Source organism: Tribolium madens, unplaced genomic scaffold (assembly GCF_015345945.1).
Source record: "Tribolium madens isolate multiple individuals breed KSU strain unplaced genomic scaffold, Tmad_KSU_1.1 Scaffold_1;HRSCAF=32;Tcas5.2_LG8, whole genome shotgun sequence".
Taxonomy (NCBI): domain Eukaryota; kingdom Metazoa; phylum Arthropoda; class Insecta; order Coleoptera; family Tenebrionidae; genus Tribolium; species Tribolium madens.
The window spans coordinates 6,339,144-6,411,232 of NW_025400984.1; the positions used below are offsets into that span (position 1 = coordinate 6,339,144).

Consider the following 72,089-nt stretch of genomic DNA (forward strand, 5'->3'; position numbering starts at 1 on the left):
TTTGAAATGATTTTTGTCGGGCGTCGATCGTCGTCCTGCCAGTGACAAAGAGTAATGATGACCAGAGCAAGAGAAGTTCACTGGAGGCCCGCTCAAACTGCGCTCCAATTTCCTGCTAATTCAATGTCTTTCAATCCGAAGATACCGAGTGATTGATTACTGGTAGTAACGCCTCCTTCACTCTTCGCCGCCTCCTTCTCCTCCTGCTTCGCGCAACACCGTTCAAACATGACATCATTGACGAATTATCCCTGAGATATAATCGTAAAACTGAGAGATTATTAATAAATCGCAGGATTTGATTAGATTTGGGCCATTTGGCCGGCCTGTCACGTAGGGTGGCTGTGTAAAATGGAATAGGGGGTTTGGTCGTTTGCTTTATTATCTGATGTCCATTAAACTGTCCCATGCGGCTGAAAATGCTTTGTCTTTGATGGAAACTGGACTCGAGTAAAATTTTAGACGAGACGAATCTTAAAAAAAAGAGTTGGAAAGCGTTTTTCGTCCCATAAATAGTGCAACCTCTTCAAAATAAGATCACGAATCTCCCTCCGAATCCCCAGAATTTAAATAATCGCCCTGTTTTTCAGGTCGTTTCTTTCTGATGGATAGCAATGAAGGCGCAACGTGCCGCAACTGATAAATAACAACACACTCTTCTGATGTAAATGTGCGAACGAAAAGCAGACCACGTTATATTTTCTTTTCCATCGAATAGTCTGCGTCGTCAGCTGAAATAAATCGAATGAAAAAGACGTGAATATCGAAAGGAAATGCATCGAAATCATTTCCGCAAAGAGAGCACTCCTGCCAGAATCGAATCGCGTTCTGCACGTCTTAAATTAAGCAAATTTACTCGCGCAAACGTGCGAACGCCGAATTATTTCACCTTGTTAGCGTTTTTAACATCTCGTTTAAAGCCAGATGGAAAAAATATATTGGGGTATTGGCGTGTTTAATCTCGATTTCATGATTAAACAACAAAAACGGCAGCACGCAACTATTCAATATAATGCGAGCTCCTGAACATATTTCTATAAACGGAGATGTAATAAAAAAGCGAATTTTCTTTTTTGATTTCCTTTCGAGGTATTTTACTGCTCAAGACGACTCTATCGTCTGGCGTTTTTTACGGCGATCATTGAGGTGTTGTCTTCAAGAAAACGCTTCCCAATACAATAAAATAAGCAAACCGAAGGATTATTGTGATTGTATTGCGGGTTTGTGACGTGACGACTGACCTGTAATTACGTGGGTTTTTATAGCTTACAATATTTATTCTCAGATATTTCAGATTTCGTGGCTTTATCATTTGATACAAGTATTTTTAAATAATTACAGATAATTACAAAGATTTTTGATATGTATGTATTATACATGTTTTATAATGAGCAAAGACAGTAAACAAACTTCTCTATATGTATATAAATCATGCTCGCGCCCCCCGAAACGCGCCACCAAATCGTATTAACCATATAATACTGTGATTATTAGGGGTGGCAGTTCTCAAGGTTGGGTGGCCTTCTCTTTTCGGATTAACAACACTATTAGCGTAATCCTACCGGAGCTAAGTACCCCCGACACGTGACAGCCACGTGACTTGTATCGGGTCACACTTAAGCTGGAGACACCTCCCTGATAGATAGATCACTTGATTTATGATGGAACTTCAGACAGGGGGCTTGTAGTCTATTTGAACAACTAAGTGGTTTTATTGTGGGAGTTGTAAAGATCCTGCGACAAAAATTGGGGATGAGGCGTGGATTTATCGGTGCAGTTTTTCACTCTCTGAGCTTTGAGCTTTTTTCAAGTTCTTAATTGTAATTGCAAACAAGGATAGTATACTTAAAAATAAGAGGGGAGGGTTGTTTTATGGCTTTACAGCTATAAGTTTTTTCTAATGTACTCAGTTGGTAAACTACATTATTGTCTTTTAATTGTTAAAATTAAAAAAATATACATATAGGAAACTGACCTAAAAATAAGTTAGTATACGAACTTTGGGTTTTTAAATAAAACACGATATGTTTCTTGGTATTTCTGAATGTGTAGCTTTTTATTACAATATGTTTTTAAGCTAAACTTCTAATGGTCGATTTTGCTTAGTTTTTGAAATAAGTTTTTTTTTGACGAAAACATACTCATTTTAGTTATTTATTATAAAGACGATAAAGAAATTGTTTATCTACGAGTGAAAAGGTTAAGTTTACTAGTGACAAAGTCACGAGTGAACTTTTTTCACGAGTAGATAAACAATCTTTATCGTCGTGTATAATATTTCGATTTATTTTGTACTCACCTACCAGAATTTCTTAAATATAAACAGTAGATAAGAATTACTTTATTTTACTAGACGATAAAAGACTACTTTATCTAATGAAAGTAGTTGATCAAATATAAACAGTAGATAAAAATTACTTTATTTCACTAGACGATAAAAGTCTACTTTATATACTGAAATTTGTTGATAAAAGCACTCTTTAACATTGATTACAAAATAAAAAAACTTATTTCAAAAGTTAAACAAAATCGACCAATAAAAGTTTAGCTTAAAATTATTGAAAAAAGCTACATTCAAAAATGCCAAAAAACATATGGTGTTTCATTTAAATAAACCCAAGTTTGTATTGTAACTTATTGTTGCTGTATATAGTTGCAAATAATTTCAGGCGATGTACTAGATTAGTATTTAACAATTGCCTACATAAAGACTTTTTACAATTTTAGTATATAAAGGTAAATAATGAACTTTACCAACTTACTGGGACATTCTGTATACATTGATTGTTCCCATTGACTTGTTGTGAATTACTCTGTATGTTTTAATTAAACTCAGTGAAACTGTATCATTTCTCCACTTAATACCATATTTTTTCTTCTACAGCTTTACTTTTTGTTTTATATTTCTATGACGTATAATTCTTGGTTTTGATGGGTCTATATTTCAGCCAAGTAAATATAATCTTCGCGTCTCTGTATAACCTGAGATGAGATAAATATGCAAAAGTGTGTCTCGGTCTCTTTTTTATTTGCGACGTTATTGTGTTGGCGAAGACAAAGAGATAAAACTTGAGAGCCCTTTTTTCGAGTTTTTACTGAATCAGCTCGAGTTTTTCATGAAGAAACAAAGTAGGTACAAAGCACCTCAATAAAATTTCCCAAATGTCGTGCGATACAGTGGTTGGCTGTAAGTTAACGGTCTCTGATTTGTATTCTTGCAGCGAAGCGGCAGTTTCACAGGCTACTTGATCTCCTCTCGCCCCTCCAGGGTGAGTTTTCCACCACGGGTGGCGTTTTCATTCCGCGTCATTTGCCCTTCGTCTCTTTGAGAATGTTAAAATTGCCATCATTATTAATTGAAAGGTGTATAAAAAGAAGAATTAAGATGTTACATAACAAGCACCGTGCAAAATCAACTTGATTGAAAAATCCACCTGCGTTAAGGAATCCCGAAATTTGACAAAGAACCCATACACCTGCCAGAAGTTTTGATTAAAATCAATAATGATAGAGTGAGAGAGAGAATCAGTAAACTTTGGTTTGATCGTATTAAATAAATTTCTTTTAAACGATGGCGATTCAGGCAGAGAAAATCATCCCCTAAGTCACAACGAACGAGCCTTATTTAACGAGAACAAATCGCTGGGAGTCAAGACGCGATAAAATAAGCCCCTGAAATTCCCTTATAAAAGACATAACTTATAATTTCGAAACAGTAAAACTGACAAGCGTTATATTGTTTGCAAAATGATGGCCGTTCTTCAGATGTGGCGGGATCAGGACGGCTTCCGAACGACATAAACTTCGTCAGCGCCCCAACCCCAGACCAAATCGTTGCACGGTTTATTGCAAACAATTTAAACCCACACGATTCGGCAGAAAATTAAATCGACATTATACGGCCATATGTGCGAACACCAGATTTAATCGACGCGATTAAAGACAAACCTCACAACCTACAGGGTGTCCTAGTAATTTTTTGGGGTACGGTGAATTGCGCTCAGTTTTAGAAACAGGTATAATGAGGCTAATAAGGGTCGCTAATCCTTACTTAAGTACCCACCCATGGGTTGGTGCTTTGAACTATTAGGGAGCACTTCTTCGGGGGCACTTTTTAATGACCTATTGCCGCTGGCACTTATTCTCTGGGATGCGAGTTTTGAAATTTGTTTTAATTCAAAAAAAATTGAAAGTGAAGCAAATAAATCGATACCTATACATATTTGTGTTCAGTAAATGTTAATAATAACCTATTTCGTTTTTGTTTATTTTGAAATGCAAAGTACATTTTTGCAACTGGTTCATCCCTATTTTTATTAGCCTGGGAATTTAATTTTTAATAATTTAATTCATACATCGCACTGAGACATATCGACCGACCTGAGCGCAGTTCACATAAGGATTAACGAAAAGCAGGTAAGTAAAAATTTTCTGAGCGCAGTCCACTGTAAGGATTAAAATGCCGTGCTTGAAGTGAGCGCAATTCACCGGCACCCAATTTTTTTTATTAATTGCCTCATATGTGATATGCAGGTCCACTAAAAATTTTGCTCTTTTACAAAAAAAATTCTTATTTTGTCAAGGATTTGTGTAACATGTGATTTATTATATTTCAAAATTTGAAACATATTTTTAGAAAACACATTTATTTGCATAATAAAGACATGTGTTTTTTGATTCTGAAAATATTTATTTCGCATATTTATTTTATTTTACAAATTGAATATTAAATTTAAGACAAATTTTTATGGGTATAAAAATACTTCTTGGTTTTGAGGTAGGTCACTTACTGAATTTGCTGAAATTATATTTAGTATTTATCAATATGACTGTGGATAGTGAAGCTCCGATTGAACCGCTGAATTTCTGTTGGGTTGGCTGTTTGTCGTTTGGAACAATTCATTTTTGTTTGTGCTTGAAATGAAGCACCACTTATTATTTCGGTTTTTTTTCTGGAAAGCGCTCCATTAATTTCCGGATTTTAATTGGAACGTAAATTTTGAATAAATCATGGTCCATTGTCGGTCCGAATCTCCGAATTGAATTAAGTGTATTTTTTGTTGCATGAATTTTATTAACGTGACATTTTCGAGTGCGTCATGCCGTGTTATTATTTATACGTAACAAATTGAATGGAGTCCCTTAGGGATGGGAGTGAGGCGCGACGACCGGAAAAATTATATACCGCATCAAAAATAAATTGAGTCACAGTCAGAGATCCGCCGAAACGAGGGTGGTGTGCGGTTTATTTTAGATTTGGCACGGTGTAGTGTGAGGCATCACGTCTCATGCAAATATAAACAAGAGGGGGAACCTTCCAGTAATTGCCTGGATAAGTTGGATAATTGGGTTTTTGTCGCCGAAAATATTTATTGCTGATTGTTGTCTGCTTGGAGTCTTCGCGCCGCGGGAAAATGAGAGTGCCGTGCACGACAAACCGCAATATGTCACTTTTTATGGTTACAACCTAACCGGTAACTGTGTAACGATTCTTTTCAATTGATTCGACTAACGTTATTTTTATAAAACTTGTACAAAGAAGATTAGTTTTATTTGTTTCATTTTTTATTTCATCAAATTAAACGAAACCGGTGATTATCCCAATCTGTTAACAAGATATTTTATGAAAAAATAGGAAACAGTGTTGCGTGCGATCTAAAATTTCGTACAACTGATATCTATTAAAAAACTAAATAGAGATAATTATTGGTAGTAACAGCCATTTAGAAAATTCCAAATTATACCTTTATAAATCTCTTGTTCACACAGATTTTTTTTCATCGCTTGATCAATTTGTACACTTCCTGCAAATAGCCAATATTATACCAAACATCAAATTATTTAAACTGTCGACGTAAATTGCTGGAAAATTGCTTAATTCACATCGAGACGAAATATTCACACGATGCATCGAATAATAGCTTTAGCGTATGTTAATACCTCGTGATTTATGAGATGCTATCTGTTAAAAGCAGATAGTGGTGGAGGATTATGAAGATGCGCTCACTTTGCCACGGCTCGGATAAAGCTTGCACTGTATGCCCGAGATTTGATCTGGTTTTTATGAGAAAGTCTACTCGTAGATCAAATGATCAGAATTATTAACACAAAGCAAGGAGATAGATAAATGTTTCGTACTTATTTGTGTGTACACCTGTAAAGAGATGATTTATTGCACAAGGTGTGTCGTGCAAATGCGGGTGGATTAAGTGTATTTCTCACATTGCATAGGATCCTCTTTTATAAAATATCTACATTGGCTTATTTCTTCACAAATTATGTATGTACTAGCTTACAGGTACTTAATAAACGCCGTTTCAATTTGGTTTGGTCAGTAAAGGTCAAATTTACAGGAGAAGTTATCCTGTATAACTACATTAGTTATTACTAAGTAACAAAAAACTAGAATGTCAAAAAAAAAATTTTTACCAAAAAAAAATTGATAGTTACGAGTTTATCTTTTTGACTAGAACTTGCTTTAACATCTATTTAGTAATGTAGATACTCGGTAGAACTGTATTACTGGTATTTACTGCTAGAGGATAGAGATAGGAAATACTGTTGGACATTATGAAATACCAGATAAAACTAATTCGGAAGAGACGAAAACATGACTGTAGAATTATGTGTATAAAGAAGACGAATAATTTACTACGTATCCGTTGAGTAAATTCGTGGTAATTATGAAGTCGTTGAAATGTAGTTCCGAAATAGTGACAAACCACTATTGGCTATTCTCCACTTTGGGAAAATCTACGAAGATATTTCTCTATAGTTATGTATTAATCTATCGTAGCAATTTACTTTGAAGTTCCAGAAAAAGTGAACGTCGCGTAGCTACCACAAAAATTGCTAGTTGGGATTTGAAAAAATAGTATATTATGTTATTAGGAGTATAACAGTGATAGTGTATGTGACGAAACTGCACTACATTAACTCACTTTTACTCCAAATAACATAGATATACCTACTATTTTATAACTATTTTATACGCAAACGTCTTCAGATCGAGAGTAAAGAGTAACACTATAATTAGCAAGTAAATAAACAAAATAATCAAGATACTTTATAACAAACGTCACGCTTCAGTATCGGAATTTGTGTTAAGATTTTCGAAAATGTTTATTGATAACTAGTGTAGATAACTAGTGCAGTTAATAGTGGAAAATGTTAAATGCTGATGATTTACAACGTACCTTTCTAGAAATTACAAATGAGGCAAGAAAGAAACAACAATTGTAAATGTCATGGTAAAAGTAAAATCATTTAAACAAAAAAACAGAACTTTTACTCCATGCCTAAAAGGTAAAACTTTTACTTGTGACATTTAGTCATAAAAGGGTCACTTTCGCGGATAAACAATATAATCGGGAATAAGCTATGTGACATCGTTTTTATTATTTTTTTTTAGTTATTTTACCAATAATATCTAGTATGTACATTATTTATTATCTATCTACATGTATGTAGTTTTAAATGTTGCAATTTTACTATTTGAAACGTTTACAAAAGAAATAAATGTTTCCTTAGGTTAACATGTGTTGACTTTGCAATATTTACGAGCCGCTACTGCTAATAGACCAAAACAGCTAAAGTTTTTTTTTATCAAGAATTCATATTATTCCGAGTATTATTCATTGAAAAATAGTTGTAACTTTTAGATAAGTCGATTTGAATGATATTATGTGGTTTTATAAAAAAAATTGCTTGTGGTTTGAGTAAGCAATCCAGTGGCGTGTAATTCCAGCAGAGCAAATTAGTTGATGACAGCTCTAGCTTAGAGAATACAGAGTGCCTGTAGCATCGTTAGTAATTGGTTCAGTTCTCCTAGAGTCTTAAATTAGCATAATTCTATTGTTTTGTGTTGTATTTTTGTCCTTGGAGCGTGAAATACAAGTTCCGCCCCGAAAGGAATAATTCCATTAAATCCGTCCGCCGTCATGTCCTTAATTGAGGCAATTAGTATTTAAATAGTCGGTTGATTAATTGTCGCCATTAGTCGAAACAAACAGAGCTTAATTAAGATAATTAATTAGATTGGTGTGGGGTTTGTAGTCAGGATCCTTGGTAAGAATTTAATTATGCATGTGGTTCAATCAGCGCGTGACTGAAAGAAGAGGAGAAAAAGGCGCAGTAAAAGCTAATTAAGCGGCATCCATCAACTAAACTCGAGTTAAACAAAACGTACAGTAACTGAAATAAACGATTTCATCCCCTATAAAAAACTTCATAAAGTAGCGGAGCATCGAGTCGGCCGTCTCGAGAGACATCTGCCGGTGGCGCAGTTACCATGGCGATACGCGGAGACATTCGCTTGTTTTAATCAAGGCTGTCATGGCAACCGAGATCCCGCCATTGGACAATTCATTTTGTAATTACGTTGACGACACCCTAGGCGGCCATTTTGAAATGAATGCAGACGTCCAGCGCGAAAGACGGAGGCGTTTTTGCCGGAAACGGCAGCACTAAGTAGGCGACCGGATGTAGCAGGGCTCCGGGAAGCGGGTAACTAATACAATTAACGGGAGACAAGTGAAACTCTGCTATCGTAACTTGTCCGTGAGCGAGAGGGATGGAAGCAAGGAACACTTCCGTCTCCTTTTCCTTTTCGCCTAGCACGCTGATGGAATGCTTCGATGCTCCCAAGTTGATTAAAACAGATTGAATGTTTCAACTTTATGCGGTTACTTTATTATAGTTTCATTAGCCACTTTGGAACTTTTCTCCTCTTTTGTCTAGCCTCACAGGCCGCAACAACTTTTCGACACAACTTTGATCCGCAACTTGTCGCATGGCTCATCAACAAGCCTCATGAATATTCCTCAACACTTTATACTTTATGTGTTTTTATCTTACGTACTTTGGCTTCTAACTAATATACAGGGCTGTTCCGTTTTTATTGTTACAAATTTAAACAGGAGATAGAATATTCAATTTTAAGCCTATAATGAACATGTTTCGAAAAATGCTACGCAAGGGAGGTATACACGTCCTCAAAGAGGACTTTTAATGTTTTTCTTTCCAATATTTCCGAAACCATCTTAGATAAAATTACAAAATTTGGTTATTTTATGATAACTTTTATACATCTAAACGAATTCAAAGATAAAATATTGAAATTTTTAATCACGGGCTTTCTAAACTGAGTGCGTTTAGAGTAAAAGGTACTCTAACAATTTTGCCTGTATAGTTTCTTATCACTTTCATCAATAGAATTCTAAATTTTATAGTTTTTTATAAAAAAAAGGTCTTTTGCGTTTTTTTGATACAACTTAGCGATTTTGATTGAGTAAAATAAGTTTTAAAATTAATGTTGTTATGTTAAAATTTCGACATTGCATTGTAATTCGTTTAGGTGTATAAAGGTTATCAGCTGTACCAAATTTTGTAATTTTATCTATTATAAAATATTGGGAAAAACTCTTTTAAAACAACGCACCTTTTTTAAAAGGTTTAAGGTTTTTAAATAGCATTTTTCAAAACATGTTTATAAGAAACTTTTGTCTTAAAATTGAATATTCTATCATCTATTTAAATTTTCAACAATAAAAACAGAACAGTCTGCATCTTAAACCGACAAACAAACGATTGCTTACCAACTTTTACTTTTTCACTTTCAACAAACTCAAACAATTTTAGTTGTTCTGGGGTAAATAGGGAAAAGATAAACCACATTTTGAAAAATCTGTTATAAAATTATGACTAACTACTATAGGAGTATTATTTTTTTCTCATTCTATCGTAGATATACAAAAAAAAAACAAATTCTTGAATACCTATACCTATAATTTTGTATTAGGCGGGGTCTTACTGTAACTGCGACATTTCTTATGACAGAAAGTGTCTTAGAGAGCTTCAAACTCTATCTTCTCCACATGTACTACACAGGGTGTAACAAAAAGGTGGGGCAAAGAGTAACCTGAGATTCCTCAGGTCAAAATAAAGCGATTTAAGTCGACTTGTACCGTTTAACAGTCAGAAGACGCCAATAAAATTACGATTTTTTTTTGTTTAAATTAATAATTATTTTCAAGGAAAATCTTGTTACAAATCCGTTATCCCGATGGTTAAAATTAAATAATCAGTTGGGCTTCGAACCCGTACCCCACACACCCTATTCACCTGTCTTGGCATAGCCTATTTTCTAACTTTTCGCTGGAAAGAAATATTTTGTTCCTCTATTTTTTTTTTTTTTTGTTAGGCCGCTATTAATCAACTGTGTAGATACACATAGGGTTATTCATGTAAGGTATACACTTATGATTTTTTTGCCGCAACTCATTATACATATTAGGTATTGCAACAATTTCTTGATTTCATAGTTTGAAAATAATTAGATATAACTGAATCCACGATGGCTGTTATTAGTCTTGCATGACTCTTTGACATTAAAGCGCATGTTTAGAAGCCGATGGTAGACACTTTGAACACTTTTTACATTAACTTAAGTTGTTAATTTATTTTCTGAATTTTGACAAATCTGTTCATCATCTTCTTGGATCTTCTTGGTATGGAAGTTTTATTCTAACCTGAGGATGACCACTTTGTGGTTGAAACGCGTTGTGTTTTAAATAAAAAGTTTGGTGTGACGGGCTAATCGCGTTTGTGTGAATCTGTTCAACTTACTTTGATTTCTTAAAAGACATAACATACAGGGTGATTTATAAATAGACCGAAATTTTTTTTTCATAGCTTCCCAAAAATAAATGGAAACGATTGGTGCTCTTTTTACGTTTATATCTTTTAGGGGTAGAACATTCTGATCCGTGCCACTTACGACGTTTATAAATTGTTGCAATTACCTTATATTTAATTTAACAGTTAATGATATAAGTATTTTTAATTGTGACAAAAAAAATTAGAAGTGCTCTTCTCACACAGTTAAAAAAATCAAATTTTATGCATACCAGATGATTCATGTAAGATGGAGAGTGTGTTGTAAAAATAAAATATACATACATTTTTATTTAATTCTCCATATAAATCAATCTACGGATACTTAAAGATAGTACGTAGTATACCTTAGTATGTATAGTACTCGTATGTAGTGCTCCAAAGTTCGAAGTTAGATTTATTTGAAGAATTAAATAAAAATGTACACTTTATTTTTGTAAGTTTTGTCCTCTTATGTGAATCACCTGGTAATATTTTTCTAATGAAAAAAAAATCACGATCTGAGAGTCCATCATTTCTTAAATTAAGTAACCCCTACGGGCTCTATTCAGAAACAAAAGATATTAAAGCAAAAACAATTTTTTTTTCAAAATCTAGGAACAATTTTCTGTAGAAAAAAAGAAACACTATAAAACTATGTCTTTACCATACTTGTTTAAGATTTTGACACTCTTAAAATCAAATAAATTTGTCGATTACTGGAAAACTATCGGTCTTAAATAAAAAAACAATGTCCGACTTGGATTTTTCCGACAATTCTAGATAAAATACTCCGGAACACCCTGCCTTTTGGGATTGTCTAAATTGATCTAAACTTTTTATTAAAAAAATTCTTTTGTGTAAACGTGAATACATTATATTTATCTAATAATCTTTATTGTGGAATATTCGATATCGAAGGTGTCGAAAAGTTCGGTTGGTTGTCGGTAGGCCCCTATTGTGTTTCATTCGCAGCGTGCTTATAATGATAATGAAATGGGCCGCGATACAATCAGAACATAACACCACAATTCATTACAATTTCCAAGTGAATCCCACCCTTAAATCCCCAATGTAACAGGATGGCAACAAATCAAGCCGTGGCGGCGCAAACGTACACAGACGGATAGCAATAATAATCTGAACGCTCACAGGAGATCATCGTATCAGATCAAAGCACATATGTGCGAGATTACTACGCTCATCTGGTCCTTTGGTCCATCCTTGTCCCCTTTTATAACATAACGCCAACCCGGATTTCATTTACTTCATCTAATCAGTCGTGACATCTGTAATGTTAAATAATGCAGCGCACTAAATGCTGTTTGAATTATTTATTGACACAACTTTACAAGTGTTTGAATCAAAATTTGGCTAACGAGAAAACATTTGTTTCTGATTTAAATTGAACCTGTTGGTCCTCAATTACAAGGGTTGAAACTTCTAAAATACGCCTTTTATCCGTAAAAACTCGCTCACTTTGCTGCCATCAGATATAAATCCCCATATACCGGGGGTTGAGAGATGGTTTTATTCAATGCTCTCCGATGTTCATTTGTTGCCGAATCCTCCCCATCAGAGCGATTGCATCAGCACTACCGCCGAAATAATTTCTAATTTGTGTCTTGTTTTTCTACACAAATTCATAATTTTGCTAATCAATTGTATCTTGACGGAGATAAAGATAAAAATCCAATTACAAAAAGCTATTATCTCTGCCGGATCTGACCCTGTGTAATTTTTCTCCCCTATACATCTTATAATCTCCCTTCTTTATAGCTCTTATAAATTTCCGCGTGGTAATCCCATTGCAATCTCGCCTGCGTACTCCCTAATTAAGACTTCATAATTTTTACACATCTTACTGTAGAAATCGAGACGATAAGGCTGCGAAAATAAAGCCATAAATGTCAAACTAAATCATCCTGTGTATGCGAAGGGTTTAATTCGGTGTCACAAATTAAATCTTGATGCTTTATTGGTAGCTGGTAATTACAACGCGGTTATTGTTTCGTCCTGTATAGAAAAAAAAATAAGTCTGTAAGTTTTTAAAATTTTGCACTGCTATTTGTTTTTTTAGTTACCTACTTAGATTTTCAAAATAGCAATGTAAGTGCAGCAACGAGAGTATTTTTTACGAATTTCGCAGCGTGACACTTTAATTTTTTATTTATCATCGTAACAGCAAAATTAATTTTTTGTATACGCTCTCAAAAATAGCTATTTTGCGGACTCATTTGGGTCCCCAAAATGAGTCTTTTCTGGATTCAATAAAATATGGTTATTTTAGGTACTCAGACCCCAAAAACAGTTTTTACGGACTAAAAAATAAAATTGATTACTATGGTAACGAAATTTTTTTAATTAGTAATAGGTGTGAATTCGTGTTTTGGGAGCTTTCACAAAAAAATCTTGTATGCACCACGTACGCAAAAGGTTTTAGGTGACTCCTCTCATTAAAGACTCGGCTCCTATAGGTAGGTAGGCACGTCGCCTCGTCATTTATTACGATTCGTCTCCTAAAACCCTATTTTGCGTGGGTACTTTATACATAAATAACTATTTAAAAGTAGCTCAATTGAAACGTAAATACATAGCTATATGCTATAAACATGTAGGTATTAAATTACTGAGTAAACTGTTCTGAAACTGAAAGTTGGAAATTTTTGAATCAATTAGGTTGTCCACAAAAAAAACTTTAAAAGATTTCGAGGGTGAATTCTTGGGTCACCTTATTTTATACCTCAAAAGAACGAAGTTGCATCAATGTTGTCATTGTACAGTAGAAAGGACATGAGGTAGGTGTAAAAAAAGTAAGCAACGCCAATATGTTTTAGAAAGTTGGTATTACAAGTGCAAAACGGTTTCAAATTAAAACTTTGTTATAAAATATTTAAATACTCATACTCATTTTCACAGAATATACTTGAAAAATTACAAAGAAAATGGAGCTACTATTTCAAATTTTGATTTTTGTGCATAAAATCATAGTAACGGATAGGGCTACCAACTCATCAAATAGTATATGACTAAATAATGTTAAATTGTCTTTTTTAAATAATTTTGAGTGCTCACGCGGGAAAATGATTTTTCCGAAACGTTAGGTAAATACCTCACTATTGGAAACGCTACAGAAATTATTGCAAACACTGTATATGGTTGTTTTTAAGGAGGTACAAAAACCTAAATTTTTGATCATTCATATAATATACAGGGCTGCGCCAGAATTCACGCCCCAGAGAAAATTTTTAAGTAAGATAAGATACCAGGAACATGAAAAATATGTTTAAAAGATTCTGTAAAAAAAGTTTGACATTTGACATTTTTTTATGTCTATGTAATATTACTGAAGATCTTGTATACTTATGATTTTTTTTTATAATTATTAAGTACACGTACGGAAATTTTGCCAATAAAAGCCACAAATAACGTTAAACATAGTTACAATTTAGGGTACAGCTTCCTTGTTTCCTCTTCTAATAGCCTGTAGCAAAAAAACTTGCAATTTTTTTTCTAACAGAAATAAATAGAGTCAAAGTGGAAATTTTAAACTCTCATAACTTTGAAATTTTTGTAGGTAGAATTTTTAACATTTTTTCCATGTTCCTGGTATCTAACCTTCCTTACATGGCATTTTTCTCTGGGACGCGAGTTCTGGCGCACTCTGTATGAACAAGTGATGTTACTTTAATAGATAACTAACTACAACTACTTGTCACAACACGCGACACTTTCGCATCAATAGAAATATATTACAAGCAATTAACGTCCAACTAAAATAATTAATTAATCTCAATCTTGAAGTTAATAAGAACAAAGAACTTTGACGAGTGTCTCAATTAATTTGCATCTGAATATGGTTATTTTAGTTCAGCGGCACGAAATGTTATAATTAGTGTTCTGGACAGCCGTTCCGTCATTTAAAATTATCGTCGACGTTTAATTTGAAGCATCGTTAAAAATTTACGACACCCTAACTAACGCTAAATACAACGTCGGTGAAGTTAAGAGAGTTTCGATTTTATTGAAATTCATTCAGGTTGTGAAGGCCACATTTTGTGCTTTGCGTTTAGTTGAGCGTTTCAATGTGACAATTAAATATAAATTTATGGGGAGCTTTACATAAATATCAATGTTCAACATCGGGCGATCTTCCTAACTACTGGTAATATTAACTTGTCAACTGACTAACTTAATCTGAATTGAATGTAAAATTAACTGTTAAAATATTTATCCTTGTCGCGTTAAGATTCCACAGGTTCAAGTTCAAGTTATTAATGTCCTGAGAATTTAATTTTGTCGCCTTGTTAATGTCGCTTTGAGCTGCTACCAGCCATAATTATAAGCTGGATTAAGAATTATTTATTGTGCTTTAATTAATAACGAATATTAATTACAATGCTTAATTAATATTTTTCTGAGCTTCTTTTGATGCTGTCTTGATAGATGACCCTTTCAGGAAGTAAATCATTGAGGCCTAAAGTAATAATTTAAGTCAAACAAATTATCAAAAAAAGCTTCGAGCCCTACATGCCTAAATTATACTTTCCCTCTTTGGGGAAAGCCAAGACTTGGCTGAGTGCCGGATATGAAAGATAACACCACGTAGCACTGGTTAAATATAACAAAAGTGTTATAATGGCAGGAAATGATACTCCAATGCCATTAGTCGATTTCCTGACATTCGAGAATGGGTAAATAACAGTTAGGTACCGAATTGTCCAATTTGCACAATGAGATTTAATTTTCACGATACAATAACTAAAAGTCTCTTTCGCGGTACATCTATTCCGGGAAATTTATTATTCAGTGTGATTTTGGAACTCATAGTGTTTGATCAACTCGAATGAATTTTTCTCACGAGGTGATACAATAAGGCGGAGTGTTGTAATTGCAAGTGTTACGGCAGTGGCTCGGCCAAAAAGGTATCCACAGGAGGGCCAAATTATTCACGAAAGCCATACTGCGTATTAAATTAGAATAACGAATTTTGACGATTGTCTGGATGATTTATGATGAAGTTAGCGTTTACATCTTAATATCTAACAAATGAAAATGCTTTAAAATAAAAAAAAAACTCTTTACTACAACTACAGCCAACATAAACTGTAGCTTTTAAAAGCGAAAAATTATTGATAGATTTTTATTTACTTGTTCTGATAAGATAATCTAAAATAAGTCAAGGACATGTAAACAAAGCTTGATTTATTCTATTTTAACTCTTGGATCAATTTTAGGATTAGCACTACTACAATTATAATTAAGAATTTGATACGATAAGGAATTAGCAGGTTTGTTATTTAAAGGAAACCAGATTCCTCTATTTGTCCGTTCGTGTTTAAAAATCTTTCCTATTATTACATTATTATCGCGAAAAACTCTTCCAATATGCAGATTTTCGCCGACTTCACTGCCACCAGGAATCAAATTATAGTTTTGATACTTGTGTAAGTCTTTACTTTCAGTAGAAATCCACTCGAAAGCTTCTGGGTATGGACTGCAAAGAATCTAGAGGGGGTCATTTGTACAAACTAATATTTTCATAATACTTTCACATTATCTTTTGTATTGAAAACGTATGCATAAGCTGTCGTGCGAGCGACTTTTTCATCGGGTAAAATTGTTCCTGGGAGCAATTCGTAACCTCTGATGTATGCCAAACCGATATATAGGGTGTTACCGTGAGTGTCTTTGCCTGCTGGGATTGCATCGTCGGGGATCACACCATGGTAGTCTCTCCAGTAATAATCTTGAAATTGTTTTCTAGTATTAATTATCAAAATTTATTAAACTTACCAGCACAGTCCCATTTGTCACTACCAACTGTTAATAATTTTAAAAATATCAGAAGTAAGTAAGTGAGAGACATTTTGCTACTAATCAGAATTACTCTTGTTGATCGTAAAAGAAGTTTTTTCAGATAAAAAACATTGCACTTTAAACTCTTATATCTTTAAACATTACATCAATTAACAGAAATTGTTTCTTGGATTTGTTATCAAAAATATATATACAGGGTGTTCGGTCCAAGTCGCCCCGGCTGATAACACCTAAACTTACTTCTTTTTCTCAAAAAGTGAATATTTAAATAATAATATTCATTTTTAGCTTTCTTAATAAATGTATCAAATTTTTTTAGAACATCCGGTGTTCCCGGAAACGTTACCAAATTTAGTTTTTCAAATGGAACACCTATGTTTTTTTCCTCCAAACAATAATAACTGACATGAAAAAGACTGTAAACCACTATTTATTACATTTTGCGTAACACAATGCAATCAAAAAACATCTTAAATCTTAGAATTTTATAAGGAAATTGGTCACATAGCCCGATTTCTCTTATGGAAACTCTTGGATTTTCTTCGACTGATAACAGAACATTGAGATTCCTATTTTCTTGTTCTTCACAAAGAACCACAGGTTTTTATTTTTAAGAAGCGAACCTATTCGTCTCGGTTGTTTTTCAATTCGACTAAATTTCCAACGATTTGGGTGAACTCTATTTGAGTATTTTTATCTATACTGTCTTTCAGCTTTCGTTCTATTTTTATTGCACTTAAAAAACACTTCAAGCTAATCTACCAATTCGTCGTACTTAATATCATCCATTATTAAAGATCTCAATAAGATTTATTGACAAATTAGGCTTTTTTTTAACAATTAAACGCTATCCAAGCATATTGCTTTTTGCATGAATACCTTGACAAGTAAAATCCGCCTACGTTGCAATAGAATTTAAAAAATTTAAATTGTTTTCTAAGTGCATTATGTAAAGTAAAATGTAATAAATAGTGGTTTACCGTATTTTTCATACCAATTATTATTGTTTTGAGCAAAAAAAACATAGGTGTTCCATTTGAAAAACTAAATTTGATAGCATTTCCGGCTATACCGGATGTGCCAAAAAAATTTGATGCATTTACTAAGAAAGCGGGGAATGAATAGTATTATTTAAAAATCTAGTTTTTGAATTTTTTTTTAGTTTAGTAAGTTTAGGTGTTATCGGCCGGGGCGACTTGGACCGAACACCCTGTATATATATTAGGTGTTCAAAATGTTCCTATAAACTTACCTATTATTAGTTGGCAACAGAAAATTTTATTGCAATTTGCAACGATCTCATAACATTTTTCAAATTTATATCCAGATGCTGCTTTTTATAACAAAATAAACTAGTTTGTTGCCAACTCAAATCAGTGATAAGATCAAATACTTGCAAGGTTTATTTTAAGAAATTTAACGTACATCAATATCATCAATATTATTATTATCGTAAATTAGTACTTCGTACGAATCCATGTTAATTTCTTCATTTTTGTAAGGAAAATACATTAAAGCTTTTCCGATATTATAACTGCAAACTTTTCCCACTATCGCTTCCTCCTGGTATGAACCTCTTCCGACATTCAGGATTTTACCATTTTCGTAGCCTCCTACGACCAAGTGTTTACCTATACTTTCAACATGTAAATCAGAAGCTGTGGAAGAAATCCAGCGGAATTTTTCCGGTTGGGTACTACACAAAATCTAGAATTTTTTAAATCAAGTCCGTGGTGCCAACACAAACAAATTATACCTTGATTGCTTCAGATGAAGTATAAATTCCTTCTTTAGAAGCTGTCACACACTTCTGTCCTTTGTATATCCTCGTAGTTAATAAACCCTTATTTAAAACGAAAAGTTGACCAATGTAGGTAGGTTCTAGGTTTCGATCATAACCTCCAGGAAGAGCATCATCAGGGATTTCTCCATAGTAGTCTCTCCAGTAATAATCTAAAACAAAACGTTGTATGGCTGTAACAAACACGAGAACAATTTTACCAAACTTTGCCATTTCTGCGACTTTTGCTACTAAGATTGTGTGTTTAGGGAGAGTTATCGCAGTGATAAGAAGGGAAGAGCCCAGAAAAAATATTTTAGAGCAAATATTTATTTATTCAAATCTTGAATTAGTATACTTAGTACATTCATATCAGTAAGTCATAATCAAAAGAATGGTCCGTTGCTTGAGACACAACTTTTGCTTTCCAAAACAACAGAAAAAGAACGAATAATTCTTCATTTCCTTTATTTCTCTTTGTTTTTATTTTTTTCTCTTTATTTATAAAAAAAAACTTTAAATTGAGAACAACTCTGACATTTTCTGAAAACTGAAGTGCTTCTTCGTAACGATTGCTTCCTATTTTCCAACAAACACCAAACACAATAGCTGTCCATTGTTTTGAATATAAACGTGCCACATAGAAAGGTTGTTTAAAAGGTGAGCGAACACCCTCGATCGCGATGACTGAGATTTTGTCTCTAAAGTATTTCCGGTAGTAATCTTCAAATTAAAGATATTTAAAACTAATGAAATGTTGCCTGGATCGCACATGTCTCTTCATAGAGTTGGTAAAATTGATCTCAATACGTGTATGTGTGTAAAAAGCAAAAATAAATAATTAAAAACTCTTTTGTCTTTGTTTTCACTCGAATGATGAACTGCAAGTGTTTCATTGTGTTTTCTTGTCGTCAGAGGTCAGAAGATTATTGTCATACTTATCAATTGGGTTTACTAACTAATTTTAGATTGTGAAGACCAGATTTTCTATATCAGTGTAACTGTGTACTAAACATTTCAGAATTTATTGTTTTTTTTTTTGAGGAAAAATGGATGTTCGTGTGGTGATTATAAAGCATTTTGATTTGAAATTGATCCAACACCTCTTCGGTTATAAACATCCATGTTACAACAAACAGGGTGTTAGGGATATCACAATGACAGGTCACTTTGCTAAATGATTGATGATGACTGTATCGTTCTGAATATTTATAATGCTAAGTCATCGGCTCGAATCGCTGCTTTGGCAACAAAGTCAGGGGAGTTCGGTTTCAGGGTGCTAATAATCTAGACATTAACTGATCCATATTTAAAGTTACGTCGACTAAATCAATTCCCTAACGTATTTTGTCGTTTAACACCATTATAAAATAGATTAAATGTTTTGAATACTGAATAATTAAAAGTTTATCGACAGAGCAAGGACGAGAAATTAATAAGTTTAAAGTATATGGCATGTCAAAAATTTTCTCCACCCAAGACAATAATTTATCGAATTGTCAAACTTTTAGTTACTCAATTATGCTAAATAAGATTTAAATGAAATTATTTTCTCTAGGACAGTGTGGTAATTGGAATATTATATGAATATGTAAATGCTTGTTCGTACGCCTACTTGAAATGTATACATAACTAATTATTATTAATTAATATACACCATATTTTTAAAAGTTATTTGTATACTGATGACTTATTTATATTAATATAACCAAAAGTGGTCCTACCTGAGGGGAAAAACGGTAGCTATAATAATAAATAATATATAAATATGTAGATATAGAATGTTACTAAGATAAAGAATTTTGAAAATATCAATAATTTGGCCGCAGTTTCTAAGCAGGGCCGGACTGAAGTAACTTGGCCTTGAAAAATTAGCTAAGATAGTCCATATTTCAATGACCAAAGTCATTTATTACAAGGAGTTTCAGAACCTAGAGCATGTCCCCGCATTGAATTTATAAGAGAATTTTTTTTAAATCTTTGATTTTAGGCCAAAACTGCAAAGAAAAAACATTTTGTACTTCATTTGAAACGAGCAAATCTGTAAATCTCTATTACGCTGACTCAGTGGAAAGAAATGTTCATTGTCTCTTGATTTTGAACGTGTAATAATTATTTTTCTCTCCTTTTTAAATCTCATCACATTGGCGGTTTTATTTTTTTGACAACAATGTCACTTTGTTTTTTTTATTTTAAAGCTGTTTCTGTGAGTTGCCATTTATATGCCATTTATTAAAATTTTGTTTGTTACAAACATTTCTGTTATTTAACTTGCGTAAACTCACATGTTAAAGTGACACTGTTGTCAAAAAATAAAACCGTCAAAGTGATGAAATTTAAAAAGCAAAGAAAAATTACAAAAAGTCCAAAACCAAAAGAAAAACGAACTTCTGTCATAGAAAAAAAAATTCTGACAACATGTTGTCGAAAGCCAAAAAAAAAAATAATCAGCAGTACTCGTAACATACCGGGTGTCAATTTTAAAACTTGCAATCGACAATATCTCTAGAACTGAAAAAGTTATTGAGAATCACTCAAAACCGTTTCGGTGGTTTCTAGACATGGTACCTAAGTGACGCACCTCCACCCACCCTTAAAGCCACAGGAAAATTTTTTCCTACTTGCGATACATCGTTGGAAAACTCATGACAAGCGCTTTTCAAAAATATTAACAATAGACTATTTGGTAAAGCCGTTTTTCCAATTATTCAAAAACAAAGACTTTAAATTTTTAGTTTTTTTATTATACCTATTCAAAGGTGGGTGGAGGTGCGTCATTTACCATGTGATTTTGATTCCCCCTAAGAACAATCAAAACGGTTTTGAGTGATTCTCAGTAACTTTTTTTGTTGAGATATTGCCGATTGCAACTTTTAAAATTGACAGTGTATTATGAACAAAAAAAAAATATAGAGCATAAACCTAAAGTTACGCTAAATATTCAAATCTTTGTTTTTAAATCTTCGAACAGGCCAATTTTATATTTGTAATTGCTACATTTTGACATTATATACCAACGTTTATGATGTCATTTTTGATTTTTTTTAATCTCACTTTTTTTAAATTTTATTCGTACTCAAACATTTAACGTACCTACTGGACTTACAACATAAATTACTAAACAGATAAAGATAATTAACGAAAAGTGGATTTTTACCTAAAATTCAAAATGTATAAAGTGAACAAAATTAGGTCGTCTTATCGTATCAAATGGCAAACAACTTTATATGATAATTATTCATAATAAAAATGACAAATTACTAAATTAGTGTTGTATCACACGAAAAATGAATTCGTGTTCAAAAACTAGTCATGAAAATTTTCCATATTAAAACGGAAAATCTAATTAACGATAAATCACAAAAGAGCGCCGCTATCAATCCATCAAAAAATAATAAAAATCCAAATTCAACTACACCAAAAACACATCAAACCCTAAACAATAAATAACAGGAACATATTGGCATCACCCCATACTTCACTAATGATATTCAGCAATTTGGGCGGGAGAACATGAAAGGCGGTCTCTCCGCAAACCAATCACAATATAGCCAAATAAAAGGTGGCAACCGTTACGCCCTCTACACGAACCTATACAATGTTATGGTTAGTGAACCTCCAACAAGCACTGGAAACAGACACGCAACCTAGTGCACATGGACTAACTCAAAACAACGAAATTTAACAAATTCAGTGTGTGTGTGTAAACAAATGAACAACGAAAAAAATGAAAATCGGTGAATTCCGGGATTGAGTGTTCCCGGAGTTTTGTGTAGATCTCACAATGACTCGGTGTTGGTCGGTGGATGTCCAGTGACTCAAACATGGATTTAGACACATGTGATTTTAGTGATTGACTGATTCGCGCCCTCACAGTGAACCCTCACGAAATGGTGTTAGAATCGGGGGTGTTGCCGCCACCTTTGCAGTTATATGCGGCGGCGGCGGCACATTTGGCGCCGCGGCCGCCGTGGGCCCCCTTATTGCAGTTCCCCGGCGCTGCGAGTCTGCTGGGGATGCCGGGGGCTTTCGCGCCTCTCAACAGGCCACGGTATCCACCGGGTTTGGGACATGGGATCAGGGCTCCGCCGGGGCCGCCGTCTGAAGATAGCGGCAGTGAGACGCATACCGGAAAAGGTAAGCGTCGATTTGCCCAAAAAGCACATTTGTACAAAACGATTCTCTGAAAGACTTTTGAAAATGAACGAAATATTGAGGAGAAATACCTAATAGGTAATAAATTGATAATAATAAATGGTCTTTATTAATGAAAAAACAAATAGTTAGGTATATAAAATGCACATATGAGGAGGCAAAGCAAGTCTAACTTGCAGCTATTCTATACTTAACCTCTACCTAGTGTCTATTCTTTCGTGAGCGGTAGTGTAGGTTTAGGTATAGGTACAGTGGCAAACAATAAAATCGCGTACACTGCTTTTTGCTAGATTAAGTGGGCATTAGCATGACATAAACTTTGTCAGTGTTAAAATAGTAAAAATGCCAAAAACAAAACTGAACAAGGGTTAGAGATGGGAACAATAAGGGAATATATCCTCTTTTCTAAAAACACTTTGAAACTTCAAAAAAGACAAATTTACACATTGAAAAAGTTACAAAAAGTATGTTACTTAATTTTTGCAGTGTACGTGATTATATTGATGCCTTATTTATACTCATTTGAATTAGAGTTCCTATATCTCAATTCGTTGTGTTGCAATACTCAATACTCGTATAGTACCATGCATTTGTGCTTTTTCAAATTGATCATAACAAATATGTAAATACATATTCAGAGCAAAAAAATGTCGCTGTATAATAATAAAAAATAAAAAAAATAATAAATGATACCTAGTACCTAGTAATCACGTAGAAGCAAAAAAAGAAAGTATAAATATGAGTAATAATAAGAAAATGTAATAATTTTCTAAACGAACCACATGTGGGTACATCAACTATTAATTACTAACGAAAAGAAAGATACGAAAGATTTTTTAAGTTCCGTTCCAACATCATCTTAAAAAATAAAAAATTATACACCTATGACATGCAAAAATTAAATATGTCATTGCAAATTCCAAATGTTTTAAAAGATATTTTCTAGAAAAATGTAGTATTAAAAGTTTATCAGGGGTTACAATGATAACAGAAAATTTTAAAACACAATATTATGTATAATTTCAACTAAATAAATAAATGGGAAAACATTAATGACTACGTTTTATAAGGTGCAGGTATACTTATGCATACAGTAGTGAATTTAATGAATAGTTTTGCATTGAAAAATGTAAAAACCCTGATAACAAGTTTGAAATTACATGTTTTTAAAACTGCTCTTGAAAGTATCTACTGATTGTTTAGAGGAAATTCATAAAAAAAATTATTTATGTATCATTAGGTATACCAGGTGAATTAAAAGTATGGAATCAAACGTTTTTTTGCTTAAACTATTAATTTTTTGGAGAAACTAATTAATGAATGATAAAGTACTATAAAAATGTGACGTTTTATCAAGAATAAATTTTTTCGAGATTTTGTTTTATTTTGAGTTCTACAAATTTTTATTTTTTTTAAATGGCAACCCACTATAAAACCATTTTTCTCACAAAGGTTATGATCTAAGGATTGCAACTATCAACTTCATATTTTCTTTTTTCAAATTTTTTCTTACATAAATTGCAATTTTGACAAAAAAATCGCATAGGTAACTCAAAAACAAAACAAAATTTCGTTCTTAAAATACGATCACATTTTTTATATTACTTTAATGCATATTAATTATTACAAATGATTAAAAAAAAACCGCTTAGTTCCTACTTTATATTCACTCTGTTGTATGTACGTATTAAAAAAATTAACTATGATTAAAAATTGCTAATTTATATGTTACAAAAGTAAAGTTGTAGTTTAGATTAAGTAATTGTTACTCAAAAAGTAAGTAACTAATTTGGATTTTGAAATTTTGAAAAAGTTCAGAAAGTATCAATCTTAATTCAGTGAAATAAAATGTAAATTAGGAAAACGACACATTTATTTCGAAAAACATCAATTAATTACATTAATCTTTTTTGATTAAGAAATTGACTGTTTTGGCCTCCAAATACAAGTTTGCTAATTTTTTGTAGTTTTATTCTAAAAGAGAAAATCTTTTTTTCTAGTTGTTTATCTAAAATGTTTTTTAATTGTCAATAAAGTGAACGAAACAGTCCGTTAACAAGTATGTATACTTTTACGGGTGCATACTGTTTCTATAGCAATTAATAATATCTACACTAACTTTCATTGTTTTAGGTAAATACCTAAATTTGTACACAGCCTTATTTAGTTTTATCTCAGATTAAATTTAAATGTAATATCAATTTCTAAGTGTGCTTAAATGCATGGTATTTAAAATTTTTATATACATAATTAAAACTCCGATTTTAGAAAAAACCTAATATGACAGTACTATAAAGTAATTTTTTTGTTAAAACTTATATTTATAATAAATTTCCTAGTCATCATAAAAAATTAACCTTAGCGTTTTATTATTATAAAAATAATAGGAAATAGAAATCAAAATAAAATATAAATAATCACAAAAACCAACAGTGGCCTAAAACACAACACTAAATTCGGTTTAGGTATTAGAAGTTGCCTGTGATTAAAAAAAAAATTCAATTAAACTTGTAAATTACCAATAATGTTTAGAAAATATATGTATGGTGTGTACCTATAGCGTCACAGCTTTTACATTTTTTTAATGATATGATATATTCTGCCAAATGTCATCCACTGAATTTGCGATCTAATTGGCTCTTGATTTTGAAGTTAAGTTGACAATACTAAATGATAGATATAGAAGCCTGGCTTAGGCCAATTTTCTAGCTCGATTAAACATCATCAGTTAAAATTTAACTGTTCAATCGTTGGTTGCTAAGGTAACGTGAATCTGGTTGGTGTTGTCACGGTTTAACCGAGGTTTAAATTTGTTTTTCCGTTAAATACCTATGTTTTTAGAAACTGGAGCTGGAGTGTGTTGTATCTTCTGCTCGATATACTTTTCACTGTTGCCAACTTATTTTCTAAAGCCACTAACTTTTGTAATTAAATTGTGTTTTTTCTAATTACATATTACAATCACCAAAAGAGTTTCTTATTAAGTCTACGGAATTAAGCTACTTAATTTTCTATAAGCACAGCGCAAACCTGACCTAAAAAATTCTTCCTCAAGGCCACCAAACCGCCGAAATTAATTCTTAATTAAAAATCCACACTGATTGGAGTGATAAATCGCATTCTCATGGAGATGAGATTTCTGATTTAAAATGCGACAAGTTTTTAAATCACAGCATACAAATAATTTGAGTTATAAATCGCTAAATCATCACTTGATTCGCTTGTATGTCGGAATTAAAAAATAATGCTTTTATTATTACTGTATAGAACAGAACTATACGGTTACGACAAAAAAAGTAATGAGTAGCCATAAAATTAATTTATAGTAAAACATCGCTACTAAACTATCATTAAAACGGCGTCTAATGGCTAGAAATTAAAAAATAAATCACTAATTTCCGGTTAAAGTGTAAATTAAAAATTAGTTGTATGGCTGAGATAATATGAATTTTAGTATTCCGCTCTCGACTTAATTGTTTTTCTATTACTTTATTATAACTAGGCTTTGTTATTAGATTTTGCATCTCAATATATTATTTTTACAAAAGTAGGATGTAATTAACAAAAAGTGATAATTAAAGAAAGTTAACTTAAAAAATGAAATCATCTTACACCAACCTCGAAATTAACCTCCCATTGTTGTAATATTCTAAAACATTTTCAATCTTGATAGTCGAAAGAAAAGGTTACTGGGACACATGTTATCTGATATTTATCACTGTCGTAACAGCATTATAATAGAATTTTATCTTTAAAATTCAAATCTATCACGTTAAACTATGGAGAAAATAACTTAACTAGCTACGATATACTTTAATAACAGCAATTTTTACCTTGGATGTAGAACAGTGTTTTAAAGATTCAAACTTAGATAGAAACTTTACCGCATAATTTATTACCAAGACGTGTCTAAACACACACCTGAAAATTATTTCTGAAAATGTTTCAAAAAATGCTTTTGTATGGCTTTTTATTTGGTTGTACTACAAACTGTTTTCTTTCTGAAAAATTTCTTATGACATCTTTACAATTGCTAGAAAGGAAATAATCAATCAAACTGTCTACAAGTTAAACTTAACGTAATGTCTGTCTTTAACTTTTCCACTAGTAATTTAAAATAACCATAAATGTGTTAATTTAAAACTTTTCAAGGCAGATACATAAATAATTTGCTGTTATTAATTAAAGCACAATACAAAACATTTATGCCACAACCACAACACACGAACGCAATTTTTAAACTGCTTGTGATTTATGGAATGCAATCTTTTAGAAAACATGCTACAATAATCCATTTAAATAAATAAATCCCAGTGTTTTACATTAATGCAAGGACTGATAACCTGTTTACAGCCCTTTGTTGAATCAATACAAGCCAAGCTAATTTTTTACACCAATTTCCTTGAATTAATTGAATTCTATTGTTAACGCAACGGGCGACAATGACAACTTTCTTTATTGTACCGGTTTTCTGTTTTTTTTACGAAGGCTTTTAAACTTTTTTATTTTATTTCATTATCAAAATTGCTAAAATGTGGTTATTATTATTATATACCCATTTTTGTTGTTATTTTTGTGCGTTGTTTTGTTTCCAGTCGGAAATTGCAAACATTCATTTGCATGGACGATTTTCCAGTGACATTGGAAGATATTCCGGCCTACATAAATCGAACACGAGCATTATCAATTCAGGCATAATTGAAATGATAATAATACAGTCACGTATACAACGCCATGCGAACTCAGTTCAATTAAAGTCAACGTTGTCAAGTGCCACAGCAATAATAAATGGATCCGAACAACACTATCATTTATAATATAATTAACAGATATTGCTAGCTACATTCGAAACCAAGGCTGTATAAGGGAAAAGTAACAATTTCTCGTTGTTTTGAATATTTTTCAATGATTTCGAATTTATTGCGATAATAGGAAACTCCCCCTAGGTGAAATGGGGGATCAACGAACCGGTTCTACAGACTTAGCACCTAAAACTAATGACACGGAAAATTGATTTTTTAAAATGATCCGGAAACCGCATTGTAAATTACGACTGTGTATACAGGAGGATAACGACATTGTCCTCCATAAAAAATACTGGTCGACACGTTAATAGAGCAGTTGGTTTAATTAGAAACGTAACTGCAAAGTAAAATATTACACAGTAAATACATGGTTAATTAAAATTGGAACTGCTGCTAATGTGTTTTTCTTTCAATATTCATTTTTCTTTTATCATAAATGTGTGCTCTAAAAATCCTAACTATAGTGTCCCAGCGAGTTGAAAAAGTCTATTATAGTGACCTTTAAATGGTAAAATTTAAAAAAAGTATATATAGGACATTGATAGATACTAATCTAGTCTATCGCCTAAAATTATTTTCAAGTATACAGCGTGTCCCAAAAATAAGTTACAATACAAACTTGTGTTTTTTTAAATAAAAACCATGTTTCTTAGCGTTTTTGGATGTAGATTTTTTTGACAATGTTTGTAAGATAACCTTTTATTGGTCGATTTTGATTAGTTTTAAAAATAAGACGGTTTTTTTGACGAAAACATGCACTTTTTAAAAATTTATTACACAAAAACTAAGACATCTAGAAATATTTTTTTAACTACCGCAAAGAAGAAGACAAGTTATAAGGTTGTAACATTTTTTTAGTGTGTTGCATTTGCAAAGATAAAAAAATAAAGACGTTTGTTAAAAGTTCAATAATTTAAAAAATTTAAATTGTTTTTGCATATAAAAGATTATTAAATTGTTTTTCTAAAATTATTTATTTTTAGGTGTTTATAATCAATAAGTAAAACAATATTTAACGTTAAACATTAAAAATAGTACATTACCAGCGAGGTGGTAAATATGGCATTCATTACCCCGAGTGCTTATGTATACGGATAAAGCACAAGGGGTAATGCCACTACCACCGAGGTTTGTATACTATTTTATTCACAATCACATTATTTTTAATAAAAAAATTTGAATAAAATAAAATTTTAACAAAGTTAAGGGCCAAACGTGGTGGGCCATCCAAATTGCGTTTGACTTTTGACATTTCACAAATGTCAAAAAAATATTGAAATAATGTGTGAATCTGATATTAAAATTTGTTGAAATGGAGCAGTGCGCTCCTCCAGAAGTAAGAGAAACTGCTACAGAAGCACTTGAATAATAATTTAGCAAAATAATATGCCTAACTTGACAATTTGAAAGAAAAAAATCCCGGTATTTTTGTAATTTTACCGCCCAAGAAAAGTAATATTATTACTCCTCATGAGATTTAATGATGTGTTTCTCAACCTTTAAAAGGTTAGTAATCGGTATATTACATTAGTGATTGTGAATAAAAATAGTTAGGCACCTACTATTGTTTCAGTAGCCAAAAAGTGCACAGTTGCACAAGAGATGGAAGAAATATCACTTAATAATCACATTTGTGTTAAACTAAATCTATTATTCTTTATTTTTACAATAAAATAATTTGAATTTCCGTATTTATGTCAACTTTTACAATCTCCGGATAAATCAACAGATGATGGCATTACTATGGTTGCCATATAGTATCAACAATGTTCATATATGAATAGGCATTGTTGCTACAATTAATATTGAATGTTAAATATCTTTTTATTTAGCAATTCTATACATTAAAAGTTTATTTTTTTAGATAGACAATTTAGCAATCTAGTAGATGCAATAATAAAAAATAAGGTATTCCATTTTAATTTTTTAAGTTATTTAACTTTTAACAAACTTCTTCATTTTTCACTCTTTACAAACACAAAACACCAAAAAATTGTTATAGCTTAAAATTCTGTACGTTCTTCTTTGCACAAGTAAGAAAAAAATTGTTCTAGCTGTCTTAATTTTTGTGTAATGAAATTGTAAAAAGTGCATGTTTTCGTCAAAGAAACCGTCTTATTTCTAAAACTAAGCGAAATCGACTAATAAAAGTTTAGCGTAAAAACATTGTTATAAAAGGCTACATTCAAAAATGCCAAGAAACATACAGTAATTGATTTAAAAAACACAAATTTGTATCGTAACTTATTTTTAGGACATGCTGTATGGTTGAATGTAGTACTTAGAATTCTTAGAAACCGCCACTTTAAAGTTTGGAAACGACTTTAAAACTTGCTGAAGATATTTAAGCCTAGTTATTAAACTGTTAAGTTTGGTATTGTGGTAAAATTTAACCAGCTTACTTACCCCCAAGACCTATTATAATACAAAAATATTTAATGCGTAACATCAACCTAATAATTAGTAGCGTTGGATGCATAATTACGGTCTCATACCTATAATTCATTGCTAAATGTCAAATTTCACGACATTCGAATGGTTTAATTACGGTTCGCCTCACAACCATTTTTATTACTTAATTAACCGCTTGCGGTTCGACAGGTTCGCAGTTTATTGTTATTATTTAAAGAAAATAATTCCAATAAATTGCAATCAGCCCTACATCCTATCAATTGCAGAGTTCCTTGACACTTCTTACGATCTTTTAATAATAATAATAATTTTATTTTATATAAAAGTGGATACAATAACAGATTTTGTTGTAGAAACTAAATTAAATTAAATAAACTATCATTGTTTTTGATTCCTTTTGTGGTTATTTTTTAAAACAAAGATATACAGAGTCTCTCACGTAAGTTAGTATTAATAAAATTACATTAAGATAAAAAATATAATTTTAACACATATTTTCTCAATTAAAATTAAGCGAAGCTACCATTATATTGTTAAACACTAAAAAATAGACACATAAAAGAAATAAATTTCTTGTCTCAATCAGCAGAAATACGTCGATTATGTCATTAAAATTTTGACCTAATTTGTGAAAGAATTGTATCAAAGTTAACGCTAAAACGTCTCCAAGTAACATTTTGTATGTACAATCCTGAAAACCTGTAGTAAATTAACTTAGAAAACCTTTAGAATCTTTAGAACCAAACGATGCCAATGGTGAGCATCTTTTGTTGTAAGGAACTGATTAGCCCAATAAATGCAGTTCCTAATTTACGTTACTAGTTTTTTAAAGTTAGAGAAACAATTTTTTTATAGCCGTCCACGTTTTTGCATCTTCAGATACTTTCTACACAATTTTAATCTTTTTTCTTGGAAGCGGGACCTCTCTCAAAGACAGATTTTTGATTATGGCATTTTTATTGGCGATTAATAATTTAATATTTAAATAAAAGGAAAATTACATTTTAAGAACTAGTGTTGTGATATTAATCTCTACCTACTACCTATACAGGGATGCGCCAGAACTCGCGCCCCAGAGAAAAATTCCATATAAGGTAAGATACCAGGAACATGGAAAAATGTTAAAAAAAATTTATCTATAAAAATTTCGAGTTTAAATTTTGCACTTTGACTCCATTTATTTCTGTTGGAAAAATAATTTTCCAAGTTTTTTTGCTACAGGTTATTATAAGAGGAAACAAGGAAGCTGTATCCTAAATTGTAACTTTGTTCAATGTTATTTGTGGCTTTTATGGGCAAAATTTTTCTATCTTTACTAAATAATTGTAAAAAAAACAAGATCATCAGTATCATTAAATAGACATAAAAAAATGTCAAATGTCAAAAAATATGTCAAAATTTTTTGACAGATAGAATTTTTTAAACATTTTTTCCATGTTCCTGGTATCTTATCTTACTTGAAATAATTTTTCTCTGGGGCGCGAGTTCTGGCGCACTCTACATTTTAAATTGCGTTAGAATCTGTTGGCAAATAATAGAGATATTAGATCCAAATTCTTATGTGGGACACCCTGTATTTTTGGGCGTTGAAGTCGAAAAAAATAGTAAAAACATAATGCATCATTTGAGTTCAAATTAGTTAAAAAAATACTACCACAACTACTACAATAATCAAAGTTTAAAAAGATATAGAAAGTCGAAGAAAACGTCTTACAGCTTATATAAGTTCAAGGGAACTTGACAGAAATACTTAAATATTTTTTTATACATTTTTGCGGTGTTTTAAGCCCCCAAGCATTCTTACAGTTTGTCTGATTAAAGAAAAAGAAGTGTAAAAAAAGTTAGAAATATGCAATGATTTTGATTCGATTACATACTCGTATACTCGTAGGTTACATGGATTTACAACCTAAAGCGAATAGAGAAAAAAAAAGTGTCTAAAAATACGTACGAGTAAGAGTTATAAAACCTCGGAGAATATCTAAAAAAAATAAAATTTGCAGGCCTGTGTTATGGTCGATATTGCTCCCATTGTACGCGACATTTTATACAAAGTGGTTATAAATGATTTTCATCTGGCCAGCTGTGAATTTTCCGTGTAAAATAAAAAATGCCGCTTTACGAAAATAGGGGTACCTACTTATTTTAACTCAAAATTAAAAAATCGCCGTTTACTAAGCGTCCACTTCGAAAATAGACTTCAATTATAAACTTGATTTCTTCCAAAGTATACATTATTATCAATTATTATTGGAAATTAGTTGAAACAATAAAAGTTTAATTAACAACAATTTATTATTAATTAATAAATGACACTAATGACAGAACTAGAGCTTTCAAAAAAGTAGAGCGGCAAAAATAAAGTTACATGCAAAAAAATTCCAAAGCTGGCTAGATGAAAATCATTTATAACCACTCTGTACCACTAGTAAAACATTAAAATTTGTATCGTTTTAGATAGTGATTTTTGAGGAACGTGGCTTTCTGTTGTCTACAAAAAAATAGTTGATGCTTTATGTAAGCAACTAATGTATAGACAAAAATGTCATTTCATATCTGTTAATGATAAATCGCACTGTTAGAGTATAAAAACAATTAAACCCCTTTTATTGGAGACATGGCACATATTGCAATTTATACCAAGTATAATAATAAGACTTCAATAAATAAAATGATGAAAAATTAAAAAAAAATCATTACTTTGCAAAGCCGCAACTGATAGAAAACATGGTTTATTGCATTCAACAAGGTAAACAACAATGTAGAAAAAAACTATCTAACTAGTTGTTGAGTACGGTCCTGAAGGTAAAATAACTTTCCATATTTAGGTTGAAACAAAAAAGTTTGTATTTTTTAATAACTCATCTTGTTTAATTAGGGGGTTGTAAAGCTGTTAACTTAATTTCGATATAAATCATAACTTTATAGGTATAAAACGTCATTTAACCGCTTCACGAAATTTAAAAATGGAATAATCTTTCCACTCTGAGTAAATTCATCGCGGATTACAAGCCGCCCTCCGAGATCAGCTCGACTTTCAACGCGTATCAAAGTATATTAGCTTAGAATTACTGTTAATCTAATATTTCCCCACAAACAATGTTTGCGCTTCCCCCATTATTTAAGGGTGGAAGAAAGACGGAAACGTTGTACGATTTCCTCTCGGAGATTGTTATGGGAGAGGCTTATCGCCGCCGACTTTCGGTTTTCGGGGAGACGAAGCTACTGTGTTAACTTTTCCAACCCGGACGGGGTTGGAATAGAAATTAAGCTTGTTTTCGGTGGTAAATACCCTATTTGTTACGCGTGTCGCTTTTAATTTTATTTATTGGTTGCGGATTAGGTTAAAAGACCCACGCAGCGCTTTGTCTCGGACCAACTTTCCTAATTTATTAATTTTAGCACGAAAATGCAATCTTGACTGTTTTACATCAGTCAGTGTGTGTGAAACATAAAAATCTTTAATTAATTTTTTACGCGCATGTGATACGCGTATAATAATAATAAAGCATAATAATAGCAGTAAAAATAATGATCTTGTCTTAGCGTAATTAATTATGGGGCCATAAACATGATTAATTGTTATTTGTTAATTATAATTAGCGCAGAATATCAATGCTTTCAGTCATAATACAGACGTCATTATTTCCTAATAAAATATTTTGATAAATTATCTGCTGCACTTTTTGTGAAACGTTGTTAATTCCATTTGAACAGGGGTGGACTAAATGATAATCGCAGTGTAAACAACAAGCATCAGGAGCCTCTTGATTCCCGTTCATTTAGCATCGAAATCCTACGAGTACTAATGACATGCACCCTCGAGGTTGGTTTTAACCAACACGCTGCTATAATGTAGCGGTAAATTGAGTGAGGGCTTCGTCCCCCAGTTGAGCTATCACCCCCCCGGGTCCCATTTACCAGCCAGACTCTATTATTATTGTATAGAACAAATCAGAAGGTTAGCGTAGAGTGGCCTAATACCAATATAAATCATGAAGAAATAAAAATGTAACTTGGGACTTCTGAGAGCAAACCTTGTTTGAGGGAGGAGAGTGTTGCTGTTCTGTGGCTCCTAAATGGCTTGTACGCTCCTCATGGAGAGCTTGGGGTTGATTTAATTAAAATTCCCTTAATTTTTTTCAAAAACATTTGAAACCCAAATGCAATTTTTTGTTTGATGTTTCGCATTAAATTTGAGATTGAAATCGGTCTTTCATATTGATCAGTTTTAATATTAATGCGGCGGCATCCCCGATAAAACGTTATGCTCTAAAATCAATTAGATTGGAAAAAATTTTTGTACACTTATCAATAATTCAGAAGCATAATGAAAAATTCAAGAGCTACTAAAGTCGATAAATAATTTAGCATATTTTTTACGTTATTTTTCAGTCGCTGGATTCTGAATCAATTTGCAGTGATTCTATCTCGCAATAATTATGTATTCAAGGCATATTTCAAGTTAACTTTTTCTTGTTTCTCCCGGCTTTCCAACTACGCTATAATTATTTCTTGATAATATTTAAATACAAACTCTTAATCTTTTTATGCGGTATGTGATTAAAATAACAACTGTGTCTATGTGTTTAAAGTTAACAATAAGGGCGAGCGAAAATTTTTATCGGTAAGTACGGCCCTGTACATTGGTACTATTATAATAGAGATGTTATGGTAATGATACACCAAACGATGGTTTGCTATCTTATTATTAAGTGTTTGAGATTGACGAAATTGATATAAACTAACCGTGCAGTTTCAGTAATGATGGTGTTCAAAGTTTTTATATGCTTTGGAACGGCTATAATTTCGTGAAATTTTCAATACGTAAAGAATATGGAAATTTACAGTAATGACTGAAACAAATTGGATGGGCTTTTTATAAAAGCTCAAACTATTTTTAATGTTTTAATTGTGCAAATGAGGAAAATTAACTATAATGTTGCTTGGCGTCAGACGTAGTTAACAATAATTAAAGGATTTAAAACAATCTAAAACATATTTTATTACTCTGTAATAACACCTGGAAATTATAACATCAGTTAACGCAGATTTTATTATTTTAATGACGTTAGACAGGTGTTACATAGCTACTTGTAATATCAATAAACAAAAAATGCGCGTATTTTTCCCGATGTCGTTATGTCTGAAATTTGTGTAAATTTTTTCGGTGACTAAAACCGGTTCTACGAAAATACATAAATAAATAAACTGGAAGTTTGTTAATAAAATAAAATAAATGTCTTCATTTGCACACAATTTAATTAAATGAAATGGGAATCAACCCAATATAACTTTGCAAGAATTACCAATTTTAAAAGAACCTGTTACGGGCTTGATAGATTGCTTTACTTGTATGGTGAGTAAACTAACAACCTGACCGTCTTTTTATGTTAATACTTGTGAGTTCAAAAATAACGTTAAATAAATTGTTTTTTTAAATTATGGATGTGTTTTTTAAACTATAAATCAAAAATTGATTATAAAGTTTAATTGAATTTAAAAATCAGAAGTGTTTTTTTGCTACCCGTTCTAAAGCTTAAGAGAACTTGTTTCTGTAACAAAAACCTTAATGTTTTAATAAAAACGTCAGGAAAATAATAATAATTTAGATCAAGCGTTGAAAGTAGCCATTATAATTTTTACAATTCCTTTGTAGTGGAAAATAAAATTTAATACTCATTATTTGTTTTAACTCTTTTTTTTTAATTTCTGAAAATTTTAATCAATAATCTGTTTATTGGATGTTTTGAAACAAACATAAATTACATCTTTCACTCTGTTCTTTAAATCGATTTCAATTGAGTCGTGCTTTTGTAAATCACATTAAATCAAATTTTCATTTAATGACTCAGTAAAGAAATAGTCGTACCATTAATCAATTTGACACATTTTTTCCAAAGTATGTGTAAACAATCGGGTGGAATTTAATTGCTATGTTTTGCAATCACATTTATGGTCGATTTTAGTTGTCAATTTGCATAATTGGTTTCTTGGATTAAATTCAGAGAAAGCCATGTGCCAAGATTATCAATTGAATCGATTCCACATATTTGTGGTAAATGTCAAGGCTTAAAATAAAACATCTCGAGGGTATGGTTGCTTTTTATTCGAATCGATCACCGTAATTCCGAATTATATCTACCTCATCGTAAATTTGTTTGAGTCAATTTGCAGATGTCTACCGTGAATAAATTTATGCATTGAAATATTAAGTTATATTCTCGCTTATAATGTTATAAACATGTCTAAATGTGAAGCCGGCTGAAATTATGTGTAATCAGCAGTAAATTGGATTTTAATATAGCCTCAACATACCTTTCAGGCGTACTCTCAAAAAAATTCAGACCGAGGTTTAATGGCTTCATCAAGTTGGTCTTCTAGTTCATGAATTGAAGCTTCAGTCTGCTAACAAACTGAAGAAATGTATTCATAATGTGAGCATTAGTAAATCGTTAAATGTGATAAGTCACACAGACATTGATTATTATTAATTTTTTGGTAAAATATGCAAGATTTAAATGATTTTGTCGGAGAAATATGAGAAATTTAACCGCATTGGAAGTTTTCAAGGGGCTATGCAAGACAGCTTCCCGCGTTCACCCTCCCTGTTAAATTGTGTCTGTTGAAAAGTTTCGCGTTGCAGTAGTGATAAATCAGGAGAAAGCGTCTGTATATGTGAAACAAGTCCAAAAGTTTTAATTTAACGTCTAGGCCTCATAATTTCATAACTCCATCTCGTTGTCTCATATATTCCCTTTCTCATACAAGCACACATTTCTATTTCGTACATAAAACTGAACTGAAGTTTATCTTGACCATATATCAGCGTCTGGCTAGACTGCAATTCCAAAAATTGAATAAATCAAATCGGTGGCCCGGAATCTCGCTTCTGTAATCACGCTGTATACAAAGCTGAAATTCCCTCGCGATTCCTTTACAATACTTATCTCGAAAATTCTATTTTCCGAGACGAATTGAATCTATATATCATATTTGGAAGCGGTCAACGAAATATGGAATTATACGCATTCGACATGCACGCTTATCTAACATCGAAAAATATTCAAGGAAATTGTATGAATCTTATCTGATTGTGTTTATTGCGCCCTAATTGAATAATAAATTTCCTACTTTGTCAGATTTATTTTGCACAAATTCGATTTCTGAACTTTTGTCAGGATTATCGCAAATGAAGTGCACGTGCAACTTTGAGGCGTTTATAGCTTTTGACCTTACACACCTTGAGTTCGATGAGGTCGTGTCGTCTGAGCTTAAAGCTCTTAATCACGCCAGAAATTAAATGAATCGCAAGGAAGAGAAAATAAATCAGGCTTATTGGAATGAACAAAACGATTTGTTACTCTTGAAACAAAGGAAATTAAATTATGAGGATAGCAACACACTAAACTCAATTCTTAGAAAAATCTCATATTTTGAATAATTTAAGTATAGTTAAATTTCGGATAACACTTGTATTGTTGCAAATTAGTATGTGTCAGTGGATGTCTCACTAATAAGTAATGTTTCATTAAATTTATGTCGTGTTAAATCTTCCTGTGGTTTTGGCATAAAATCATATAGAAAAAAATCAAGACTATAGTTACAAAAAAGATAATAAGCACTACGAGTATCTAAAACTTGGAAAAACTGAAATTCCCTAGTCACATTATTTTATGTCGTGCCCATAAAATTGTTCTTCCAAAAAGTCTCAAAGTTGCAAATTAAATTTGCTACTTGTTGACTCAAGTTCAAACTATAACCGCAGAATTTAAAAACTTGGACAAATTGAATAAGTTAGTTTTTTCCGGTCATTTGCACTTTAACTTTTCAATTCTTATTCACTTTATAGTAGCCTCTTTTTTCCTCGTTTGTAATTAAAAACCGAGCAAATCGAATCGTTGCAATAAAAACGATCAAACTAAACAAACTATTAGTAGCGTTAATGATACGGTGCTAACTGTAATCGTTACAAATTGATAAAGGCCGGCATTAGCAACTAAACACGGTGATTTGTCCGTGCAGTTGGCATTACTGCATATCCGTCGACCAATGAAACGCCGAGTTACACACCGAATCGTATAAATCAACCGACAATTGAAACCGATTCAATTCGACAACAACAAATTATAAATGCTGGATACGAACGTAAACATTGATCGCTCGTTTTATTCCAGCCGATCGTAATTTCGCAAATCCGACATAATTTCATTGCGGGCTTTTTATTGAAATTTATTTGTATTGATTTGGGGTTTTTGTGGTTGTAGGTGGCGCTGGGAGCAGTGGGGAAGGCGCCGATTCTGAAAGTGCAGCTTCGAAAAGGAGAAGGAGTAGGACGAATTTTAATAGTTGGCAATTAGAAGAATTAGAAAGAGCCTTTTTAGCAAGCCATTATCCCGACGTTTTCATGAGGGAGGCGCTTGCTATGCGACTAGATTTAAAGGAAAGCAGGGTGGCTGTAAGTATTATTTACAAAAAGAGACGAGAAAAATTAAAATTTCCATGCGTGCTGTAGAAGACCGCATTTCGTGTTATTCCGAGTTTGATTGCGTTAAATCCCCGGCCGACACTTGGTGAACGATTTGAATAATACGAGGCTGTTGGGGCTAAATCTGCGCGGCCATCAATTTAAAAACAATAGACATATCGGTGAGCTTATGGTGGCCGGAACGGCGGTCAATATAGCGAGTTTAGTGTGTATCAGAGTGTAATCTTGCGGGTTCACGATCGATCTCTCGGGAGGAAGCCTCTTCTTCACCCTCTTTCAACCTTGCTGACCTCAGATCGTACGCGATTGGCTCTCTGGACTCGATATTTTCAGAAACATGTGCTGTTTACATCCTGTTTGGTTTTGTCTGAAGGAAAGTGTCTGGGGGGACGTGAAACGATACAGAGATTGGTTTGGGAAATGGTGGCGGCATTTCAAAGTGATTTTCTTATTACGGTTTTATTTGCATTGATCTGAAAATTCGATTAGATGAAACTGGAAGACAAATTACCTCTCGGAAAAAAATCCAAAGTTCATCAAAATGATTTCTTTATTATTTGTTCCACCAGTCGCCGGTCTTATTTTTTAAATTTGTTTAATAAAAAATTATGACAGAACCAGCTTTGCATCGTTTTATTGCCGTTAAGTAGACAATTTACAAGCACATTAGAAATAAAAGCATCTTGAGTCTAAGCTAATACACGTTTTTGCCAAAGGCACCTATTTATTGTTATAGGAACTCTATTAAATTCGCTTATACAAAATGTGATTTATGATTATGATTATTTAAAACCATATAAGCTATAACTTAATGTGGGTTTTAATGTTCTAAAACATGTTTCAAAAATCAAGCATTGCAGTTTTCATTCACAATAAAAAATTCGAGGTGCGATAATCTTTTTAATTTTTTTTGGAAAAAAAGTGGTACAGACCAAATCAAAATAAAACAGAAAATAAGTTTAAAAATGTGTGTGTTTTATAGTAGGTATGTACATAGGTACATGTGTTACATTATGCATGCTGTAGTTACTTAAAAATCTTTTAATACAACTTTAGTTTAAGATTTTATTGATTTCATAAATCATTTCGATAATCTGAGTTTTTTAATAGTCGGAGATGTTCCGTTCTCTTTAGAAAAAAAATAGAGGATTCTGTAGTTAAATAATAACATCAGTTTACAAATAATAACTTGTTTAATATGCCTTTAATCAAATTATTAATTTTTTGCAAAAATAATTGTTATTTTTTTATTACGTCATAATTTTCCTGATGTTTTCTGCACAAGTAACTCCGATTTAAAATTCAAATTGTTGCTGAATTATTGCAAAATTATCACCAGATAAATAAATGGGTCTTAAAATACATTTCATTGTCTCAATCGTTTCAAAAAACTTGGGCAGCATGAGTGACGAACAGGGTAAGCGTTTTCATCAAGATCTGAAGGGTTTTCGAAGATCGACACAAAGGTTTTTGAGATGAAAATATGTTAGGAGATTACTGTCATAAAAGAAGTTGATCCAAAAAAGTATAAAACTCATATTTAATTTGTTGTTAAACGATTTTTGAATTTTTGTTAATTACCCACATATTCTTAAACGTGACGTGGTAGGCTTTTTTAAATATTTTTTTTAACTCAGTGCTTAGAATCTATAAGAAATTTTAATTTTCAGCTAACGTATAAAAATCGTGTAAATAGTGTAATTTGCAAATTGTTGTGAATTTGGTTTAGCGGTGCATATTTTGTCAAAATAAAAAGCAATTTGATATTACGGGGCGGCAACTTTAGCAATATGTTCTGCAGCATGAAAATTTCCGGCGAGCTTATGGCGGTCATAAAAACCGGTCGCTTTAATAAAATTTGCTTTTATCGCAAATCTGTGAAAAATAGAATAACCAACAAATCGAAAAAAATCATCGTTGTTATTTGCATTTTTATCACGAGTTTCCGTGTGCAAGTTTCGATAGAATGGATTTTAAATGAGTTATTATTTCTCCATTATTCTTGTTTGTAACTCACTTTAATATTACAAGAGCTCTTATTAACATGGTTTTTGTAACACACTGCCGCCTCGAACTCCGTAATTATTTTCCTATTAGATTAGAGAGAAGTTTAATCGTGGGTACAAATTTACGAATATGTAATACAGTTTATCAATTTTAATGACTTTATCTAAATTAATTTCAAGCGAAGCGGTGGCGGTTTCTAATAATATGGCCACAAAATTCAATCCGGGGATGCGATAGCGATCTAAAACTGCCGGAAAATTCCGGTTTCAGCAAAGTTCACTACGTTTATCGGAAAACTTTACCTCTTTGCATTTATCTCCGTCGATGACTGTCTCAATTTTATGCCGGTTTCTATTTGCGACCCGCATAATGGACTAATTAATTTAGCAAAGGACTAAATTCAATTACCTTTCTAGAAATGCTCTGACAAAGCTCACGTTGATAACAATTCAAGTTTGGAAAGCTTTTATAATTTTTTTATTGCTTACTTTATTTTTGTTTGTTTAAACAAAAATTAATATTTTTGTTGTAAGAATAGTGAGATTATTTAAAGAGTATGAAAGTATGTGAAAGAATGGCGGTTGTATTGATTCAAAAATAGCGTCAGACTTGCAGGGGGTGTTGGAACTAGAGCCGGTGGTTATCTAGTTTAAAAGTTGGAAACATTGTCGATAAGAAGTTGTTGGTAATGGCAGCCGAGCTAAACGTGCTAATTGTTATCAAGATAAGGCCAATTAATATTTCAGCTCGCGATCAGATAAAGCGCAAAGAATTAATTGTTGGTACTTTGGCCGTAAATCACGGTTAAAGTTAAACCCTGTCGGTGAAGGCTCAAATATCTCTCACGAACAAACGCTACAGCTGCCAGTTTAGCCAACAAAGCTCGTCTCTGTTTTGTTCCCCACGTGAGTGCCGCGGGTCTTTATCTGGCCCATTAGCATGTAGCGCGATAAAATAAAAGAGAAAACGCGACGCGGCCGCACGAATTAATGAAAATTAGCCTCAGTTTGGCCAATATTGCTCTGCGTCACGCTAGCTAGCACCCCAAAGGCACACCACTATAATTAACATGGTAATTTGGGGGCGTGATGTTGGCTGTATGTCTTACTGGCGTGTAGTGGCTAGCCTGGTGCAGCGTATAGACCGTTTACACGGCGCCCTAGGGCTCATTTTGGCGCTATCATCTCTAGTATCACGGTAGTAGTTTATTATAATTGCATGATATACATATAAATTGATTGTGCTAAGGTTGATGACTTCATATGCGCTGCATTAAAAGCGATGATTACTTTATTGGACGAATAAATTCACTCACTTGTTACCAACTTGATTTTGCCGCCGTTGCCCGATTATCAATCCTCAACACGTCTTGCACCTGTAATCGACATTTGCATAACGTGCCACCAACAATTTTCTTCTAATATACTTATTAAATCATTATCCAGTACTAATTTGTATCTTCCGCGAAAAATTATTAATCGACTCGATTATACCAACCACTTTATCTGTTTACTTGCTATTAATAAAAGTTTATCGCGGTGTCTGTAGTCGCCTCACGCTAGCGTGACTCCAATTAGGTTAGTATCATATGCATATGCAATTAGGTGCATCCGCAACTTTTGTTACCTCGTTTTCACCGCTACAGTGCAAAATTTGTTGTGCCAACAGTAAACGAAAAATGGAAATTCGTTGGTTGTAAATTTTACATTTTGCTTGCAATGACACCTTAGAAAACAATTTCACATCAGCGGTTTGTTTAAAATTCATGAAGCTGTCAATAATTCAAATCAACGACATGAGGAATGCCGTGTTTTGGTTTAGCTTTGGCAGAATAACGCCAATAAATCAGTCTATTTCAAAAATTACAGATCGTAGTCATTTCTCTTATGTGGGAAACATTATTTTGTAACCTCGGACAAATCAAAAACTTATTTGAATAATAATCCAGACATGCGATGATAGCAAACTCTGATTACATTTACAAATGTCAATTCTCTCTGATTTAATTGAAGACCGCGGAAGGCTTAATATCGGACAATCTGTGCTGAACCAGAATTAAAAACCAACTTCCACTCTTCTGATCGGTTAACGCTAATTAAGATAATTATCTCCCGGTAAGGTGTAAATCTTGAACGTCGTGAAATGGACATTAATTTGATACACGTACAGTATTTTTTGATTTATCAAACTCTTGGTACGACATTATCGTAATAATTTATCTTCCTTTATCGAGTTTTAACTGTATTTTAAGTCATATTTTGATGTTTTTAGGCTAGACGTATTGAAAATGTGAAAGTGATAATGATAAAATAATTATTATTTAAATAGAAAGCCGATTTATTGCAAACAGTTATTTTTAGATAAACATCTTACAAGAGCAGTTTATAAATCAACAGATTTAATCATCTGCTACATTCGTGCCAAAAAGAAACTAATTGAGCTTATCACCAAATCTTTATAATGCTATTGCCAGAAACTAAACACATAAATGACCTGATAAAAATAGGTTCATAAAGAAATGGGATGGGATGGGTCTAATAATTGTAGAGAAGATAATAATAAAACTATGATAATTTTATAATAGCAGTGGTGTTTATCGGACGTTATTAAGTGAAAATAAAACAAAAAATCCTTGACAAAAGCTTTTTAAAAAATTGTTTACATAATTATTCGTTTATTTAAGTTTTGGAGAAATTTATTTTATTAATCTATAAATATTTTTAACTTTACAAATGAAACCGTGTTAAAAAAAATGAAAAAGTGACACTCATAGGCATAGATATCTGAACTATAATTTTTACATAAAAAAGTGTAAATGTTAAAGCGCTTCCAGTACCCGGAATGTTGAAAATTGTTCAGACTTACCAAATTTTGGTCGTAAACTACTTGAAAATGATAATAGTAACTAGCCTGATCTTAACGAATAATAATAATAAATAATAATCAGCAATCACAAAATAAAAGGCAAGAAAACATGCTGAAATAACACATTTAGACCTTGATTTTATGATTTTTTGTATTAATTTCACATTTTTCAAAATAAGACTAATTTACGTTAAAAGAACTCAATCAACTTTTTTTTTTTCTAAATAATTTTTTGTTTGCATGCCGTTTTCTTTTAAATATTTTGTATGCAAAAACCTTTGTGTAATAAATGTTATATGCAGGTCTATTTGAGGCGTTGAGAATTACAGTGACCACTTTAAGTGAAATCCTAATCCTAATAAAAGTTAAAATTTTCACTTTTATAATTTTATTTTGTTTTAAGTCTAGTCACTTTACTGTTAAGATTTTTTGTTTTAAACCTTAGACCAGTGTTTTGCTGATTATAATCAGGTCTGAGTCTGAGAGTACCTAAAACTAAGTTTATAAATTTTGTTGGTTAGGCCACTCTAATTCCAAACGCTTCATTTCATGGGACAGCAAAGTATTTTTTGGCTCATTTAGCGTAGAATGCTAAGCCCGGCCCATCAACTAATCGAATTTTTCAAATTTTACAACTCATCAAGTCAACTTCCAACCTTACCTATCATAAACCCGATATTTTATTTTATGGTCTTTAAAATCCCCAACAAATTAATCGCCGTCTTCTTCCAGGTGTGGTTCCAGAACCGGCGAGCCAAGTGGCGCAAGAAGGAGCACACAAAAAAAGGCCCCGGACGACCCGCTCACAACGCTCACCCCCAATCGTGCTCCGGGGAGCCGATTCCTCCCGCCGAGCTGCGGGCACGCGAAAGGGCGCGTCGCCGGAAAAAGCTCCAGAAAGCTCTGGAGCGGCAGGCGAAGAAGCTGCGCGCCAAAGGCATCGCCGTCGACCTCGTAGCCCTCAAGAGGGAGTATCTGGCCCAGAGAGGTGCGGACGGCGCCGACAGTGATAGCGATATAGACGTGGTAGGGGACTCGGGCGCAGAATCGGAAACGTACGCTTGTAGCGATCAGGGGATGTACTCCTCGGAGTCGGGGGTGGATTTAACCGCCGCCTCGCACGATGACAAAAGCCGGAGACTTAACCCCTTCAGTATAGAGTCGCTACTCAATACTTGAAGATGCTCGGAGACGAAACATGTTGTGCAATAATGTTTTATATTTAGTGATAGGGTGCGACAACAGACCTACAGCGAGAAACATTTTCCTCTCAACGAAATGCCCAGAAATTTCGACATTTCCGACCGATTTTTCGACACACATATCAAAAACTTGATTCATACTACCGGAAATGCCGGAATCTTTCCATATTTATTGAATATAAAGTGTAAATATAGTTTAAACAACCCTGTGTATAAACGTCCCAAACATTCCAGTACTGTATTTATTAATATTATTAGTAATAAACAACACATAGTACAGCAATACATCCAGCAAGTTCAAATTGTTTAGAATAGACTTAAAACTCTTCGTGCATGTCGTCCTATTTTAGTTAAGTTCATGTACCACAAGCTTGATTACAATATTACCAATTATTCACTGTTAATTATTTAATCGGACAATATGAAAAAACAACAACGAATATCATCTTCATAGAAGTGAATAATATTGTTATCAAGCTTTGAATGTATTCCTATCAGTGATCTGCAGTACTAATATATCAAATTAATTAAGTATGATGATAAATATATTATTTATTCGAGTTACTTGAGTTTGATTTCTTCCTAAAGTTAATTTTCAGTTCAAATTTTAATGTTTCATGATAAAAAATTAATGAATACATTCCAATTAGATCTACAGCATAATAATAATAACAATAATAATTAAAAGACCATTTTCATGTATTACCACTAATTACTACATCCTACCTACTACTAGATAAAAAATTTGTTTATTAAAACATAAATGTTGAGATTCCGTGAAATAATTAACAAAATTTATTATGCAAGCAAGCATAATCGTCACTTAATAACAACATTGAAAGTAAACGCAAACTTTACCATTATTATTTTATGGATGATGAAAATAAAATAATTATAACATGAAAACAAGACATAAAATTATGGCATTATTATTTAACTTGCACGCAATTAAAAGCAGTCTATAATTGGAGAAGACTTAAGAAAATGAATAATTAAAGCTTTTCCAACCGTGCACATCGCTGTAAACAAATTTATTTCATCGATAAAATTGTTCTTTCTTGAAGATTTTATTCAATAATTTTACTGCATAATTTGTGGATTTTTTAAATTATGGTTTATGGTTAGGTACTCATAACGTGCTTAGTAAGTTATTGTTTTCGTAATTACCTGAAGCCTTAAAATTGTTTAATGTTGTTATCACGTGACAGATGGACAGATGGACTAATTTAAAATAATTACAAAATTCGATTATTTCTAATAACAGTGTACGTATTTAGTTGGTATTTGACTAACAAGAGATTGCGTAAAAATTGAAATAATAAATACATGTCATCACATCTACTATTACAAGTTTAAAAGCCAAAGCTACAATTTCCTAGTCTTGTAACGTGTAATTATCAAAAAATTTTGGACAAACACGCTCAAAATAATAACATTCGACATTTAACATCGCCTGACTGGCCACTGATACAATTTCCCTGATTTTTTTACCGAAAATTGACTTCTATCATGCTACAGGTTTGTAGTCGAGGTCATAACACTAATGAATTGGGTGATAAAAGCAGCATTTTGATTTATTCTGTTCGAAAATTTCGGTTTCGGTAGCCGGTTTTTATAGGCAATTGACTTTTTTTCAATTCCGGCAAACTAGGTGTCAGACACGCCATATTAAAAATAATTACTCAATAAAAGTCGGGCGACTCGTCCATAAACAAAATGAGTTTATTACCGGCTGTTAAATTGATAATCCCATCGTGAAATTATTATTATCGAAAGTAATGGATTTCTTCGTCAGGTGAAATTTAATTTGTCTGAAACAAAAACCCGACGCTTGACAAAAGGTAAATTTAATAGTTTTTTTTTCCGTGATAAATTGGAACGTTGATTGAAATATAGGCGAGTTAATGAGATAAGCCCAGTAGGCAATAGCGACTTGATTACCAACATAACTTAATTATCGCATCTTACGTTGCACAAGCGGGACAAAGCAAACACCGCAAGAAGCTTCGAATTTAAATTCACTTGGAATTAATTAAAGTCTCACCGAAAAAATCTAGTAAAAAAAATTACTTACTGATTGGTTCGTCACGCCGAATTAAGGCCCATATGCCTCACAAAAATGGCAGGTTTTAGAGCCACACCTGCAAAAATTAATCAATTTTCACAGCCCTTTTTGGCTAAAATTACAACTGATTGCAAAATGATTCATAAATGTTTGTATTGCAAATAGGCATGCAGTCATTCGTATTCATAGCAAAACATGAAAAAATGCATTAATTACTCGAAAACAATTTAATTGATTCATGACCACTTAAAAAGACACAGCAAACTTGCCATTAATTTATTGGAAATTTTAATTCGTTTTTCCTCATGCAAGGAAGATAAGACAAAAAATTGAAGCCTTCAGAGATCAGATTCGACTTGGTCGATGCACAGGGCATTATTATCCTTTTCACAAGCACATAATTATAAATAAAATCAATATACGATATGCTAATTCGCGTCTGCATTCCCACCGAAACGTCACCTGTCCATACCACCTCGCGGTTATGAAATATCAACCGGCGAATATGCTACCAACGCCCCGTAGTACCTCAAGTTACATGATTTAAGGCGGAAATGCGAAGGATTGCGTGCCAGAACGGGTCAGTAAGCTTATAGATTCTGCTCAGGGCGCCGTCAACACTAAACAATGACCCCCGTAAGGGGCGAAAATGAATGAAAATGACGCCCGCAATTGAGTCATTAGCTCCACAATCGGAACTGGTCGAAATCTGATAGTGAAAATCGAGCGTACGTTCACGCGAATGCACTTTTCAATTTTTCTATTATTTTTTGATTTAGACGCGTGATTGGTTTGTAACGACAAAATAATGCGGCGATTACGTGGACACAAATCTGTGACCACAACAGCGAAACAATGTAAAATACCAAGCTATTGATTTAGATTCCTTACTACGATTTCTATAAAAGCAAGAAAATCCGCTAAGATAAACATTTAACAACAGCTATTTGTTTTATAAAATCAGACAATATGTTTTGATTTGTTTGTAACTATTCTCGAAATATATTTTAATAAACTTCCAATAATAATTTTTGAGTTTGTTTTTAAATATTATACCTAAAAATAATAAAAAAGTACCTACTCATTACGGTGAAACAAATTTTATTTTTTTTAATGATCTAAACGTTGCGAAATGGTCAGGTGAGAATTTTCAGATTTTTTTAAACATCTCTTTCAGGTGCCCTAGTCGCTCCAAAAAATTAAAAAAAAAAATCCAAAGTCTACCTACTTGATTAACGATGAAAATAAAAAGTTAAAACCCATTTTTCGTGATTATTTCAAAAACTGAAGAAGATAGGTATAGGACATGTTAATAAAAGTTTATATAAAAATTGATGTTCTTTCGATTGCCGTTAAGAAAATGGAGTGAGTCATACTGAGTTATAGCTGTTTTTTATATCCGTTTTTAAAAAATCACATTACCTAGCCTTGAAATTTGGGAGTTGACAATCTTGAGCTAATTCTTCAAACATTCAATTATCCAAAGCAAAAAATTTGTTTGTTTCAAAGGGTTTAAGAGCTATGATTTTTTAAATAGACTCATGCAAATAAAAATTTCGAAAAAAAAATGACATATGTCAAAAACTATGGCAGATAAGTACCAATAACTTGGGTACGTTTTACTCAGTTTGAAAAACAAAATCAAAAATACAATAAAAATACTGGGTTTTCATTGACAATTTCAAAGTTAGCGCCAATTTCTCATAGTTCCGGAAGTTCAGCCATTTTTGAAATAATTTAGTTGAATTGAGATTTTGGTTACATACAAAATTTCAAAGACATTGAAAGTTGAAAAGTTTCTAATGTAGGCTCTAAAAAAATCATCCTGTATTTGTTGCCCTTAACATATCGACATAATAAAATAAGCAAAAATTAAAACAGTATTATTATTTAGGGCACCTACAAAACAGTATAGATACTTTTTAGACGTGAAAATAGTCTTTTTAAATAAGCCGAAAAAAAAGTATTAAAAAATATTTTTTAGTCGGTAAAACACCTTAAAGCCACCTGAACGACATGAACAAAATTTTATATTTTTTGTAAATAACTAAATATTGGATTTAGCAACTTTTCCCAAGCAGGCTGTTAGCAAATAAAAAACAATGGACTTATATAATTTCACTGTTTTTTGATCTTCTTTAAGACACATTACTTTTTATTTTATTTTATAGATAGGTACGACACACTTAACATTTTGTTTTTATCTATAATTTCAAAAATAAATATTTATCTAGAACACAACGCAGATGAAAAATCATGTTAAAAATGTTTCCTTAGTTTTCATAAAACCATCAGAAGTCGTACAAAAAGACATAATTTATATCAAATTATCTAAACAAGGTAGTAAAATGGCTACATTTTTAACATGCACTTAAAAATTTAAAATTTTACAGTCAATCAAGACAGTTTAAACTAAGACAAGTCAATCAAGACAATTGTATACAAAAATCTTGCATTCGCGCATTTCTCAAATTGCAATGCAAACTATTATTTTTATTTTGTACCTACTCAATGTTAAAGAGTGCTTTTATCAACTAATTTCAGTAGATAAAGTAGTCTTTTCTAAATAAACAATTTCTTTATCGTCTTGTATAATAAATAACTATAAAAACACTTGAGAAATTAGTTTCTGATTGTGGTTTTTCTGCTTCGAGATTTCTCTTTGAGGATGCTATTATAAAGTCAATACATCACTGGGGTCCTCTTCCTTGACAACTTAATCCTGGTGCAATTTTTTGATATTACTTTACGACTCCCGTCGCCGGGTAGCCGTGAGATATTTAATAAATATCAAAAAAGTCCAACCGGTCGGCATTACCATTGGCATCACAGTCGTAAGTTGTTCGATAAATTCGTTTATTTTGAAACGAGCTCCCAGCGCGGTCAATTACAATAATTTCCCCCGATTTTATTTACGATGTGAGCCAACCTTTCCTTGCACGATCCCCACCTCCATTCGGCCTGAAATGAAAAAGTATCCAAGCCGCACACCGAACAAAACACCTGACAGAGATATCTTAATAACTTTGTTTGACAGGTAAATTGCGCGTAGCAAAGCCAGTGTATAAACCATCGCGAGAAAATTAGTGCGCTGGGCTTTCAGTCATCCGTTCGACCATTCCCACTTTTTTAATTAAACCTCTCTGACGAATAGGATTTTTTGTCGGGAACAAGATTTTAATTATTACCGAGCAAATTAAATCGGGCCACGACCACAGAAGCTCGATTTTATAGAAAAAAAACTTTTAAAATCTATTTTTGGAACCATCAGTTCAATGGAATTTCAAAAAGCACAACTCGGAATTATGTCGTGTTCATTTTCAGGCGCTCTGTCCAATTTTTCGTCAATTATCCATCCGACGTTTTCAATATCCCTCCGTGACTGCATTGCTCGAATTGCTGATGTCAGACATGACTATCACGCAACAATGTATTTCCATTTTCCTGACTTCTGTGTTATTTAAACATAATTGAATTATTATATGGCTTATTTGAAGAACAGCTAAGATTATCTTTGAGTTGTTATAAACACCGCATTGTATAACAAATTCATTTTTGTAATCATCACGCGATTCCGTACACTGATAATTTACCTACTGCCACCACAACATGTAAATGATTTCTACAATAACAACGAACATTGTAATTATAGGTAATTATGATAATAATAGAAAGGGGCATAAACCACTTTTTGTTCAGGTGATTGAAGATAAGGGTAAAGCTTTGCTTGTAAAGCAAGATCTTATACAAGGTAGCCAAAACTATACAGAACTTATAAAAAAATCATTTTTTTAAATTTAACATTATTCACAACAACAAAATTTATTTTATGTAGTCCTCCAATTGAAACGGTTAATTGAAGAAGAAACTCAGAAACACTATAGTTCTCTACATAATTACTGAATTAAAAGTTGCAGTTTTTAGTTTGCACCCAATTAGTTGCAATCGCCGGTTATTAGGAATTAATATGGGAATGGTCTGCAATTTTCTCAGACCAGTATGGAAATAGTAATCGCATACCTACCCACTTAATTGATACCATTTAACTATTAGTTTTTAATTAACATTCTCATATCTTTGTGTTATTTGTAGCAAGATGAAACACTGCTTATCTGACCAACATTTCTTAATTACCATTGTCCGTCCATCAGGTAAATTAAATCCAGAGAAGGTATTTTATAATTCCAGGTTGCGTGTGCACCGACTCTGGTATTTTTGCTCCTCAAAAATTTTTATTGTGTTTACTTAATCGTTATGGGTTTTTAACCATAGGGTCGGATATTAATTTAGATTGCAAGGATTCAATTCTTGGTTTGTTGGTGAACAATTCAATCGAGGTTTGATTGATTGTAGCATTTTTATTTTAATTCTTTTCAAACTGGTTTAGTTATTTGGGCTACGCCCACAAATCAGTGTAGGTTATTAAACACAAAAGGATGGTATTAATCACTTGTTCTATTCTAATGGCAGGAAAATTACCAAGCGATTCAACTTAATAAAAGAAGGTTTCAGCTTAGCAGTAAAAAAAACGAATTTATTTCATAAATATGTTTAGACAATTGGGATTAATTTTTCTCCGATTAAAGGTGCTGTCATTTCAGTAAATCTCCAAGCTGAAAATAGCAAATATGTTTCGGAAATGACCCGATTAGTCCTAAAACCGCTATTTTTGAACCGTCTGCAACTAGTTTACTTACCAACAATGAGCGATGATTAATCTCACAGCTATTTATAATTCTCGTCTATTTTTAGTATCCTATATTTATTCGTAATGGTTATAATTTGTTTCGTGATACGAGTGTGTCATAATTTATTACTTTTATATTCGTTCAAAGCTCAGCGATGGTGATGGAAATGAGAAGACAAATTTTGCATAAGAAGCGACACGATGAAAAATGATGTTGACATCCCAGATTGCTCGGTAAACCTTAAAAGCCCACGGTAATAACCGATATAAAGAAATCGATTTAATATTTATTATTAAAGCTGATTTATTAATGATTTAGTAACATAGCACCTCTCTATAGCATCGCTTGATTGATGATCCACTCCTGGAATTCAAGATTTCTCCTCGCAACAAAATTTTTGGTTTTGGAGATTTAATTACGATTTAATCGTCGATCATACTGGCCGAAATTGGTGCACGGATGCACCACGACAGCCTCCGGCAAGTGCATAAATCGCGCCCAGTGCCTCCCCTGCGAAAGATAAGAGCATTAACAGCCCTCTGTCGGCCATATGCTGCACCACCTTATCATTGCTCATCCCAGTGCAAACCCCAAACTATATGGACTCTTTATCGGCCCCATCTCCATAAATCCAAATCATTCACGGACGTTTAACGAAATCGATTTATTGTTGCTGATTGGGTGACCGATAACAAGGCTCGCTGTTTGCTCTTTAGATAACAACCAGAGATGCACCTTTTAAATTATTGCTTAATTCATAAACGCATTTACAGAACAAAAATTTTTACTACATATTAACAAACAACATCAATTCTATAATTGTTTTATGACTTGACATAAATCTAAAAGCTCTTCTGAAAAGCGAAATATTTTTTTTTATATAAAGCCATTGCATTAAAGAAAGCTTTATACAATTTGTTCCGAAACTCGGTTACTGTATTTAAAAAAGGGTAATTAATTAATTTAGCACATAATGTAGTTAAAACGCAACAGGACAGCTGAACAAAAAGCTACTGAATTTATGAAACAGTTTACAAAGCAAAAAAGAACAAATTAAAACAGGTGGAATATATCAAATGTAATTATAAAATGTGTTTTGGTACAAAATCCATTAAAACCATCTTTACAGAGCACGATTCGGTGTATAGGAGGGTAGCGTCGCGTAATTAATTGGGTTGTGTAGAAGAGGACATCCTCGCTAATTCGTCCTTTTCTCTCTAATTGGTTTTCAGGAGCAATGACGCCAAAAGGGTAACAACGTTAAAATTATTACGATATTATAGTTGTACAAATATCCGCATCGTGGAACTAAATTAATTGGAATTAGGCTTGTGTAAATCAGTTGATGAGTTGAATAAATTAAAATACTCACAATACATAATAATGAACTTTGTGTCTTATCTTCCAATAGAAAAGACAGTTTTGTGTTAAAAAAATAATTTTATGCTTGAGGATTGGTAGACAGTCACCGGGAAATTTCCTGTAATTACAAAGCCTTACCCTGCGGTGTAATAAATTTATATTTTTGTGGGCGGCTTTATGTTATGTGATATTTCATTTAGTGTTTAAATTAAAATACATTGCGGTGTGACAAAGTGAGGTGGGACTGATACAGGCGGAGTGTTCTTTAGTCTCCAACCGCGTGTCTGTTATTATCACAACAACAACAATCTTCAATTTGTCACGATGTGAAATCCACTGGAGGAATTCGGACTGAATTTTTCATAACTAGTTTTGAGTTTGTAACCGCGTTCTAACATTTCAGTGCTTTACAGGATTAACCATCAGAAAATCGAAATCTAAACCATCAATAATCCTTTTTCTTGCTTTAAACCATTTTTTTTTTATTTCAAAACACAAATCTAACTTGTTTGATTTTAATAGCAATATAAGTCAAATTGGATTTCAAAAACATAATTTCTGATTTACTCTAATCCAAAGAGTTTATGTGCGATCCTTCCGACATGATTCACCCTGTATATCTCGTCAAGAACAAGAAGTGGAACTGATTTAATTTCATTTGCCTCGCCCTGCCCACCCAATTTTTTATTAAAAACAGAATTCAAAATTATTTAAAATAACACATTACAAGCCATCCATCATATTTGAAATGACAGGAGTTGATTATAGTGAGCCAAAGTTGAACAAGCGGAAACGTTCTTTATTAATTCGTTAAAAAAAGGTAACATGCAATTTGTTAACTTAAAGCGATGACCGTTTAATGCAATATTTTATGACGGCACTTATTTCGAGACCCACAGCCGGTACAAATATAGCTAAAATCAATTAATTTTCGGATAATAATTACTAATTACAAAACGCATTTACGTAATACGTGACACCAATAACAATTCCATTCGGCAATAATTATACATGGTGTGTAACAATAAAAAAGACATAAATGGCTATAGTGGAGATTATGCGACCGATAAGAACAGCACAATCGGTACGAATAAGAAACAAAAGTTATTTTAAAGCTGGCAAAGAGAAGATAACGAGCAAGAAAACGTGAGTGAGAAAATTAATAAAAGAACAAGCCGCACGTTAATCTTTGCAGATTGAATCGAACCTCTTAGCTAGTTGGTAATTAAGGCACACGAGAACGCGTTGCTAATTATTAACAGAATGCTTATTTAAATTTATTACGGCGAAGCTCCGTAACACTTTAGAAACCCGAATGGGTTATCCAGCAGCACACAGGACTTGCTCTTTTACAACATGAAAACCGATAAATGTATATACGGTGTGTGCAAGTTTATTAGTCGCCTACCTTCATCCGACTTGTTTATTTTATGACATCTGAATTGCAGACGATTCATATTAACTACCTTGAAATAAATGCATAATTGGATAGGGATTAGGTATCGACTAATATGATGTTACCGCTACAGGATGTCTTACTTACCGTTGTAGACTTACAAGGCCGTAAAAGCTTTCGGAATGCACCGTGGAGTTTTATGTCGGCGAAAAATTAACCAGCAAATTGATATACATATAAAAATTATTTCTCTGGAACCGGTTGTCAACGGTATTCAAGTTTTATAAAATTTACATTTCACTTACATTATTTTTTTTATATAAAAGCAGCAATAAAAATCTTTGCGTTTCAATTCTTCAAGATTTCTCTTTTGAGAAACTTGAGTACAGGGTGCTGCATTTTGGATGTCCGAATAGGGAATCTCCGAAACTAAAAGGTTTAGCCAATACGAATAATACATTCTGGGGCTCATTTTTTGAGAAAATATAATATTGGTTAAAACCGCATCCCGCTATCGTCTTTTGTTTTCGATTTACAGACAAAAGTTGACATTTTGACAAAATCTAAAAAAATTCATATTATTATAGAAGATACGGATTTGAAATAAAGACATTATAGAGGCACTTTTTTACGAGGAATTTAATAATGTAGTCAACAATTTTTTTCAGTTATTGGTTTAGCCGTGATAAGATAAACTTGTATTTTTTTAAATGGAAATCATAGGCGGCTATGGCAATTTTGAAGAGCTTATTTTTTTCTTATCTAAAAATATATATTTGTAACAGAATATTTTTTTATAATTATACTTAAAAAATGAAATACATATTTTGGTTGATAATAGTTGGCCATGGAAAAAACTATTTCACGCCAAATGTGTAAATAATAATTAATAAGAGTTGAGTGAACTGTAAAATAAATGAAAAAAATAGATAAAATTATAAAAATATAAAAAATACGATACGTTAGAAGTATTGAACAAATATGCGAGCGCCTCAGAACAAAATTATTACATATTTTTAAAAAATACAAAAATAGGAAAAACAAATGTGTCAACAGTCAACACAATTAAAAAAAAACATTTTTTTGGTGATCTAATGGAGGTAGGATAACGTTCCACATAGACGGAATTTGACTATTTGAATAGCCATATCGTCATTTTTGTATCATATAAAATATATTTTATTGAGCAATTAAAGCGGCTTCTTTTTATATTTCTAGAAGTTACAATGGTAATGTTAGCTTGTTTAAAAACACAAATATTATTACTATTAGTCTCCAATAAGTTGATTTACGATTTATTTTGCATTTTTTTCATTACTTAGTGCTTAGAAAACTCTTTCATTAATGATACTGGTTGAATAATATAGTTTAAATTCTTTTAGTTAAAGATGCAACAAGTTTAACTTATTACGGGTAAACAAACAACTGAAAAAAATTGTTAACTACATTATTAAATTCTAATAACGAATATATGAATTTTTTTAGATTTCAATAAAATGTTAATTTTTGTCTATAAGTCGAAAACAAAAGACGTTAACGGGATGCGGTTTTGACCAATATTATTTTCTCAAAAAATGAACCCCAGAATGTATTACTCGTTTTTTGCTAAACCTCTTAATTTCGGAGTTTCCCTATTCGGACATCCAAAATGCAGCACCCTGTACAAATATTACAGACTACCAAAAAATACTTCAATACGGCCGTGGCTAGATTCATTAAACCCTAATAATCTATAAAACGTTGAAAAAAATAAACAAATAATTTTATATTTAAACTGTTCGACAATTATAAACTTTTCTCTACAATTTTTAGAAGCCAACATTGAAATTAAATTAATAAAAACAGTTATGTTATATGCATATAAATGATTTATGAGAGTAATTAATCTATCATGCTTAACAAAGTTCGTTTTCTCCAGCAGGAGTCATGTGAAAGTTTGCAGCTTAAACAATTCTTCAAGAGTAATTTGCTTAATTTTTAGGTTTGTACGCCACGAGCGATTTTTGAGCAATTTAATCTTTTCGATAATTTTTATTTATGGATTATTGGTACCATAAACCAATCAAAATTAATGTAAAATTATGATATGGGTGTTGCAGACATAGCCATCGGTGCAGATGGAATTTTTATCAGGTAATTATTTTAAAAAAACGTGATACAATAACCACTTCAACACAACACTGGTTGTTTCCTAAATGGGTAAATAAAACGAGTAAAAATTTTTACTTTAGCCATGAGTGTTTTCTTCATGAAGTTATAATCAGTTCCTGATTTACTCGCAGTTGCTCATAGTGGGTGACTTGTGCATCCGGTATTGAATTTGATTCGGGCCCAATTAGCCGGCCAGCCGCGGGCTGCAGATAACGCCTGCAATCGGACAAACCCTCTCAGGACAATGTGGCTCCGGTTTTTCCAGAGTTGGCCGCAATTAATGCTCAACGTGCGGCATAAATATAATTGGAAATTGCCATAAATCCAACCTGATTGTTTATTTGTATTCAGTAATTTGTAGAACGAATTACACTTATTAATTGCATTCGCATGCAAAAATCACATGCAATGTGCTCCGGGGCCTCGAATTAAACGCTTTGTCTACAATCACGGTTTTTTTCGCTTGAATTCTGTTTGTTATTGGTTGTTCGTACATGCCATCAATTAAAGACTTATTCCCAACTATGAATTTTGGTTCATACTATTGAATAAAATAAATACAAGCATTAAGATAATTCGGGGTTACATGTCAGCAAAAACGACGTAATTTGTGTTATTAAATCGGACTTATCTTCGATGTCGGCGAAGAAGAAAGTAAGACGCACTGAATGACCCGATGGGGAATAATGGAATTGTTGTGTCTTATGATTGCATGTTGTTTAACAATCAACTTTTGTTAGACAAATTAGTTATCACTGGAGAAATTAATAAACAACGGGATTCTACTATTGCATAATTAACGTTTGATTTAGAGAAAAGATTAATATAATTTGTATAGTCACTATAGTCGGAGATGATTTTTCTTTTACATTATTTTAGATTAAGTGGGTGGACTTGATACTTAACTATCATTTATTCATTACAATTTTCTATTTGTTGCGCACTAGGTGTTGAAATTTTTCGTCCAATTAATTGAATTTTCATTTGAATTATTGTGTGAGTTCGGGCGGTGGCGGGCCTCGGGGCCAGGGTCCCGGATCGCGTGCGGATATTTCAATTTGCCGTCTCGGTAGGTCGTTTTGTGTTGTTTTGATCCAGCACCTCTGAAATATTGCCCAGACAGCTTGTAAGTTCATGCAACGTCATTCAGGGTTCTGAACCTGTTATTGGAACTGTCTCGGCAAATTTACTATGAAATGTTAAAATTCTAATTAAATGAATACACGATACGCACGAACGGAAATTTTCATTATTAATGTCTTATTCTAGATGGTACGCACGCGGGGCTCGATTACAACATCCACCAATAAAAACGGCTCCCGATTTATTAGAGCCATCTTTCAAATTTATTTTACCTGTGTACAGGGTGATTCAGATAACATACAATTCTAGCGAAGTTTAAATGCAACCGGTTGTACACTTTTTATATCTGATTTCAACAACAATCCTTTTTATTAGTCTTTCAATAAATTTACTTCAAAAAAATAATAGGAGGAACCATAATCGTAAAATATTTATATTTTGCAATAGTGAAAAAATAGAGTCTTATGTTTCGACTAAACTGTTATCTAAATCTGCCACTGAGTTTTAGCTTGATTATTTTTCTCACACTTGCAAAACTTTCAAGAGGTAAGTAAACACCGGTCTTACATTTTATACACCATACATGTTTTTTGTCAAATACATCCCCATCATTACATTTTAAGCCAGAGATAGAGTAAAAAAATGGGCACTTATTTAATGTCATTAAAAAAAAAACGATGTGGTATAGGCTTAATTGTCATAACTGTCTTTATGATGTTTTTAATGACAAATCAGCATGACCTATGTCTGCAGTTATAAAGAACATCTCACACATAATTCTAAAGGTACCCAAAAAAATGGAACAGCAATGTCATTCGGTTGACATTTCATTTATAACGGCCCTTAGATAACAATTTCACTTTGAAATTATCAATAATGTAGTTATATCATGATAGAAGACGAGTAAAAACAAATGTGTTTTCTTGTTTCGTATTACCTAATCTAAATTTTCGTGACATTTTATGAAAATTTTTGTGTCATTTAGTTCAATTATATATTAGTTAATAATAATATATTAGTTTAATTTTTTTTTTGAGTTTTTTGGCGAGCAAATCAGCTATAGCTAAACACAAATATTTTTTAGTTTTAAAATATCATTTTTTAGATAAACTTATTTTTTTGTTAGTATGTTGCAAATACGATAAGAAATTTATAAAAAAAGTTGTTTAGAACTAATATTTAGGCCCCTATACCAAATTTCAAAATCATCAGCCTACCAAGAATTTTCATTTTTATCTAAGATAGGTTTTTAGTAAGAGATACGTCAATAGTTATTAAAAAGTTGATAGAAATAAAAATCTTATAGGTCTGTTTAATTTCAAAAACCTCGACCAATTTTGATATCGCACATTTTCTTGTATGTTTATTTTCTAAATTAAAGAATTTTATTTGTAACAAAAATTAAATGTAAACTGTTTTTAAATAACGTTTTTTTTTTTAAATTTGGCGTTAAAACTATTCATGAATGTTTGGTTGTGAACGAACCATCGTATTGAAATTTACAAAATAATGTAATGTATTTGTTTTGTTATACATTTTATGCTACTTTTACTATACTTTACTTTACTTACCTTTTGTTTATTTATATCCATTTTACTAGTACCTACGTAGACATGTTTTAAAGCTGTAATGTTCTTATGTTTTACATCTATTTAAATTGCTGATAAAGTCAAAAATATTCAAAATATTAATTCAACTATAATCTCTAAACGATCAAAAATTTTGCAGTTTTCGATTTCTCGAAACATTTTACGTATACAGTATGTCTCCGGATTAGGTTTACAAGAGAATTTTTTTTTTATCTTTCATTTTACTCCAAAACTGCAAAGGAAAAACATTTTTTGCTTCACCTGAAACGAGCAAACCTGTACTTGAAACTTCATTATTCTGATTCAGTGAAACGAAAAGTTAATTTTTCTCTTGATTTTCGACTTAGAATAATCTTTCTCTGCTTTTTAAGTTCTATCACATTGACGGTTTAATTTATTTGACAACTATATGTCTCCTTGGCAAATAATTTATTAATTAAATAATGATAGTTCTTGTTAAAAATGACTTTGGTTTTTACATTAAAGCTGTTTCTTTGAGTTGCTATATTTATTAAAATTATGTTTTTCACAAACATTTATATTATTTAACTTGGGTAAACTCATTTGTCAAAGTGACATCATTGTCAAATTAAGAAAACCGCCAATGTGATAGGACTTAAAAAGCAGACTGAAAAATCAAGATAAAAATTAACTTTTCTTTCTACTGAGTTAGAATAATGAAGTTTTAATTACCGATTTGCTAGTTTCAAGTAAAGCAAAAAAATGTTTCCTTTTCAGTTTTGGCGTAAAATCAAAGATTGTAAACTCAATCCGGGGACATACTGTATATGCATAAATATATTCAGTTTGAGATACAGTTTGGCCGCAATTTACAAGATAAAAAAAGTAAAAATCTGTGAATCTTTTAAAGTTACGACAACATTGAAAATAATTGTACCTACTCGTACTTATACAAAATTGGAATGCTTAATTTGGTTGTTTCTAAAATATAATTTTAGTTTTATGATCACTGCAAAATAATTTTACCTAATTTTGTTCTAAAGGGGGTTTTAACCCCCAAAACCCTCCTTCGCTGCGCCACTGATATACGTCCTTAAAAATTCCTAAAAATTTTGTCAGTTGTTTACTCCTCGAAAACTTTTGAAACATTGTAAAAATTGGTTCAAAAAAGTTTTTCTGTCGAGCGAATTTGTTTCAGTGAAGTATAAAAATTTGTCTCATTTGGTGGAGCGAGTGTCCGTGGGGCCCCCGCCGTCGTCGTGACAGCGGCCCTTTCGCTTCACCCAGCGGTCGACCCGGCGAAGAAGACGTTGTACGCACCTGGCCCCTCGCGGATAATAACACAAATGATTTATGAAGGTGAATGTGTCGCCCCCCGGGGCTTAGCACCTTAGCTGGAGGCTCTGTCCGCTCTGTCGGTCCGATTATGTACAGTGACGGCTTTATTAACGCTAGAGAAAAAATCATCCGAGTTATTATAGTAAGATATGAGCAGTCCAGAACCGCGACTCTTTGTTTGCCGCATAAAATACGACGAATAAATTGAAGATTCGGCCACGGAATTCGACGCGAGCTTTTTCCACGCTAAACCCTAATTTAATAATCCGTGGGGCGTTTTATGGACTTTCCACGTTCACAATGTGAATAAGTAATAGATCCGGTCCTGGCCGCATAATTGATAAACATGTCTCGGCGTGTGTTGAGTTATTTTACTGGCCATGGAGGTGTTAATGCTATAATCAGATATGAATTACAGCCACGAAAATCTGTTCGGACTTGTAGTCGTGTCTTTTGTTGCTGAATACATTCGTATCTACATTCCATTATGACTAGATGGTATCAACACGACGGCCTGTTTGTGCTCAGGTGGAGATTACGCGCTCACGAGCTCACGAAATGCTTGTTGACGAAATTTAACATCACATACTATTAACCGAACACATTTGTTAACTAAAACTGACAGAAGAAAAATTATCGAAAAGCTTTCAGCCAGTTGCTACAATTATACCGGGCTATGAAAAAAATATATATACAGGATGTCCCAGAGCTCCGTATTTCTTTGATTACTCTGACAATAAAGAAGATAACGAAATGCGGTTTTTTTTGGACGATAGACATTCGTTTTTTCTATGGTCCAAAAATATTTTCGTTATTATAGGTAATTTCTATATAGGGTGGCGCAACAAAATTATATTTTTTCTTATGGAACACCCGGTATATTATGCGCTTATTTGAAAGAGTTTTTAATTCTAAGAATATCCATATTAGGTTTTATGGATCTATCATGGACTGTTTATCATTTGTGGGCAATTTTATGAGAAAAAATTACCATTTTTGAAAAATCACAACAGCTTTGCTGGAAAGAAAAAGTGAATAAAAACAACTGCAACCATTTTTACTGAGTCTGGTCCTAAGTTATTATGGTAGAAATTCAATAAATCTTTTGCAATTACTGCAGAGTATTGACATTCGTAAAATGTCAATTATCTTGATTTTTTCAAATGAAACACTCTATATATTATTACTTTATCGTGTAGAGCTTTTAATAAGCTTTCTAAAAAACCTAGGGTTTGGAGTTTTAAATCTTACCTGTTTTATTGTACACTTTTTTAAACCTACAAAATTTTAAATTATTCTATTTAGCGTTAAAAATCAAATAGGTTTGCATTACTTCCTCTTCCAAAAAAATTGGATATTTTTTTAAAGTTACGTTATCACAATACATCAATTAAGAAAACACGTTGTTTATTGAAATACTGAGTAAAACTCAAGAAACGCTAATTGCAATTTGAATTCAATGCAACACCTTGATTATAAAAATTTCAAAATTTAATTAATTCTATAGCAAATATTCAAAAATCCTGCCATTCCTCGTTAGACAGACGTCTATAGTCTACGCATAAAGAAAAGTTTGATTGTCCTCAGCATTTCAACAGATATGTTATTAAAGACTTCAATTATTCTTCTTTCCATGTCATTTGGAGTGGTGGTTCTTGTTCGATACACCTTCTCTTCAACACACCCCGATAAAAAGAAATCAATTGTAGTAAAATCTGGAGATCGCGGTGGTCAGACAATAGTTCTCTCCTCCTAATTTATCGATTACGAAATCTGTTGATAAAAATTGTCACACAATTCGACAAAAATGAACAGAAGCTCCATCATGCTGTAGCTACATAATTCTACATTCTCTAACAAACTTTACTGATGTATGGTGATAACGTAACTTTAAAAAATTAACTTTTTTATAAGAGGAAGTAACGCAAACCTACTTGATTTTTAAGGCTAAATAGAAGTTAAAATTGGTATGTTTCAAGGGTATACAATAAAACAAGTAAAGTTTAGACCTCCAAACTATAGGTTTTTTAGAAAGCTTATTAAAAGCTCTACACGATAAAGTAATAATATACAGGGTGTTTTATTTGAAAAAATCAAGTTACTTGTTTTTTTGCGAATGTCAACACTCTGCAGTAGTTGCAAAAGATTGATAGAATTTCAACCATAATAATTTAGAACCTGATTCAGTAAAAATGGTTGCAATTGTTTTTATTCACTTTTTCTTTCTAGCAAAGCTGTTGTGATTTTTCAAAAATGGTACTTTTTTCTCATAAAATTGCCCATAAATGATAAACGGTCTATGATAGACCCATAAAACCTAATATGGATGTTCTTAGAATTAAAAATTCTTTCAAATAAGCGCATAATATACCGGGTGTTCCATAAGAAAAAATATAACTTTGTTGCGCCACCCTATATATACTTACAATGAAAAAAATATTTTTGGACCATAGAAAAAATTAATGTCTATCCTCCAAAAGAAACCGCATTTCGTTACCTTCTTTACTGTCAGAGTAATCGAAGAAATAGGGAGCTGTGGGACAGCATGTATATAAATTTGAGTAGGCGTCGATTAAATTCTACAGTTGGCAACACATTTTCTGGGAATCTGGGCTGCAAATTTTCCACACAACTGAAAGTGAAAATGACCATTCACCGTTTTCGTCTTGTACAGCAATAAAATTTTCTGCTCTAAAGTAAACATTATTTCACTCAAAAGGAATAAAACGTAAACTTGTCAAAGTTTCCGCTGACATTTGATGTTGAAAATCAGTATTGCCATCTGAAGGACTTTAATCACCGCCTACTCTAATTTTTTTGATCGCACGGTATTTTGAAGAAACATAAAAATGCAAAAAACTTTGATATTTTAAATTAACTAGAGAACCCTATTCTACATACATAAAAAAGCTCTTCAACTTAAACATGTTGAAAAAATTATATTATTATATGTTATTACTTCTTATCTTGTTAAGAAGATTAATAATTTTTTCGCCTCAAACTAATCGTGATTGCGAGACTGGAAGAGTGTAAAGAAAAAGTAGGTATATAATTCTAGATGTTTATTTATGTTTTACTTTTTGATGATTTTTTTAAATAAATTCTCTTGAACATGTAATTTTGAAACTTGTTACACAGTAATTACTTTGAAAAAATTGCAAAATTTAATTAATCCCGAGTACAACCGCTGTAATTCTCATGTCAGGTCGGATCACGAGCAGTTAACACGTCTGAAAGTTATTCAATGAACTGACTTCACATTACAAATAATTATGAGATTGTTGCACTTGATACGGAATTTAATTAATGTGTAAAACTCGGTGAATGTGTGTACAATCATGATTAATCTGGCGACTAACGCAACATAAATTAGGAAATTCAAGCAATAAATCACTGACCAGTGCCATTATTGGGGCAATGGATATCGATAGTTCAATAAATAGTGCAATGAGAAACGAGAAAATTATGAAAAGTACAAAAAAATATTTAATTACACATGCCTGCGATGTAAAAGTAATATTGAATGTAAATTGTGATTTAAATTGTTTCTCCTCAGCAGAGATTAAAGTGATGCTTTATTCCCTTGACTAAATAATCTGGTACTTTATTCGCCCGAGAATAAAAGAAATCAAATACCAATTTTTACTCTTTAATTTTAATTGTAATTCAATGAACTGAATATTTTGACGAGTTATTTGACGTTTTTTGACAAATTTATTATGTGCTTATGTTATTATGAATTTGGTCTGTTGATAGGAAAGTTTGGTTTGCATCTCCGGAATAAACACCGTTAATTCCTCAACATACAACATTTAATAAAATGAAAAGTACAACCGAATGATTAATGTACAATATACAGGATGCGCAAGAACTCGCGCCCCAGAGAAAATTTTCAAGTAAGGTAAGATACCAGGAACATAAAAAAAATGTTTAAAAAATTCTATCTGTCAAAAAATTTGACATTTATTTTTTGACATTTGACATTTTTTTATATCTATTTAAGGATACTGATAATCTTGTATATGTTTTTTACAATTATTTAGTAAAGGGACAAAAATTTTGCCAATAAAAGCCACAAATAACATTGAACAGAGTTACAATTTAGGATACAGCTTCCTTGTTTCCTCTTTTAATAGCCTATAGCAAAAAAACTTGGAAAATTATTTTTCCAACAGAAATAAATAGAGTCAAAGTGCAAACTTTAAACCCTCATAACTTCGAAATTTTTATAGATAAAATTTTTTTAACATTTTTTCCGTGTTCCTGGTATCTTACCTTATATGGCATTTTTCTCTGGGGCGCGAGTTCTGACGCACCCTGTATAATACATTTTGGTCGTCAATGTTACTAAAAAATAAATCTTTAATGTCAGAAATTTTGCAATTTACTCTTTGTGATTGATTTTTCTTTGTGATTGATTTTTCTGTTTCAAAAAGTCAAAAATGGTTTAGACGTCGATTGGTTTCCTGTTATTGCCAAAAGTATGGCACGAATTTCAAATTGTACAAAAATAAGTTTGTCAATAAATACCTAACATTGACGACCAAAATATATTGCAAGCGACTATACATATTTACAGTTTATTAATACAATGGCGGACACGGAATTTTGGACATCAAATTTATGTTCAAAAAATTTCATTGTGAGCCTCGCTTTATTATCATTATGATTGACTTTTAAACTAAAGTTTTAATTGAAATTTGTTTTTGGCGTCGATTTTCCGAAACAATAATGCCAGCAATGGGTGTTTTTACAATATAAGTTTAACAAATTATTTTGATTTGTTGTCATTTTTTCTTCAGTTATCAGTATAAAAATTACAAAAACCGAAAGTGAGGTTACTTGCCTAAGGTCCATTTTACATTTTTATGTCAGTCGAATGACAAATCGTCCAAAATTCCGTGTCCGCCAGTGTATGTCTTTCGAGGTTTTTTAAGATGTTTACAGCAAGTTCATAAAAAAAAACAGTTTTGAAAGAAGAAAAATCGTTGCTATAATTTTTGTTGGAAGCTTTGTTAATGTCTCTGGTTTTTGCATTTGTGTATTTTTGGTATAGGTATAACTAATAATACTAATTAACTACTAATATCACTATTAATATTAACTAAAACATTATTAGTAATAGTATTTCAGTATTGTTAACTATAAAATTCAAATATTAAAAAATATATCTTTTTATAATGTTTGAAGTCATTTTTAAAATCAGTACTAAAAATTGCATAAAAATCAGTTAACAAATATAAAACGCAGGTGCTTGTTATGGCTCAAGTGTGAAGAAGAACATAACAAGAAACACTTCCTGTTAATACGTGTAAAAGATATTATTACACCGCCTTAACACAACACACATTAAGAACATTGGGTGCAGCTTTCAAGACTAATTAAATATATTACAACTACAATCCATTACTTGGTTCGAACTGCGGGAGATCCCGACGAAGGTGTGGGTGTATATGAATATGTTAATGTATAGAAGAAGCGTAAAGTAAGAATCTTTAAACACAAATTGTGTTGTTTTGACTCTGTTTTTAGTAGAAAATAGATTTTAGTGAAGATAAGGTTCTCAGCCCCTTCACCCGTCAGTTTAATATCTTTATTATCCAATGCGTTATTATTCTTCATAAAAGTAATTTACTACAATGGCTTATTATAATAAACAATTACATTGTGATGAAGTAATAACAACTTTGATTATTATCGGTGTGTGTGAAATATCTGTAAAAGTGATAAACTCAATTTCGAATGAGAATTTTAATTAGGTATCAATCGTTTATAAAAAATTTAATGAAATAAAAGTTGTGAAAATTTTCTTTCCGTAGCTAGTTAGTGAGTATTTGTCCCGTTTTTGATGAAATTTGTTACGTGTGCCCATTCTGCTATACTTCTTATTAGGAAGTGTGTGGAATTCTAAAGCACGAGTGTGTGTATAGTTAGTAGTGTTCTCCTCGAAAGTCGTTACATAAGGTATCTTTGCCCTCGAGTATCTTATGTAAATTTTGCATGCATGCCAAAGAGGTTCACCCACAGAATCATTTAATATCGTGACCAAGACTCAATATTTCACTTTGAAATTTTCTAAAACCGTAAATAATGAACATAATGTTTAGCAACGCGGAATTATGCCGCCATAAAGTACAAAATACAAGGCGAAGTGAACAAAATAAAAATTGATTCAGAGTCAAAATTACGAGCTTCGCTCTTTGAACCACCACTCAAAACCAGTAATTTACAGCACGACGTGCTATAGAAAATTGTTGCTTTCACAATGACTTTATTAAGCGTTGAGACTCGAAAAACTGCCCACCGAAATCTTAGCCATTTTTATCCCCGTCTCTATAACAATCTTCAGCACTCGTAAATTTTATGCTTCGTAGAAACTGCGTGGAAATGACAAAAACAAATCAAAGGATGTTGAGATGGTTAATGAAGAAATAAACTTTATTACCGTTGCTCGAAGCACTGCACAGAATTGCTTATTACTACTTACAAGAGGCCGGCCACAATGGCTTTATTTTACGACGTATAGGTGACAGAAAAAAGCAATTTGCTCTTTCAGACGATTGCGCTTTAAATAAAAACACAATTAAGACAAAACGCTATATTTCAATTACAAAGCTCGACTTTGCGTTGTGAGCTTTCCTCAAACAACAAAGCCTGGGATCGCCCTTACAACTTTCCACCATATTTCACACCACATTAAACCGTCACGTCATCTAATAATATAATAACATAATCTTCCTAGAGGCTAGTTGGGTGGATGGTAGTAACCATGTGGCACATTTTGAGTGATGATTTTTAAAAATTAGATTAAAATTTTAACGCTACCAAGGCACGCTAGGTATAAATTATAATAAATATATGTATAAATAAAAACGCGCAAGTAAAATTTAATAATTTAATTAATTGTCTTAAAAATAAATTGATAGTTGAAACAAATCTTTTTTAAATATTTTTGTAGTAAGTATAATTCACTGAATAATGTTATATGCAAAAAACTCTTAAATAAGCCAGAGGTTTTCTCATGTGAATAATAACTGATCATCATTGTTTTCGAGCATGTATTTTCTTCGATGAAATTCAATCAAGATAATCGGCTTATTTTAGTTTTCTATAAATAAGTGGATGCGGCCTTAGGGCTTGCAATCGAGTCGATGTTCCACAATAAAAAGCACTCCAACAAAAGACCTTTCACACTTCTCCAAGCAGAGCCGAAGACATGAGAAATGTAATAGATGAAGATAGTGTTACTTCCTTATTTTTATTAATTACAGGTATACCATGAATGCTTATGTAAAATACTGGAGATAAAAGAATTCAAAAAGCATTTCAGTCAGCTGTCTTAATTATAACACATTGTAACAATGTTAATAAAAATGGTAATAAACTTAATTAATTACAAGAACAACAAACGCCAGTTCCCAAATAGACGAAATATTTTTCATATTAAATAAGATATTCATAATTACATTATTATGATAATGTCTCAGGCGTATTAATCTAATTACAGTGGTGATGTATATTTTCAGAAACAAAGCGCAGGTGTTTGAAAGCTATAAATTAAAAACTAATTAATTTTGACTTTTTTCGAGACCAGTACCTGGTATCACAGTTGGAGATTCGGATGTTATTAAAAAATGAAAAGTGTGACCCTATTACTTCACCTCACCACAATTTATTCTGAAACTTACAAATGACCGAAAAATTGCTCCACAAAGGGTGAATATTTATCAGGTGCTCACTCGCTTTAATCTATTTCTTTTTATTAAACAGTTGGTAATAAAAATACCGGCTTCCAATCCAACTTTGCAATTAGAGTAATAATATGGACGTACTAATTACATTTTTAGGAGCATCGGAAAAGAGTTGTTTCGGTTGATGTCTTAATAAGCAGGCGCCCTTTGAACAAATGACTTGTCTTAATTTATTGGCACTAAAAGCAGATTTCATTAAGTTATTTTTATAGAGGTAATCATTTAAAAATCCATTATTTTAAATGGTGATTTGCGTAAATGACCAGGTGGTTGGAACGAAAAATCCATAAAATAATCCGACGATTGGGAAGGCCCAATAATGGTTGGGACGAGCTGCCCGCGGCCCACCATATTATTAGCCATAATATAATGATTGATGTCCCACTGCGACCTTTGACACGTGAGAATGTAGCATATTTAGCACCTAGCCCTTAGTAAGAGCCCCTTTCTCGCAGTGCGGACATACGGCAAAAACATGTTTTTAATATTTTTCTAGGTACTTACTTATAAAATTAAATTTTTCCAACTTTTGTAGAAATTTTAACGCAAATGTTATTGATCTTTTTTATTTTTTGAACAAACTTGTGGTTCTCTCAGAAAAATGTACCTATACTACCTATCGTTGAAATTTTATAGCATTGACTCTTTCAGGGACGCTGGGTTAAAATTTAACCCACCACAATTTTGGCCGAATCAATACAGTGGGTTTAAATTTAACCCACCTTTTTAACTCACCTTAATTTATATTTTTGAGCAGTTTTGCTGCATTATTCTTGTAGAGTTTGCCACATTTTTTTATTTACAATCAATGAACTTAAAATTAGAAAACTATACAATTTATTAATTAATTTGAAATACCTACATTTTTGTGATACTTATTTTAACTTAAAAAAAATTTAATTGTTTTTTGAGAATATATACATAATGGATAATGATTATTAAAAATAAAAAATGGAAAAAAACAAAACAAAAAATTTTTTTTATTGGAATTAGAATTTCGATCCTTGGGTTAATCAGGCAAATACTTTCCTATTTCGACTAGTAGGCTTCGTGACATCATTGAGCATTTCCAACCTATTTAGGTAACCACTTTTGCTTAACATTACATTGATAAAATTTTGCATTTTTACTAAGTGTATTTCGTATTGTTCTTAGTTTTTTAAGATATGAGTGGTATGTCCTGATGTAGTGGAAAATTACAACAATAACAAACTTTGTTGATAAATTTTATCAGTTGATGACGTACAGTGATGGACAGTGTATTTCGTCCACCCAATTTCTGTGAATTCACAAAAATTTACTGTAGCCTATGCTTTATTGTCATGATAACTGACACTGTCAAGTTTAATTAATTCTTATTTATTTTGGACAGAATTTCCAATCTAAAAATGGATTGGTACTATACCTCAAGCAATGTAAGACAAAGCACAGGTAAAAAGTATGTAAAGAATATCGGGCATTTTGTCATCGTGATAAATGTTCATCAAAGTTCTTAAACAAGGTTAGAAAAACCTAAAGACTAATTTACACTTTTAGTCTGTCACGGCAATTTGTTGAACAAAATTCACTGTCCGTCATTGTACTCAATTGAAAAAGTCATAAATGGTGGCACTGAATTTTTTTCTATTTCGTTAATACTTGCATTATGTAGCACCAAGCAACAAGAGTTTCGAAGTAACTGGCAGTGTGTAACTTGTAGAGTGTCAGAAAAACTGCTTTCAAGCATATTATTACAGAAAATAATAACTTTTGTTAGCTATCGTACGTATTATTTAGTTTCCTTTTGTTTTTATTACTTGTTGTTATTTTTCTTTGTTCATTATAATACTATTTTATTTTCTTAATTAATTATTTTAATTGCCTATTATGTCACTAAATAAGTAATAGACAATGACTATTTTATGTTAAGAATGCTTTGAAATTATCAAAAATGTACGAGATTTTATGAGGGGTTCATGAAGTTAATGAGATTACCGGAGAAAGTAAAAAAATCTGAAATCTAAAATAATTGGTCATAGACCGATGAAAAACTGTCGTTAGTGCTATTTTAATATACCTATTTTTTAAAACAACTTGAAAAATGATTATTTTTAAAATCCAGTAAATAGCTGTACCCGTACGGAAAGAGTTTTAAGGAAACGTGATGATATTTTTTTGCTACGTAATTGTGAATTGATCAAATTTTTTTTGTTACAATTTCAGTGGTAAGCGGTAGGTATATGTATTTTGCGGATACATTTTAGTTTTTGAAGAAAGCATTTTGAACGACTTTTTTATGGTGCATTACTTAAATTCGTTTTAGCTTCCTTTTAAGCAAGCTCTTCTCCCTATTTTACAATTTAAACAAGCTCTCATACGTTAGAAGGTGTTGCCTGGTTCGGAATTAATTACCAAAGCTTGCGGCACCGTAATTACCAATCCTTGTATCAGATCTAGCGTGTCTTATCGCTTTCAATAGATCACACCGATATTCCCCGATCACTTATCCATTCTATTATTAATGATTATATGGTGCGATATTAAACAAGACACTGGACCCAAGCTCGAAATCAATTCGTCAACGTACCGCAGGATCAATCTTATTAAATATCTCACGAAAAAATAAATCTGCAACAAAATCAAAACAGACTCGGTCAACTCCGGGTTATCACATGCATCTCGCTCCTAAGGCTCCGCTTGTCCAACTCCAGGAGATCCTTGTTAAGCTAGATTATCCTTCCAGAACTCATCTGGACGATTGGATAATATTAACAGTTCTCGCACGCCCCCGACTGTAAATTACTAAACTATAATCGAATTCCATTTTCGAAAAGGTGTTTAAGGGACTTCCAGTTTGTTATTTATGTCTTTAAATTGCAGCATTCGCTGCGGTGTTTTCTCATGTAACTGTTCATTGATAGATCGACAAGAACAAACCGACTTTTTTCAAGCGTTTTTAATTTAATTTTGATAATTAATATTTAAATAAAAAATGATTAATTTCATAATGAATCAGAAAAAATTGGTAAATTAATGTATCCGACACGTTTGTGTTTATTAATAATTAACACTTTCAATAGTTATAAACATAATAAATTAGATGTTGTAACGCAAATACAGCTATGTTATTAATTCTGTCTCTCCTTATTTATTGAGTGGACGCATTTATCCATCATAACTGATTGTTTAGATGAGCAAAAGGAACAAGACTCCTGATAACACTTTGATGAAATTTCAATTTAATTTCTAATAGACTTGAGGTAATAAAATTTATGCTATGACTATAAATTTAGTAGAATTATAAAATTTCAACAGTGGTAATAAAAGTCGAATTTGATTCGTATCGAAAGTGTTGCTTAAAGGCGCTATTATTTTATATATCCTTCACATAAACATTTTTTAAATAAAATTCAAAAGTGCCAAGTGTTGAGCTTGTTGATTAAAAGAAAATTATTTTCTACAACAAGGTGATTGAAAAATTTAATTACTGCAGTAAATAGGTTAATAACAATTAAAGTACTGGTGCATAACTAAATATCATAACAAGGAAAAAATATCAATCTGATAATCGATAATTGAGTATATTTCAATGCAATTTATTGATTGTAAATCTAACTAAGATAATTAACAAGGAAAGTAAAATTAAGCGTTAATAAATAAATATAAATTAAGGGTTTGAAAGATTATATTAGTTTTTAAATGGCAAAAGAATTGTTTTATTATTGTTTTGTTAAAATCAGTACCAATCGAAATATGCATCAGCAACAAAAAATGTTTTACTGTAATAATTATGTATGAACTCGTATAACAACTCAATGAAGACATTTAAAATGTATTTACATAGAATTAAAGTGTTTCTAAAAGATAAATAAAAATTTCACATCATTAATAAATTTGAAGATACAAACCTGAAAAAAACTTTAAGAAATTACTTTATCAATAATTATTTTTAAATACACTTTAAGAAATTAAAATATATACCATACAATGTGTATTTATGAAGGTTAATATTTGTGGTAAAAAATAATATCAACAAATATTGTTATTTCTCTTACTTTTGATTGAATATGTACTTGCAATAAATTTAGGAAATGTAAACTATAGGATTAAATTTTATATACCGTTAGCGTTACGAATCTTGAAATAATGTCAATGTATGGAAATCTAAATTTTATAATAATTATGTATTGCTGATAGTAATATTATTAACAAAACTTTTTTTTATCAACTGGGTTTTTTTCCGAACCTGCGTTTATTATATTCCAGCAAAAAGAAGATTCGTTCTCATTCCACCCAACAATAAATTTACCAAAGGTGTGGGCAAGCCTGTAATTAGTTGGAATTAAAAAATTATTAATTACTGTAAATCTATTGGCGCGATAAGCGCATGTTGATCCCACATTAAAGTCCATGGGTTTGTCCGATTCACACCATGCTTGTCGGTAAATATAGGTTTGTAAAAGACGCGAGATGAGGCTTTAAGGAATCGTGCCAGTGATACCATCTTGCGGTTTAAAGTCAAAGGTGTTGCTTCATCCT

At 32.0% G+C, this 72,089-nt stretch overlaps 3 protein-coding genes across 4 annotated transcripts; 1 reads left to right on the forward strand and 2 right to left on the reverse strand.

Moving 5' to 3' along the window:
- Nucleotides 1–15,717: 15,717 nt before the first annotated feature.
- On the reverse strand, nt 15,718–16,555 carry LOC123003904. Of its 2 annotated transcripts, none has more exons than XM_044396946.1 (3): nt 16,450–16,555; nt 16,203–16,402; nt 15,718–16,161 (listed from the first exon to the last, which is right to left on the reverse strand). In XM_044396946.1, exons 1-3 carry the CDS (start codon nt 16,520–16,522, stop codon nt 15,859–15,861), a joined length of 576 nt encoding a protein of 191 aa, XP_044252881.1. In that variant the 5' UTR covers nt 16,523–16,555; the 3' UTR covers nt 15,718–15,858. The 2 variants fall into 2 exon arrangements, with proteins under 2 accessions (XP_044252881.1, XP_044252882.1); XM_044396947.1 differs by having other exon boundaries at nt 16,008–16,150.
- A 1,308-nt stretch (nt 16,556–17,863) lies between these two features.
- LOC123003961 lies at nt 17,864–18,616 on the reverse strand. The gene is made up of 3 exons (XM_044397045.1): nt 18,475–18,616; nt 18,230–18,426; nt 17,864–18,180 (listed from the first exon to the last, which is right to left on the reverse strand). The coding sequence occupies exons 1-3, from the start codon at nt 18,485–18,487 to the stop codon at nt 17,890–17,892; spliced, it is 501 nt and encodes a 166-aa protein (XP_044252980.1). The 5' UTR covers nt 18,488–18,616; the 3' UTR covers nt 17,864–17,889.
- A 3,265-nt stretch (nt 18,617–21,881) lies between these two features.
- On the forward strand, nt 21,882–44,747 carry LOC123016371 (homeobox protein unc-4-like). The gene is made up of 3 exons (XM_044416726.1): nt 21,882–22,390; nt 37,893–38,083; nt 43,718–44,747. The coding sequence occupies exons 1-3, from the start codon at nt 22,144–22,146 to the stop codon at nt 44,162–44,164; spliced, it is 885 nt and encodes a 294-aa protein (XP_044272661.1). The 5' UTR covers nt 21,882–22,143; the 3' UTR covers nt 44,165–44,747.
- Nucleotides 44,748–72,089: the final 27,342 nt, after the last annotated feature.

What these genes read in the sequence shown, in the direction of transcription:
- LOC123003961 (XM_044397045.1), bottom strand. An exon ending in CTTCATCTGAAGCAATCAAG is followed by an intron (nt 18,181 to 18,229) that starts GTATAATTTGTT and finishes AAAAAATTCTAG; the next exon opens with ATTTTGTGTAGTACCCAACC.
- LOC123016371 (XM_044416726.1), top strand. Translation starts at nt 22,144, where the DNA reads ATGGTGTTAGAATCGGGGGTGTTGCCGCCACCTTTGCAGTTATATGCG. An exon ending in TGAGACGCATACCGGAAAAG is followed by an intron (nt 22,391 to 37,892) that starts GTAAGCGTCGAT and finishes TTGTGGTTGTAG; the next exon opens with GTGGCGCTGGGAGCAGTGGG. An exon ending in TAAAGGAAAGCAGGGTGGCT is followed by an intron (nt 38,084 to 43,717) that starts GTAAGTATTATT and finishes GTCTTCTTCCAG; the next exon opens with GTGTGGTTCCAGAACCGGCG.
- LOC123003904 (XM_044396946.1), bottom strand. Translation starts at nt 16,522, where the DNA reads ATGTCTCTCACTTACTTACTTCTGATATTTTTAAAATTATTAACAGTT. An exon ending in TGACAAATGGGACTGTGCTG is followed by an intron (nt 16,403 to 16,449) that starts GTAAGTTTAATA and finishes AACAATTTCAAG; the next exon opens with ATTATTACTGGAGAGACTAC. An exon ending in ATACAAAAGATAATGTGAAA is followed by an intron (nt 16,162 to 16,202) that starts GTATTATGAAAA and finishes GACCCCCTCTAG; the next exon opens with ATTCTTTGCAGTCCATACCC.